This window comes from Prosopis cineraria, unplaced genomic scaffold (assembly GCF_029017545.1).
Source record: "Prosopis cineraria cultivar Desert tree isolate PC_DT_omini unplaced genomic scaffold, ASM2901754v1 PC11, whole genome shotgun sequence".
In the NCBI taxonomy this organism is placed as follows: Eukaryota; Viridiplantae; Streptophyta; class Magnoliopsida; order Fabales; family Fabaceae; genus Prosopis; species Prosopis cineraria.
The window spans coordinates 36,644,047-36,716,135 of record NW_026555342.1 but is presented as its reverse complement, the minus strand read 5'-3'; the positions used below and the strand labels follow the sequence as shown (position 1 = coordinate 36,716,135).

At 35.3% G+C, this 72,089-nt stretch overlaps 1 protein-coding gene across 13 annotated transcripts; it reads right to left on the bottom strand.

Annotated features, from left to right (window-relative positions):
- Window positions 1–17,436: 17,436 nt before the first annotated feature.
- LOC129285811 (sphingosine kinase 1-like) lies at window positions 17,437–53,016 on the bottom strand. Of its 13 annotated transcripts, none has more exons than XM_054921726.1 (11): window positions 52,603–52,725; window positions 51,656–51,690; window positions 51,007–51,129; window positions 50,784–50,884; window positions 49,921–49,993; window positions 47,724–47,810; window positions 47,543–47,620; window positions 47,347–47,417; window positions 35,923–36,219; window positions 17,835–17,957; window positions 17,437–17,763 (listed from the first exon to the last, which is right to left on the bottom strand). In XM_054921726.1, the coding sequence occupies exons 3-11, from the start codon at window positions 51,068–51,070 to the stop codon at window positions 17,572–17,574; spliced, it is 1,086 nt and encodes a 361-aa protein (XP_054777701.1). In that variant the 5' UTR covers window positions 51,071–51,129; window positions 51,656–51,690; window positions 52,603–52,725; the 3' UTR covers window positions 17,437–17,571. The 13 variants fall into 13 exon arrangements, 9 of the variants coding, with proteins under 9 accessions (XP_054777701.1, XP_054777694.1, XP_054777700.1 ...); XR_008587318.1 differs by lacking the exon at window positions 51,656–51,690 and adding an exon at window positions 29,556–29,626 and having other exon boundaries at window positions 17,624–17,763; window positions 52,603–53,014; XR_008587320.1 differs by lacking the exons at window positions 17,437–17,763; window positions 51,656–51,690 and adding exons at window positions 29,556–29,626; window positions 29,944–31,037 and having other exon boundaries at window positions 17,833–17,957; window positions 35,901–36,219; window positions 52,603–53,015.
- Window positions 53,017–72,089: the final 19,073 nt, after the last annotated feature.

Here is a 72,089-nt window from a genome sequence, read left to right as displayed (position 1 = left end):
GGTTTTAGTGACAGTGTTCTTCCTAAGGGTGCCAAGATTCAATGGTGAAAACTATACCTTTAGAAAAAGAAAAATGAGATTGTTCGTTAAGGCATTAGATCCTGATTTATGGGAAATTGTTAGGAACGGTCCCTATATTTCCATTAAAACAGTAGAAGGATAGCAAGTGAGAAAAGTGAGGAGTGAATTCACTAAAAACAAAGAGAAGCTGGTGCTACTAAATTCCAAGGCAAAACTTATCATAGCAAGTGCCTTGAATCAACAAGAATACTTTCATGTCAGCAATTTTGAAACCATAAAAGAAATATGAGATGCTTTAGAGATAGCTCATGAAGGCACAGAAGGAGTCAATAAAAACAAAATGAGTATATTGACTCAAGTGTATGAGCTATTTAAATGAAGCCTGGAGAAAGCATTAAGGAAATGCAAGTCAAATATACTCACATGATGAATGAGCTTGCAGTACTTGGAAAGACATACACACAAAAGGAGCAAGTCAGAAAAACCATGAAAGGACTCCTTATTGAATGGTAACCAAAAACCACTCCTATTTAAGGAGAAAAAAGTGATTATATGAGATCTGTGGCTCTATTGTTTAGAAGCTTTATTGAACATGAAGAGAGATTATCCATGTTAAAGGAAGATGCTAAAAAGAAGAAGAAATCACTAGCACTAAAAGAAAAGAGAGTTCTCGTTCTAAAACTAGTGACAGTGAAGACTTTGGTGAAGAAATGGCCATGTTTGTCAAGAAGTTTAGAAAATTCTTTGGGAAGAAGAAGTTCAACAAGAAATTCTCCAAGAAGAAAGATAAGGAGATCACTTGCTTTAAGTGCAAAAAGCTAGACCATATCAAAGCTGAGTGCCCCTTAAGACAAGAGAGTAAGAGCTACAAATATGATAAAAAAGAAATTCAAGGCATATTTCTCTTCAATATGGGGTGATAGTGATTAGGAAGAAGCAAATCTCTGACTAATGGCAAAGAGTGACACAGATCATGTAAATGATTCTAACTCATACTTTGAATTTGATTTTACTTTTGAAGAACTAAAAATTGCTTTTGAGAAATTACATAATGATTCTTTTCTACTTCGAAAATTCTTGCTCAAAATAAAAAGAAATTTTCAATTTCAAAAAACAAAAATATATCTCTCAAAACTAAAAATGAAGTTTTCAAAAAGAAAGTAAACATTTATTTGAAAAGGAAGATTTGAAAAATACTCTTACTAAATTTGTAAAGGGTAAGGAAAATCTGAATATGATTTTAAGTTAACAAATAAGTGGTTTTGATAAAGTTGGATTCGGCTATGAACTTATACAAAAACATAAATGTTACAATAACTTCTTTGTTCATGCTACAATGACTAACTCACCCAAGTCTACTTGTTCTTATTATAATAAGAAAGAACACACGAGTAAGTCATGTATTCATAAAAAAGTAATAGTTGAGTGAAAATATGCAATAGGTTCCAAAAGAGTCTATTAACCTATCAAGACCCAAACAGATTTGGGAACCTAAGAAAATCTAATATTTATGCAGGTATCAAGGAGAGTCACAAATGAAAAATGATATCTAGATAGTGGCTGCTCCAAACACATGACTGGTGATGGCTTCATGTTCCTATATATAGTAGAAATTAAAGATGGTGGGACTGTTACCTTTGAAAATAATGAAAAAGGCAAAATTCAGGGTATAGGTAAGGTTGGTAAGAATTCTTCCAACTCTCCATGCAAAGATAATTTTTATCTTGTTAATGGTTTAGGACATAAGCTTATAAGCATAAGTCAATTATGTGACAAGGGTTATGAGGTTATATTTAATGCTTTTGTTTCATTGTGAGAGATGAGGAAATAGTAAAAATCTTTCTAGAAGGGAAAAGAGTTCAGAATGTGTATTCCATTAACCTTTGTGATGATGATTCCTTGAACATAAAGTGTTTGATATCTGTGATTGATGAAAGCTAGCTGTGGCACGAAAGATTAGCTTATATGAATATGAAGCAACTAGACAAGCTTGGTAAAAAAAGATCTTATCATTGGACTACCAAAGATAAAACTTGAAGCTAACAAGTTATGTGATGCTTATATGGAGGAAAAGCAAGTCAAGACTACATTCCATAACAAAAATATGGTTTCTACCTCAAGACCTCTTGAGCTGCTTCATATAGACTTAATTGGTCTTTCAAGGGTAAAAAGCCTAGGGGGTAATTTCTACAATTTTTTCATTGTTGATGATTATTTTAGGTACACATAGACTATCTTCATGTCTCATAAGGATCAAACTTTTGATTATTTTGTGGCATTTGTAGCTAAAGTTCAAAATGAAAAGAGTTTGAAATTGTGAAGATTAGAAGTGACCAGAGTAGAGAATTTGACAATTTCAACTTCATTGGGTTTTGTGAAGAAGGAATAAGTCATGAATTCTCAGCACTAAGAACACCTCAGCAATAGAGTTGTAGAGAGAAAGAACAGAACCTTAGAGGAGATGGCTAGAGTTAAGCTGAATGAAAAAAAAAACTGCCTAAATATTTCTAGGCTGATGCAATGAGTATAGCTTTTTATATTACAAATAGAGCTTATGTGAGACCAATTTGAACAAGACACCTTATGAGCTCTACAGAGAAAGCAAGCCTAACATCTCACATTTGCATGTTTTTTGCTATAAGTGTTTTATACTCAACAATGATAAGGATAATCTAGATAAGTTTGACTCTAAGAGTGATAAAGCTATGTTTGTTGGATATTCTAATAGAAGCAAAGCTTTTAGAGTCTTTAACAAAAGAACCTTAACTGTTGAAGAGTCAATACATGTTAGATTTGATGAATCCTTATCATATGAGAATAAAGAAGAAGAAACCATAAATCTTTCTCTTAATAGTGTCTCACTAAATGAAAAGAAGGAAAATCAAACCAACAATGATACCATGGTTGGTGCTCAAAATGGGTAGACAAATTATCTTCCAAAAAGTTGGAAATATAGTAAGTTTCATTCTATTGATTAAGACATTGGAGAAGTTAGTGATAAAGTTAGAACTAGAGGTTCACTTAGAGAAATATGCCATTTTAGTGCATTTATTTCTAACATTAAATCTTTTGACATTAAAGAAGCCTTATCTGATGAATATTGGCTTATAACAATGTAAGAAGAGTTAAACTAGTTTGAGAGAAGTCAAGTTTGGTTGGGACTTAGTGCCTAGACCTAGTGATTATCATATAATTGGGATGAAATAGGTCTTCAAAAATAAAATTTATAAAACTAGTATCTAAAGGTTATAATCAAGAAGGTATTGATTATGATGAAACATTTGCTCCTATTGCTAGACTTGAGACTATTAGCCTTTTACTTGCCTTTACTTGTATTAAAGATTTTAAGCTTTATCAAATGTTTGTTAAGAGTGCTTTCTTGAATGGATTAATCAATGAAGAAGTTTATGTAGAGCAACCTCCAAGATTTGAAGATCCTTTAAAGCCAAATCATGACTACAAACTAAAGAAGACCTTGTATGGACTCAAATAAGCCCTAAGAGCTTGGTATAATAAGTTAAGCACTTTTTTACTCAGTAAAAACTTCAAAAGAGGAATGATAGATAAAAATTTATTCTTCCAAATTGAAGAAAGTGATATTTTAGTAGTTCAAATATATGTTGATGATATTATTTTTAAAGCTACTAATGAAGTTCTTTGTAAGAAATTTGTTGAGATTATGTAAGGTGAATTCAAGACGTCCATGATAGGAGAGCTAAATTTCTTTCTTTGATTATAAATCAAGCAAATAAGAGATGGAATTTTCATAAGCCAAACTAAATACACACATAAACTGCTGAAGAAGTTTGGGTTCGAGAATTCCAATCTAAACAACATCCTATGAATTCTTCAATCAAGATGAACAAGAATGAAAAAGGGAAGAAGGTGGATCAAGCTAAATTCAAGTAAATGATTAGATCATCGATGTACCTTACTTCCAACAGACCTAACATAATGTTTAGTATCTGTATGTGTGCAAGATTTCAATCAAACCCTAGAGAGTCTCATTTAAAAATTATGAAAAGGGTCACCTATTCAGATACTAATCATGTTGGATATAAAACTAATTGAAAGAGCACAAGTGGTTAATTCTTTAGTGACTCACTCATCTCATGGTTTAGCAAAAAGCAAAATAATATGTCCCTCTCTTCATTTGAAGCTGAATATTTGGCTGCTGGGAAGAGTTTGTCGTTAACTCCCAAAATAGTACAAAGTTTCACATGTATAGATAATAGTCAACCTAGGTCAATTCTCTTGAGGAGGCTTACTATGATTAATTAGAGCTAACTAATGTTAATTAAACTACTCAAAGGATTGATTGATTTTGATTTGGTTTTACAACATCAAGACATTGAAGAAAACTAGAGTAGAGTAATTAAAAACTGAAGAGATGTTGAGTGTTCAGCTCCATCCTCTTCCTCCTCCTTTAAGATCTACAAGACCCTTAGCCTTTGAACTCCATGGAAGACATCTTCTTCATGCCTTGGCCAAAATGAAACTCACCTATCATTGGAGATGAAAACCTTGGATGGATAAATGGATGGAGACTAGGGTTGTGTGTATGTGTGTGTGTTTTTTTTTTTAGTGTAATGTAGGTGATAGATGAAATTTGTGATGAGAGATGGAAGAGAAGAGATGAGGGAATGAGAGAAATGAGTGGATGAGTGAATGGATGATGGCTTGGATGAAAATTACACCACCCTTAAAGAATTAATATGGATGATTGTGTGAGTGATGAGTGATGTGTGTGTAAGTTGGCCAAAATTAAGTATGTGGATCAAGCCTAGAATGAACTTGGACACAAAGAGGGTTAGGTTCATATTAGAAGGGAGGAATATGAGCTGATTTCAAGGTGATTTTGTTGGCTACAAATTTGATTTTCAAATCACAAAATCAAGACAAGGATTAAGGAGAGAATATGATTTTCTTAATTTCGAGATTTGAGTGATGTGGCACCACATGATTGTCAGTCTAAATTTGAATTTGAATTTTGTAGCTCCATCTCCTATTCTTGCAAGGCCTTGCAAGCTTAACTCAAGGCCAAAAGCCTTCCTTGCTTGCCTTTAGCCTAATTGACACAAGTCCAAGTACACTTGTTCACCTAAGTTACAAAATAATATTTGATTTAATCTAATAATATATGTGTGATAAAATAAATTATATTTTTGCACAAGGACTTAATTATTTAAATTGGATAATATTTATAAATGAAATTCAAGAGCAATTTCACGTGAGAAGTACAATGTAAACACATGCACATGCAAAGCCCAAACTACGTCAACCAAGTTAACAACCCTAAAGTGTGACTTTTGTGCAATATCTTCCAAACCAAAATGAATTTTTGAAAACCAATTAGACCATGATGAATCTATCAAAAATGACATTTAGTCCAACAAAAACCCAATTTTTTGTAAAAAATGCAAATTTAGACCTAAATACCCCTAGTACATAAATTCACCATTTAGGCAATTTTATCACTTTTAACACCAAGAATGCACATAGTTAGGAAATATATCATGTAAAATTGGTCCTAAATGTATTGATAAAATATGTAAATGATGTGTCTAATTAGCTACTGGAAGTTGTTGTGCACAGATCTTGTGGCTGAAGCAACAATTGAAAGATTTAGGAGTTCATCTCAAGGAAATTCCAATCAAATGTGACAACACAAATACCATCAATTTGGTTAAGAATCATGTCCAATGCTCAAGAACCAAGCACATTGGTATAAGACATCACTTTCTAAGAGATCATATGCAAAAGAAGGACATTGTGCTAGAGTTTATCCCAACCATCAAGCAATTAGAATATATATTCACAAACCTCTAGTTGAAGAACAATTTACTTTTATGAGAAGGAAATTGGGAATGGCAAATCTTAATGAGTTGTGATGTGTTTTAAAGTTTAATCTTATTATATTTGAATCTTTTACTAACATAGGCTTTGAAATGGTTATAAACTCTTTTATAGGGTTCACATTATGAATCTTAGCTTTCTGGATTGATTTGGGATGATCCTCAAAGAGAAAGTCAGTAGATCAGGTATTATTTTGCTAAGAGAGTTATTTTCTTATGTTCTAGGGCATTTCAAGCGTGATTTCATGCTAAATCACACATGAAATGCTTATTTATAGTATGGCTTCTATGAGACATGACAAATCATGTGTGAGACCCAACTAGTTTCAAGTGTGAAATGTCACACAGAAAGTTACCTTGTTTGAGTCATGACAAATCACACATGAATGTACTAGTACCTCAAGCATGAATCATCTTACAGAGAGGTGTCTTTTTAAGTCACGACAAATCAAGCATGAAGGTTAAAGCTTTCCTTGTGTGATATGCTCCTGAGAGCCTTCCTCTTTTGTCCTGGACATATCATATGTGAGATAAATTAGTGATCACACATGAATCAACATGAGCTAAAATGTCAAAATTCTAAATTGCACTATGTGGACAAATAAAGTGTGAAACTTACTAAGTCTCAAGTGTGAAATGTCCCTATAATCTAAAGAAATGATAAATCATGCATGAATCATTTCTTTACCATACGTGAATGCTTTATTGCTATATATATTCCTCGTGTCAGATCCCTCATTTCATGCGTGCTCTAACATTCCAATATCTGACCATTTTAACTCTCCTTCATTCTTAACTGCTTTCCTTAGCCTTCTTTGATTGTTATAATGTTTGAATTTCATTACCCATCCTTCCTAAACACTATATATTTCACATCTCAAATTCCTCCAAATCCCTCTTAATCTTCAACCTAGCCTCTCCTTCTGATATCATTAAAATGGCTTGTACTAAAGACATTAGGAAGAAGGCAAGCTCTGAAGTAACCAAGAAGAGAAAATTCACTGAAGCCTTGATTCAAAAAGGTGGTAAATCATCATCTCAACCTTCTACGGAAAGCAAAACTCTAAGAAGGGAGTCTGCAATAGGAACCTACATCTTCAAGCTTGCCAAAAGATGAGTTGACAAGCTAGGAAGAGAATTGTCCAAGGATGGTAACAATATGCCTCCTAGTGACATTTCTAAAGTAAGCCTAAGAGAAGGAAAGCTGCCCAGCTCAGAACACCAAACTTGATACAATCGATTATTTTCTTCTGGAGTGGTGGTCACTAGACATTTTACCAAGTTTGATTCATTTATCAAGGCTCATAACTTTAATATTCATGAATACTTGAGTGACTACAAAAGGTTGCTGGAGCTCAACAGCAATTATTCCCTAGAGGTCATCAAAGCATTTTATGAAAGCTTTAGCTAAGACAGAAGCAAGAAGACCTACAAAGCTCAAGTAAGAGGTTGTTCCTTGTTCTTCACTGCTAAAAGCTTAGCACATATTCTAGGAATAGAAGCAAGAGGCTTAGAGTTGCAAGAATATGATAGAGCTACTTAGAAGAATCCTCTAAGATTTCACTCTATGGAGAAGTACAAGATTATTATGATGACTGAGGAAGTCCTTGAAGAAGTGCTGAAGTTATAGTTCTCCTTTAGACTAACCAATTTCCCCTTCAATCACTGAATGTTAGCATATGTTGTAGGGAGATTATTTGTCAACAAGAGGAATACATTCAACACATGCAGCGAGTTTGAGCTTGATATGTTGACAAGATTAATTAAGAAGAAAATCAATATGTGTCACTATATATTAACAAAAATGCTATATGTGTCTAAGATGGACACAAAGAAGAAGAAGGAAAAGAAGGACAAAAATCTTTATTTCCTTAACATGATATCAACAATCCTAAGGAGATTCAGAATCAATCACATTAAAGGAGTTATTGTAGAGCCTGAAGAGTTCAAGGACACTATACTTTTCAAGATGAGATTCAAGTTAGTCGAGAAGGATTTTGTCCCAAGAGAAGAGGATGAGCCAATTGATGTGGTAGGACCTAAGAAGAGAAGAAAAATGAAGAAGAAATTTGAAGTTGATGGAGCTTCTTCATCCTAAGCTTTGCCATAAGTGCCTGCCCATCTAGGTGGCATGCCTAATGTCTTCTTGTATAAAATTCTTAATGGAATTGAAGGCAAGTTGGATCAAACTGTGGTTCACCTTAAGAACGATATCGAGTGCCTTGGTGATATGATGCTTTATCTAAATGGAAATTAGATAGAATCATGGACCACCTCAGAATTTCTGAAGCTTCAGGAGGAGAAATAAGGAAGGAAGATCAAGCTAGTCTTCTAGATTTAGAGAAGGTTTTGTGCATACTGTTTCCTCTTCCTCAACCTCCCAAACTGAATCTATTACACCACCCTCACCTTTTCAAATTATATCACCTCATGACCCTTCCTTACATAAGTAAGAAAACTGATCTTTCACTAAGAACAAGAATTATTCATCTATCATCAAACCAAAACTCAACCATAAAGCTCAATTTATCACACTGAATCTCATAGAATCCTAGAGCCATCAAGGCACATCCAAGCATATACATCCTTTTGATGGCTTACCAAATCCTAACTTTCCATCACCACCTAAATCTACAGGTACTCTAACCTTTGAAGAACTCTATGAAGACATAACTTATATGAGTGTTGCTAAACTTATTGGTTGTAACATCCTAAATTTTAATTCTAGGAACTAATTGCTAATCAAGGGTAAATTAGTAATTAGGAAATTGATTGTGATTTGGATGTTGAGTTGATGTTTTATGTTGTTTGGGCATTGCATTGATAGGATTGAAGGATAGAAAGACAATCCAGGGTAAAACACGTGAGCACAATTGAGAATTTTCTCACTATGCCACACGCCACGGTAGAATGTACGTGTGTTGTGATGCACCGTCATGAAATCACTTAAAGCTGATATGAACAGCTCATGAAATTAGAAATGAGAGAGCTGGAGACATGTCTGGAATGGAAGAGGAAGCCATCTCTACTAGGGCAAGCGATAATTGGAGCTCAAGAGTTTGCTTCAATTAGTAACTTGCTGGACAAGTATCACACAATCTCAAGCTTCAATTCTACCCCTTTTTCATTAAATTTCATTAGTTGAGAAATTGAATCATGAGATTATGAGGTGTTTTAATCTAAAAGAAAAGGTTAAAATGGGATATCAAATGCAAAACTAAGGTTTTGTGACTTGTATGGAGTTGAATGGTTGAGCTTTAAGCATTTAGGCTCAAAATGGCCTAAAAGTTAAGTTAATAGGATGAAATTGGTGGAATGAATGTGTGAGGAAGTTGTTATGGTTATTTGAATAGCCTATAGGGCTAAAAATTATAAATAATGGATAAGTAAATTAAAAGGGGTTCAATTGAACTATTTTATGCATTAAGGGATTTAATTTAGCCGAATCAATGCCTATGAAATGTGTTGAGAATTGACTAAGAGGCACTGTGTTGTGTAAATTGAGCACCTGAGAAGTTGCTCGTGAGAATCTGCACCCTTGGGAGCTTAGTGTAATTGGTAACCCTTAGTAGCAAGGGAACTAGAGTGACCCTTTTACTTATTTGTTTGTGAAATTATTTGCAAGTATTTTGATATAACTACGTGCATTATATTGTGAACTGATAGAGTAGCAGCATTGTGAAAGTATATGCATGTAGGTGTGTGAGTATTGAATGAAATGAATTTAAAGTGGCACGTGCATTGACATGCATTGCATCCGCGAGATATACCTTGGATTATGGTAGGGGAAATACGGCCCTACCGTGAGGAGGTCTAAGAAGTCTTGATGATCTAGAGTGTGAAGCTTGACTCCGCCAGGACGGACTAGGAGAAGAATCCTGATGATCTAAAATATAGAGCTTGACTCCACCATGACAAACCTAGGATATTGAATAATCCACGAGGTTACCCTAGACTAGGGTAGGGGGCAGTGATCCTATTCTGTATAAGGCTAAGAAGTCTTGATGATCCAGAGCATAGAGCTTAACTCCACCATGACAGACCTAAGACACCACCCATACAAAAAAAATCATCTAGTCTGAGTAGTGGTATGGTGGGCCCTGTTCCTTATGATTAGAAGTCCTAGTCTAGGTATAGAGATTACTCTACTAGGGAGAACCAAGAATGCATTGCATGAGGATAACAAGATTGATGGGAATGAATTCCTATATATGCCTATGTTATTGTTGTATTGATATATATGCTACTTTATATGATTTTGCTTACTAACCGATAATTTGGGTTATCTCTGAGTTACTGGGACGTATGTCTCACTCTATTACTTTTGAACGCAGGTGAAGAGAGCACGAGAAGGTCAAGAAAGGAAGCAAGGAAAGAGTAGCTTCATCTGGTAATGATATGAATACCTTTGAGTAAAAATGAATATATAAAGTGTTAATAGAGTTGAGTTGCCAACTAGGATGCATAAGTAATTGTGTGTTGAACTATGATGTGAAACTTGCTTGTATATATATGTATATGATGTTGCATTATGCCGAAGGTGCCCAGTGGAGGGTACATAGGTAGGCCTAAATACGAAACAAGCAAGTATATGTGTGTTGTAACTTGTTCCACTATGTGATTATGTGTTGATTGTGAATTAAATGTGATTGTATTATTGTGTGAGAATTTGACACAAATGGTGAGGCAAAGCCCCATTTGGAAGAGTCGAGTACATTTGTTATTCCCAACTATATAGTGAGGTGGAGTCCCATAGGTAAGAATTAGGGGAAAGAAAGTGGAACAAGTATAGTTGTATTTATGATTATGTGTCGTATATATGTGATTCCTCATATAAGACCACAATTGTGTAATGTGACTTTGAGAGGCCAAAATGGGCTATTGATGTGTTATATGTGTATTATGATGTTAATCAGGTGTATGTGGTCCTTTTGAACTGGGTTCAAGGCCTGAAGTGGTCTAATGGGATAAGGAACGAGAATTGAGCACTTAGAGTGCAAGTTTTTTAAAGAAAAAAGACTTTTTTCACCCAAGTGTCCAATTTTAGATCAAACTATCAGATCGAGTCTAAACTTATCCCATTAGCTAGTATATGTTGTAACCTTCGTGTGGGCATTTGAATCACTCCAATCAGATGTCGAGTGTGAAAATAATGCATGCTAGAAGTTCACCATTTTTGCTGTTAAAATGACAGCAAAAAATTTGGATAGGCATGCCGCGGCACATGGCATCTCACACCATAGCGCATGTCATAGAGAAATTAGGTGTGTGGTTCTGTGCCACATTCTGCGATGCATGGCCCATTTTTATAATTTAAAAGTTGTGGCTTTTTGAGTCATTTGATTATGTTTACGCTTTCGTTAGCCATCTTATTTGAATATATGTTTTGAAAAGTCAGGATCCCATGATTTGAAAACAAATAAAGGGCTATTACTCTGATTTTGATTTATTGATTATGTGATGGGGAATGGTAATGCCCATTTTCAAATCAAATGGTTCATGTGTGATTCATAATAGTCCCATACATTTTTATCATTCTAGGCACACTGACTGACGTTTCACACCTAAATTAGTAGTGATTCAAGCTTGATTTTTCACCTGTATTTGTGTGATGCCTTGATGAAACTTTCGTGCTCTAATTCATGCAAGTTACCCTTATGTATACTCGCTTGAATTGTTACCTTGTGTTCCTTTACATTTTGTGTAGTATTATTTCACGCCTGGAAGTAAAAGTGTTCATGCATGTTTTGTCACTGAGTCTATTGAATACATTTAGGCTAAGTGAGTCTTAGGCCTTTTCAAGCCTGTTCCATATTGTACACTTGTGTGATTTGTCACTTATTGTTCTAAATCTTTTCAATTATGCAATCCTCACTTGAATGCACATTGGCTCCACGCGTGATATGTCCATCAAAATGGTTTAGTTTTATAATTAGCAATTTCACATGTGAGAAGTAGAGTGTTCCACGCGTGATTTATCATCTAGAATGGTTTAGGTTTTGTAGACAACCATTTCACGCATGATAGTTAGTTGGTCCCACACATGATTTGTCATACAGATTGGCTTTGGCATTCTATTGGCTAATTCACACATGAGAGCTTAAGGGTCAAATGCTTGTTTTGTCACACACAATGGTTTGCATCTTCTTATCTTACAAAACATACCTGAGTCACCCTGGTGTTCAAGCTTGAATTATCACATATGCTTGATTGAAACTTAAATAGCTCCATTTCACATGTGATCATCTGGTGCACGCAAGAAATGTCACCAATGGCTACATACACAGTTCCAATAGTCTGTTAACTGTCAAAACTATATATGTGATACAATTCAAGTCTAAAATAAGAATTTTGATCTTTAAGTGAACTATTCATCATTTGAACATTCTTAAAAAGCTTTCAAAGTTATGCATCAAAATCTTGCATTCATCCATTTTGTTGAACCTTGGTTTTGATGATTATAAAATAAAGAGAAGTTTTGTGCACTTTAGGCTTTCTTAATTAAAATAAATGGCTTAACATTAAAACTGGCTAAATGAGAGCTTATACGAACAGAAAGTATGCCATCTTGGTAGTTAAAGTATTTGACTTAACTGTAATCCTTTGTGCTTGAAGTTGTCTTGTTGAAAAATATTTCTAAGTATTGATAACACCAATCCTAGTTGCCTTAAAACCGGTATTACCTCTGTTATCTTTATCGTTCTATTGATTCTTGGTACATATAACACCCGGGACAACAATACATTGAGACATTTAACAAGTAAAATGAGTGAAGTTTTGAAGCCCTAATTTGTAATTGTCTATGTCAGATTAACAAGTGACATTTATAAAATAATAATAATTCATTTGAAATTAACAAGAATCTATTATGATTTTAATAAGTTAGAAAAATTGACAGGAAGGGTTTAGTTCTACGTGTTAGTCATTCATTAATAAGTATCTGTCTAGTTTTGACACCAATCTATTTGTGATTGGCAACAATACATTGGGATGTTTAATAAGTAAAATAAGTGAAGTTTTGAAGCCCTAATTTATAATTGTCCATGTCAAATTAACAACACACCATTATATTATTATATGGAAATGGTTAGAAGTTTATTTTACTACTTTTATTTTATTTTAGTTTTTTGCTATATGTCATTAAATGGTTTGATGGCATAGTGGCCACCAACCTTTTTAGGTGGCTAAGGGTCATGGGATTGTACCCTCCCTTGCCCACCTAAGCCAATTTCTCTAAAATAAAATGTTACGATGCTGGAGCTCCAGTCACCTATCACCACGACCCCCATCAGTAGGAGGGTCTCCGATGACCTCGTCGTTAGTGGTGGTTCGATGGCTGGCACTAGTGACGGTGTGATTTATTTTTTTTTAATTACTTGAGAGGCAATTTCATGATTTTGCTTATGAAATTAATATCAAAGAAGGACCAAAGAATTACAGTGTAAATAGCAAATCATTTAGTCCTTATGCGACATAAATATTATACAGTGGTCCTTGAATGCTATTTTCACTTTTTTCAATGTCGAGCTAAAGTTGTTTGATCAAAATTGTAGAGTTTTCTCAATGGGAAATTGGAAATTGTACCCAAGGGCCAATCATTATACTATGAACATTGTTATTTAATGAATTTCTCTTTTGTTATCATAATAATTGCATTTTCAATATGATCTGTATCCCTGAACAAATTATAATGATTGTCCTAAATGTCCCTGGTCGGTCATCTTTGAGGGATCATAGATGAAACAAGACTAGTATAACTTTGATTAATTATAAAGATGAAAATTAAAGTCATAGGCACTTGAAAGAGTACAAGGTGCTGGACCGACCCGCTATGAGAAAGTTGCATGGTACAAGTCATAAGCTTATCTCATATGTAACTATATCACTAAGTCTTTTGACCTAAGATCATCATGGATTCCTACATGATGACCACTAAACTTTGACCTAGTCAAAAGTCACCTTTGAATGGGTGATCATAAAGGCTATGATTGAGTTTAGTGATATTCATGCAGAGGAATATGAGTAGTCAAGATGAAATTTGTCCCTCACATTAAGTGAGAGATATTACTGAGCCCCTCAATGAGTAAGACTGAGAAAATGTATGGCTATACTACAATAGAAAGGGTTTTTTCATTGCTAGTGTCAGTCTACTCAGAGATTGAGAAAGTAACGGTCAGGTAAAGGAGAATGACAATTCCATGTCTTATGCTTGACTGAAATATCGTGTGACAAAAAGAATGTGATATGATTGTATGATATGTTACATTGAATCATCGATCCCCATGTGACTTGGGTAGTTGCAATGTCTTGCTAGAAGCCACTTGTGACTTGTGGACTAATAGCGTAATTAGCCTACTGTCAATTTCATATGGCCCTACAAGGTCGTACACAAGAACAGCCCAACTCGAGCTATAATGTCCAAGTTCATTGAATCTGAAATATGTCTAGATTCAATGAATATAATATAGGATGAATGAATTATATATATATATTTGAATATTTATTTGATAAATATTTATATATACATTTATATGAAATATAAAATTCAAAATATAATTATATATATATATATATTTTTTTCAAAATATATATGTATATATATTAGATATATATATATATATGATATATAAAATTAAATATAGATAATATAATATATATATATATATTTTTTTTCTAAATATATATGTATATATATTTGTATATATATAATATAATATGTATATGTGATATATTATATTATGTTATGTTATGTTAGTTTTAAATTTAATTTTATATGATAGATTAAATTTAATAACTAACATGATATGAGAGAATATCATATCAATTTTATAATTTGAATTTATAAGATAAATTCGAATTAGATATGATATTATGGATTAAATTTATGAAATAAATTTAATTAAATTTTTGTGGGCTTTTAAGTGGAAGACGAAAACCCTTATCTATATACTATATATAGATAGGGACATCCTTTATGAAAGAGGAGAGAGTTAGAAAAGTTCTGATGGCAAAAACACTCTGAGAGCCATGAAACGCCCTATAGAAAGGAAATTTAACGTTCAAAGAAGAACGGACGTTGAGAGCGCTAGCACGCTGTTCGAGTTAAAGAGCTGTTCGTGTGGATACCAGTATAGGGAGCAGATCTACGTTGTCAACTCCTGATATCCAAACTCTTGAAGAGAACGTGTGCCAACTTCAAAGAATTAAAAGGTAACTCTTCTATCCACCTTGATTTAAATGAGTTCTTTCGGTCCATATCAGGATAGGGACTTTAAAATTTTAATTTTCCGCTACGCCTCCCTATCCAACATGGGATTCAACCTATTTTGTGGTTTGATCAGAACTATATGTCTCAAGTCAATAGCATTTCAAAAACTACTCTAGAAAGCCTTTTAATTTTTATGTTGCACTAAGTAGGCATTATACTCGAGTTGCTGTTGTTATCTTTGTTTTTAACACTACAACATTTTTATTATCTAGGAACAATTCAAAAGTGTTGCTATAGGCTTGAAAAATGTTGCCTATTACTTTAGGCAACAGTTTTCTTACCTTTGGCCACAGCGTTTGTAAAACTGTTGCCTAAAACTATGAGAATAGGTAATAGTTTTTGGGAGACCTATTGCAACACTTTTCAAATGTTGCTTTTCACATAAAATAGGCAACATTTAAGAATTGTTGCGAAATAGTTAAATAGCCAAAATGTAATATTTCCTTCCTCCCTCTAGATTCGAACCCAAAACCTATTGAAAGAAATAGATATCTCAAACCACTCTTCTAACTTGACTTTTTGATATTATAATGCAAAATATAATATATATATATATATATATACACTTGTTAAATTAATTTTTTAATTTATCCAAATAATGAATTGAAAAATTAAGAGAATAAATAAATAAATTATCTAAAAAAATTATAAAAATAAATTAAAAATAAATTTTTATGTTTAGAAAAACAACAAGCAACAGTTTTTAAATGTTGCCTTAAAGAGAAACTATAGGCAACATTTACATTTTTGTTGCCTATTTGAATAGGGAACATTTTTAAAATGTTGCCATAAAAGATCCTTTATAGGCAACAATTTTTGTGTTGCCTATTCAAAAAAATTATTGCAACACTTAAAAACTGTTGCTTATTCTATTTTAGGGAATAGTTTTTAAATGTTGCCAAAACTATGTTGCTTAAAATATGAAAACAATAGCAACATACGAAAATGTTGCTAATGCCTATATTAGGCAACACTTTTAAAATTATTGCAAATAAAACTGTTGCCTAAAGCAAAAATTGTTGTAGTGTAATGAAGTTAATCTATTATGTTTCTGTGTTGGTGAGACAATTAATGGTGCAATTATGACCCTTCATCATTTTTATTTTTATCCAAAATTGTGGCAAGTGTTTTGGAAGGCTAAGAACTAAACCTAATAATAATAATTCTATTCATTTTGAATTTTAATATATCAACTCATAATGTTTTTGTTACTTTGAGGTATGAAAATAGCATCTTGTTGCTACTAACAAGCAAGTAAATGTAATCAAAAGGATCATCTTCCAGTGATGAATAATTTTTCTGAATACAATTACACCTTTTCATGAAAAGTGAGCAGCTAGAGGTTATCATTCCCTTCTATCCCTTGTTTTTTCATGAAAAATTAACAATCTCTTAAAAAAAAAAAAAAGCAAAAGAGCACTTGGACAAATTCAAAATATAACATTTTTTTATGGAAAAAAAAAAATCTCATCCCACAGAGTATCTTCCATTCATAATTGTTTTTTCAAATATAATTACACCTTCTCGTGAAAAAGGAGCAGCCAGCACATTCAATGGGTATTTGTTTTCAATCATATTCAGAACTCTTCAACCTATGCAAATTTTTTTTCATGGACACTCGTCAACAATGGTGCAATAAATCTTCAATCATATACAAAATTCTATTAGCTATGTGCATGTATAGTCACTGGGAGTAATTTTGTCATTTAACTTTCTTTTTTCACTCTTGCAATGGACCTTGTTCTTTATACAAATTTTCGGTCCTTCAGGGAAAAAAAGTTTCTAAAACAGAACTTTTCAACAATTTGCCCCCTTATTTTTAATTTTAGTGCAATCAGGTGTCTAGATATTATCAAAAAAAATTGAAAATAATTAAAGTAATCATAATCGGTTACGTAAAACGGACTGAAACTAGTTGCAATAATGATCAGGTCAAAAGATTATCCCAAAAAAAAAAGGATAAGATAAAAAAAATATTAATTGGAATATCAACAAATATTTAGTTAAATACACTTTAGAAAATTACAAAAAAAATGACAATTAAGTCCCCAAACATTAAATTAATAACATTTAGGTTTGGGCCGACATTTCAAAAGAAAAAAGAAAAGAAAATAAGTTACAAATATCAATTTAGACAGTCATAAACCAAAAAGGCAAAATACAATCTAAGAATTACATTTTAGTGTTAAATGCCTTGTGTGCAATTGAATTTTAAAGTTGCAATTTTTTTTTTTTTTTGCCAAACGAATTTACAATTGTTTAAATTAATATTTGTAACTCAATTTTAAAAAATTTTGTCAAAAACTTAATTATTATTAATTCAATATTTTAGGACCGAATTGTCATTGTTTCAACTTACAATAGGCTAACCCTCAGCCCACCCACACATAAAATTCCACACAACGAGCCAAGGAAATGAGAAGTTGTTTATACAGGGGCAAAGAGAGTAGCTAAACCTTGATCAACAATCACTTGAAGTTGATCATAGGTCATCAAAGTCTCTCTATCACACTGGTAAGTTCCTTTTCCCCTTGCCAGAACCTCACCATCTACATCAATGATCCCTCCCTTCTCTTGCTCCTCCACGCGTGATCCAGGTTCTAAGAACAAAGCTTTTACCTGCAATTAACTTCTGTTAAAACAAAATAAGCAATGGAAGAAACATGATGAATCCAACAAAGTGATCTCACCTTAAGGTAGATGACATACGGAGATTTCACGTGACGTCCATTGCTCATCTCAGACATCACTGACAGTAATGGTAATCTTGGGCAGTCCTTGATAATGATTAAGTCCGCATAACCGTCTGAGAACTGCATGCACCATATTTACATGACACAGGAGTGAGAATAATGCCTCTAAATAACAGATTAATATCTCAAAGCATTAATTCTTCAGATGAATCTTAAATGTAGTACAAGACAAACCATAAATCATCGCTTATTTAGTATCTAATTACAAAGTCTCATAGTTGCTCAATCGTGCAGCGGTCCGAGCATCATATTTTGTACCCATTTGTTCTATATATCATCGCTTATTTTATTATTTAATTACCACATCATTGGTACTATAGCCATGCTCATTCCAACTACTAGTTCTCTTGGAAACTCCATTTTCATGATTACATGACAGGTGCATTGAACCCATACTTTTATAACCGCTGGTCACTAACGGCTACTTAACTAGCATAAGTTTACCCTCATCCATATATAACTTAACATACTGATGATGTGTATCTAATGAAACTCTCCACTGATATTATACTCAAAAAGAACAACTAGAGTTAGTCTTGGCACGAAAACATACATACCATTGAGAAAATAAAAGGACACTGTCAGGATCATAAAATATTCATTTCATTATTGTGTAGATATTATAGCTTAATCATAGGGATAAGACATCATTATGAGACATTAAAGTCATGTATCCTCTCTCTTGTATATATGCCCCACTCTTCAGAAAGAATAAACAACATATAATCAAACCAAATTTGTGTATATGGTAACACATCATCGTTCTAAATTTCATCAGTTTGCTGAGTGTTTCATGCCTCTGTCAGTAACCTAGGGTTCGTGAGAACCATCCTCCCAGTGCTTCGTGTACAAATAAAACAGCACCCGACATGCTCAAGCCAGCTTTTGAGAAGCTAGTTGGTACAGAAACTGAATGAAAAAAAAAAAAAAAAACTCGTTTATTCTCTGCAAATCTGTTCGTCCATACACAAAGGAAAGCATCCTATCTATATTTTATACTACTGCGATAGGAAGGGAATCACAACTGAAAGCAATAAAAGGGAGACGTTTATGTAAAACAGATGCATGCATGTTAATGGAGTTGGACAGTGTAACGGTGCAGCTGACTGACGTTATTCTGTTTGATCCTCCCTAGGTTGGACGAAACTCACCCTCAAGTCAAATTCAGCATCATCATCAAGCGACAAGTTAGCAACATTAAAAGTTGCGGAAACTCCATAAGCACCAAGTAATTCAACCTTATAAGCATTGTTGATCTTATGAACAATCCTAAATGGTCCATCAACTCTTAGAGACAACTAGCATTTGGTTGTTTTGGAAAACGTTCTTTCCTCAAATGTATACAAACCAAGTCTCCAACATTAAAAGTTAGTTGTCTCCGATACTTGTCGCATTGAGCCTTGTATCTCAAGGTCTGCTTTTTGGATTCGTTCGCAAACTTGCTCATGCAGCTTTTTAATTTCCTTGGCCCTTTGGTCAATATCAGAACTATATTGCTGCTTATCAAATGAAGGGGTCAAGTCTCGCGGACTAAGGGGACAAGTGCCATAAATTACTTCAAACGGACACTTCCCAGTTGCTTGGTTGACAAAGTTATTATAGCAAATTCAACTTGAGCAAGGATGAGGTCCTACTGCTTCAAATTCTTCCCCACGAAACTGCGAAGAAGATTACCAATAATCTTGTTTACAACTTTAGTTTAGCCATCCATCTGAGGATGACTAGCACTGCTAAACTAGAGCTTAGTCCTCATCTTTTTCCTTAGTGTCATCCAAAAATGGCTGAGAAACTTAACATCACAATTAGATGTGATCGTCCTAAGAATGCCATGGAATCGGACAATCTCTTTGAAGTAAAGGTCAGCAACTTGAACAGATCATTAGTCTTTTGACAAGGAACAAAATGGGCTCTTTTTGACAAACAATCCATGAACCATTACAGAGTCTTTCTGTCTTTGAGTACAGGGTAAGCCAAGGACAAAATCCATGCTCACATCTTCCCAAGGTGCCTCTGGAATCGGTAAAGGCATGTATAACCTAACATTTTGACCCTTAGACCTAGCCAAGTGACAAATTCTGCATCTCTGTACATGCCTGTTGACATCCCGTTGAAGTCATGGTTAGTAAAAGTTCTTCACAAGGTCAACTGTTTTATCCCGTCCAAAATATCCAGCTAATCTACCGTCATGCGCTTACCAAATTATTGCTTCCCATAATGAACACTAGGGAATACATAGGGTCTTTCCACCAAATAAGAACCCTTCATGCCTATAGTATTGGTAGAAAAGTTGTTCTTTAGTTGCTTCCCACGCTCCTCAAAAAATGAGGATCATCCCGATACAACTCTTTGACAAGGTCAAACCCAACTTTAGTCTACATTGTTGTGAGCAGCACATGTTGACGGCTAAGAGTATCAACTACAGAGTTCAAAGTTTCAGCCTTATGCTTCTTAATAAGGAATGGATAAGATTACAAGATTTCACTCCAACGTGCATGCTTGTGGCTGATCTGCTAAAAATTTAAATACTTAAGGGCCTCGTGGTCAGAAAAGAGTATGAACTCTTTGTTCAGGAGATAGTGACTCCAATGTTGGAAAGCTCGAACAACGGTATAAATTTTTTTGTCATAGATAGAATACCTAAGCTTAACATTGTTGAGCTTCTTATTGAAAAAGGCGATGGGATAGCCCTCTTGGCTTAGGACAGCACCAATGCCAGTGTTGGAAGCATCACAACTAACTTCAAACACTTGATCAAAATTGGTAAGAGCTAGGACAGGAGCTTCGATCAACATCTTCTTAAGTTCTTTAAAACTTTTATAAGCTTGCTCTGTCCACTGAAATTTATCTCCTTTGGTACAATCTGTAATTGGTGTAGCAATAGAACTAAAATTGTGGATGAACCACTTGTAGAAAGAAGATAATCTGTGAAAGCTTTGAACTTCTTGAATAGATTTTGAAATTAGCCAGCTATCAATGACTGCAACTTTGCTTGGATCAACTCCAACACCCTCTACGGTAATGATGTAATCCAAGAACACAACTTCACTAGTGAGGAAGGTGCACTTCTTGAATTTAGCATAAAGCTTTTGTTTTCGCAAGGCTTGCAAAACTTGCCATAAGTTATCTAAAGTGTTCTTCGTGACTCTTGCTATAAATAAGATTATCGTCAAAGTACACAACAACAAATTTGCCAATTAAGGGTCTCAATATCTGATTCATCAAGAGCATAAATGTGCTAGGGGCATTTGTCAACCCAAAAGGCATCACATTCCACTCATACAAGCCATCTCCGGTTTTGAAGGCGATCTTCCACTCATCTCCTGGCTGAATTCTAATTTGGTAGTATTCATTACGAAGGTCAATTTTGGAAACGGTAGTGACACCATGCAACTGGTCTAACATCATTGAGCCGAGGTATTGAAAACCAATACTTAATAGTGATCTTGTTGATAGCTCGGTATCCAATGCACATTCTCCAACTCTCATTCTTCATAGGTACTAGAAGAACAAGTACAGCACAAGAACTAACACTTTCTCAAACCAACCCTTTATGCAACAGCTCTTCAACTTGCCGTTAGACTTCGGCATGTTCCTGGGCACTCATCTTGCAAGTAGGCTTGTTAGGAATGATTGCTCCTAGAACAAAGTCGATGGCGTGCTATATGTCTTGCATGGGTGGCAACCCTGGTGGTATCAAATCAAATATCACATCTGGAAATTCAAACAACAAAGGCATGACTCTTGGGGCACTAGTAGTCTCATCATTCACCTCAAGCACCAAAATGAAGCTCATCATTTACGCCTCAAACTTTATCACCTTGAATTCCTCCTTGATCATCAAAGACACCAATGCTTAGATTCTCTCAAAGATTGGCTAATCTCACTGGGCGGTAGAAGCACTAGTGCGAATTTGACGCCATCTTTTGTGAAAGAATTGGTGTTTGTACGCCTTTTATGCATAGCATGTCAATCATATTGTTATGGTCTCCCCAACAGAAGGTGGCATGCATCCATAGGAACATCACATAAAACTTCATCACAATACTTGTTCCCAATAGAAAAAGTCATAAAGCATTATTTAAAAGCTTTTACCTCATTCCTCTTATTAAGCCAATAAAGCTTGTAAGGATACGGACAATCTTGTGTTGGCAACTTCAATTTCTCGACCATGCAATCAAACACTACATTTTCACAACTTCCATTGCCAATAATGACATTACAAACTTTTCCTTGGGCCACACGAGTGTGAAAAATGTTGCGTCATAGCCAAGGTTCTTCCTTAACTACAATTGTATGCAGACTTCATCTGATCACCAATGCTTCACCTTGATCCGCAGGCAAAACCTCCTCATCATATACTGGATTAGTTTCAGACCCAATCTCCTTCTCATCTTCTTTAGGTGCTTCATACGCGTGCCCTTCCTTAATGGTGACAACCCTCCCGGTAGGACAATTCGCCGTAACGTGGCCGAATTCTTGGCATTTAAAGCATTTGATTGCTTTAGAGCCAAATTCCTTAGTGGCATTTGCTGGTGGCTTGTGCATAGCGCTAGTTTGCGGCTTGCTTGAGAGGTTGGTCTGCCAAAATTCCGCCTTACGAGCAACTGAATAACCCCTGGAGGGAGTGAGCTAGAAGGATGATCTTTTGGGCGTCTGCTTCTCAACACGCATGGCTAGATAGATTACATCATCCAAGGTCCGATACTGCTAAAGTTGAATTGGACGACTAATGTTAGTGTTTAAGCCTGCAAGGTATCAGGCTCTTGTTTGCTCCGCCTCTTGAATGTCATACTTCATTATGAGTTGTTCAAATTTTCTGGTATATTCTTCTACAAACAAGGACTTTTGTCAAAGATTTTACAACTGGAGAAAATTATCCTGGTGGTAATGAATTGGTAGAAATTTTTTGGTGAGCTGGCATCTCATTTTTTCTCAGGTCTCAATGTTGCACTTCCCTTCACGTTCCCGCTTTCATCTAAGATTTTTCCACCAAATGGAGGCATGTTTTTTGAGTTTGAGAGCAACAAACTTGACTTTCCATGCATCTAGAATCTCCTTATATTTAAATACACATTTAACAGTTTGAAGCCAGTTTACAAACTCATCTGTCTAAAGTCTTCCCTTGAATTCAAGAATGTCTACCTTGATGTTATTAAAACAGAATTGTTGATGAAGATGGCGGCGGTTATCAGTGGATGATGAACTGCTGCTTCCTGAATCTCCTTCTAGGTTTTCTCTGTTATTGTCCAACAGAGTTCGCTGCATTTCTACAGTAGTTTCCAACTCTCATCCTACGTCTCATCTCTTCCATCTCAACCTCCAGCACATTCCTGTGTCTTGGAGGCATTTTGTTAGGTGTCAGGGCTAGGATAAAGAATTTCTGGGAAAAATCCTATAAGTGAGAATTTTGGTGAATTTGAGGGCAAATTGGAAATGTTGGAAAGATATAGGAATAAAATAGAAATGTTGAAAGGATATAGAGGTAGAATGAGAATTTTGGAAAGTTTAGGGGCAAAATGGGGATTTCAAATAGTAGGGGTAAAAATGGAAAATTTCAAAAGTATATGGATCAGTGTAATTTTGGGAAAATATGGGGACCAAAATGGAATTTAAATAAAGTTACATGGTCAAGGTAAAATTTTTGGAAAGATTTAGGCTAAAATGGAAATTCAAGAACTTTTGAGGTCAAAATAGAATTTCAAAAAGTTTTGGGGGTCAAACTGCAATTTTGGAAAATAAGGCTGACTAGGCAGGATGACGTGGCGAATGTGACACGTGTCAGAATCTAGTTGGTCTGACGTGTCATTGATTGGTTAGAACAGGTGACATGGTGGACAATGTTAACGTCTTCAACCTCATGCAGGCGTGTGCGACGCTTGGATCGGCGACAACAATGCATGGACTTTCGATGGTGGCACATGACGTTTCTAGCAACGAGGAACCTCCAGTTCCACATTTTCGAGCCTCCAGAGCACGATGGTGCTGTCAATTTCTAGAAAAAACACTTGGAATGCAGGGTTCGAACAAGTTAGGGACTCCTCCTCTGAGCTTCTCTCCTCTTCGACGTAGTTCCTCAACTCTACCTCACTCTTTCGCTCTTTGGACCAGCTCTGATATCAAAATGGTATAGAAACTGAATGAAAAAAAAAAATCTTGTTTATTCTCTGTAAATCTATTCATCCATACACAAACAAAAGCATCCTATTTATAATATTGGGATAGGAAGGGAATTACAATTGAAAGCAATAAAAGGGAGATGTCTATGTAAAACGGATGCATGCATGTTAATGGAGTTGGACGGCGTAACGGTGGTGCAGTTGGCTATCGTTATTCTGCTTCACTAGTGTTCACTTATGGCATTAAGTAGACATAATCCAGCTACTCCCACCCGTATCCATCATTTTCTAAGCTTTCTTCTCTCCTCTAACAAACACAATTGGTCCCCTATTTGCCCCTTCTGTTTGAATTCTTTCTACCCCTGTTGACATACATATTAATGGACTAGGCTCATTAGCATCACATAATCTATTTTGCTTGTTGAAATATCTTCCAATTTTATAGCTTTCATTAGTATTTAGTGCATATATTTTAGATTAACTTACTATTCAAATCAATAAGAAATATACTCTTTCAAAAATCCCACATTGTCTCAGAGCTTGGTTTGGTTGGCTCAACTTAGGATTTTTTAGTTTTCCAAACGAGGTGCAAAAATTCTCTTTTATGAACAGCCTCTAAAGAATGTTTTGATGTGTGTGCGTGAAGCAAGGAGGAAACAACAGGATCTCACTGCCAACCTAAGGTGATCCGGCAAACTCTGCTCGGCCTAACCTAGGAAGCCCATTGTCATCGGTAGTGCATGTGAACTACGCACGCCAAATCCTTGTTCTGCATCAAAAGCCGTCTCCTAGTGCATGACAACATGTAGCTTGAAGTTTCTAGCAATGGTTCCTTTCTCTAATGGAGATGACTCATTTCCAGCCAAGACCAGGTCGTCTCAATTTTGGATCCTCTTGCTGAATATGTTTGCTGCCAAAGTTGAATGCGAAGAGAGATCATAAGAGATCAGGGAGCATTGACAGATGGGAAGCTATTGGTCCATTTGTTGCCAAGTCACGACAAGCAGGATTCTCATACTCTTTCAATGATAGGTGATAAAAAAATAATAAACTCACACTAGAAGTTGAGTCTTACTCAATAATTGTGGATCAACTTCCAAACACTGTGAGTGCAATCTTGGTACAAAGAGATAACTTTCTTTGGTGAGAAACAAAACATTGTGGGTTGTTAATATGGAGCATCAAGTCATATGATCGAATGCCATCAATTATTTTCAACCTATGTTCCACCTTTTGGGAACTTGAAAGTCAAAATTGTTAATGGATATCTTGATTCAAGTTTCTAAGCATGCTCTCTTATTGTTAGGAAAGAAAGTATTCATATTTCAAAGTCTATAACTCTAAAATCTGCATTTCATCAATCAAAATTAGCCATACTAAAATGTATGAGGCTCTACTTTCCTAAAAATGCTAGGGCAAGACTAACATGCAACTAGTGTATGTAATTCTATAACAACCTCTAAAATTGAGGATATTATGTTTTGCCTTAGAGCAAAGTACACACCCACCAAGCTTTTTGTTAATATCAACAATGACCTACAGGGCCCATCTCATACTCTAAAAATGCACCAAAACAAAATGACCAAGTTCGCCATCTTCATTGGTTTTATCTCTGAAGAAACAAGTCTGAGACAATGGTACCGAATGCTTCAACCAAACTTTTGAGTATTTTCATTTGAATGCATGGTATTATTCATAAAAGTACCTATTCCCATACACCACAACAAAATAGGATTGCAGAAAGGAAAAATAGGCATATTATTGAAGTTGCTAAAGCACTGATGGTTTCTTGCAATGTGTCAAAGTTCTATTACAGGAATGCCATTTAGACCACATCTTACCTCATTAACTAAATGCCAAGCAGAGCCATTATTTGATACTTCTCCCCAAAGATTACAAAATGTCTTTCATAAGGATACTTCTTTCTATCCTAATAGAACATGTGTGAATCTCATACTCGAAAACATGAACCTAATAGAGAACAGGTATTGCTTGAGCATTGGACTATACCAACAAAGCCATCACTACCATCATTATAGTCACCATTACCTAAATCCTCATCTGCCTTGGCATCATCATCCCTTGTATATCATAAAAGAAAACTCAAGCAAGGAGAGATGGAAAAAAAAAGTAGAAAAATAAAGATTTGCTGGTTTTCTCACAAAGGCATAAATCTAACAAAGGAGCCCTTATACCTAAAGGACCAAATGAGTTTGAACCAATGATAGCCTCAGAAAAGTCTAATCTTGAACCTTAATTTTTGAACAGGTTGGTGAGCAATTTGATCTCGATATACATATTGCCTTGAATCTTGATATACATTTGATCTAGTAACCTTGATATACATATTACAGGTCAAAGGTATTTTGACCAGAATAATCTTATATTATTTCACTGTGCAGATATATATACACGATTACAAAGCTGACTGTACAAGGAAATAATCAGATAAAATCAAATCACTTATTTACCCTCATAATCTTGTCTAATCATATCCCTATAAATCAGGATCAAATCCCTATTAATTAGAAAAGAATATTTCCTAATTAATTATATTTCACACTCCCCCTCAAGTTGGATCATAGATGTTAATCATATCCAACTTGCTTATACAATTTTCAAATGTGGGCATATGTAATCCCTTGGTCAACATATTAGCTACTTGGAGACTTGTTGGTAAGAAGGTCAAACAAATGATCCCATGCTCCACTTTTTCTCTAATAAAATGCTTGTCGATTTTTACATGTTTCGAACTTTCATGGTGTATTGGATTTAAGGCCATGCTTATAGCTGCCTTGTTATCATAGTATAATTTCAGTGGTAGATCTAGTCTGACATGTATTTCCTCAAGTATTCTTTTCAACCATATTTCCCCTATTATGCCTTGAGCAAGGCCCTTAACTCAAATTCAGCACTACTCTTAGATACAACTCTTTGCTTCTGACTTTTCCATGTAACCAGGTTTCCCCACATGAATGAATAGTAACCAGAAGTAGATCTCCTATCTGGTTGATGTCCACCCCAATCTGCATCGATATATACTTCTATGGTTCTCCATTCATGTTTCTAAAACAACAAGCCCTTTCCAGGGGTGCCCTTCAGGTATCTCGAAATCCTACATGCTGCTTCCATGTGTTTTACCTTTGGCTCACACATATACTGACTAGCTACACTTACTGCAAAGGCTATGTTATGTTGTGTATAAGAGAGGTAGATAAGTTTCCCCACAAGTCTTTGATATCTTTCTTTATCAACTAGTTTGTCTTTTTCCTTATCTTCCTTGTCTTCAATTTTCTTAGTCTCTTCATCAGAGTTTTCTTCCTTCTTTGTGAACTTTGGCCTCTTCTTTGGAACAACAATCAGTATTTCAACAGTTTTTCACCCTAACATGCCTGTCTCTTTTGAGAGATCAAGTATATATTTCCGCTGAGATACATGAATTCCCTTCTTTGATCTTGCAACTTCCATTCCCAAGAAGTATCTTAACTTTCCTAGGTCCTTGACCTCAAACTCTTGACTTAATGCATTCTTAATTTTTATAATTTCCTCACTGTGATCACTAGTAATAACTATATCATCAACATACACAATGAGAATACACCTCTTACCTCCTTCCAGTTTAACAAACATAGTGTGATCCGATAGTCCTTGTTGTAGCCCTGAGACTTCAAGACTTGCGAGAATATATCGAACCATGCTCTTAGTGACGACTTTAATCCATACAGGGATTTCTTCAACTTGCACACTTGATCACCTTTGCCTTGATTAAAACCAGGAGGTAGAGTCATACACACTTCCTCTTTCAAGTCTCCATTTAAGAAGGCATTCTTGATATCTAACTGCTGCAAAGGCCATTCAAGGTTTGCCGCTATAGATAGTAACACTCTGATGGTGTTTAGCTTGGCTACTGGTGCAAAGGTTTCTTGGTAGTCAATGCCATATGTCTGTGTGAACCCCCTAGCTACCAATCGGGCCTTCAACTTTTCGAGGTTCACATCGGCTTTAAATTTTGGGGTGAACACCCACTTGCAGCTTACAAGTTTCTTATTCCTTGGTTTATTCACAATTTCCCAAGTCCCATTTTCCTCTAATGCTTTCATTTCTTCCAAGACAGCTTCTCTCCATCTTGGTGATTCTAGAGCCTCATAAATATTATTTGGAATACTAATATCATCTAGGTTTGCAATGAAACCTTGATACCTGGGAGATAACTTCATAGGACACATTTTTGAATTGGATGCTATGTACAAGATCAAGGTTTCTTCCTGACAGCAATTGGCAAATTCAGATCACTATCCAATTCTTTCCTGGCATCATTATTGACATTCACAGCCCTATGATGTTCTCATTTGCTTCTACAGGATCTCTTATCAGTTCTGAATCAAGGATTGTCTCAAGTGTGGGAGGTTTAGTACCTTGCTTCTTCTTCCATTTATAGGTTATGATCTCTTATTCTGTGGTACTTGTGTCCTTGTTGTCCTCTATACCTGCATTTTCCTTTGCTTCTGAATAAAAGAGACAGACATTGGCTCAAGAGAGTTGAGATCAACAGATGGAATAGGGGAATACTCAAAGAATGACTGAAATTCATGCTAAGTCCCCTCCTAAATTGAGGGAGGAGGATAAAAGGAGTCATGTTAAGAAAAAGTGACATCATGACTAACGAATCAGGAAGAGAGGTCAAAACATTTATATCCTTTTTGAGAAGAAGAATAACCAATGAACACACTTGATGGCCCTAGGTTCAAGCTTGGAAGTGGGGTTAAGATGTACAAAAGCTGAGCACCCAAATATTTTCAAAGGGAGATTAGTTTCAAGATGGTAAAGAAAATGTATTTCACGTAGGCAATCAAGAGGTGTGATATAGGATAAGACTTTACTTGGCATTCAATTGATGAGATAAGCAGCAATAAGAATGGCATCGCTCCAAAAGAATTTTGGCATATGAGTGGTAAACATAAAGGCATGGGAAACCTCTAATAGGTGTTTATTTTTGCATTTGGCAATACCATTTTGTTGGGGGGTATTTGTACAAGAGGTTTTATGGACGATGCCTTCGTTTTCAAAAAATCACTCATAGTTTTATTCAGGTATTCAGTACCATTATTAGTTTGGAGGATTGAATGGAGGGGTGAAATTGGTTAAGAATCATGGTGTAAAATTCCAAAAATATGGATGTGACATCAGATTTCTCTTTTATTAAGTAGACCCAGCACACACGAGTATGGTCATCTATGAATGTAACAAACCATTTGGCTTGAGTCCGGTTTGGAACACAAGAAAGACCCCACACATCACTATAAATGATAGAAAAAGGTTTAGACAGTTTGTATTCAGAGCGCGGAAGTGAAGAACGATGGTGTTTAGCCAATTCACAAGTATCACAATGAAAAGTAGAAATGTTATTGAATGAAAAATGAGGAAACAAATGACTTAAGTACTGGACATTGGGATGACCCACTCTTTTATGCCATAACAAAAGATCATTATTCTCAAAGGCAAACACAAGATTACACTAAATACGAGACCAAAGACTACTCACAGTTGATTCATTAAGGTAATATAGCAATCACACTTCTCAGCACTGCCAATCATCTTCCCCGATGTGGGATCCTGAAAGATACAATGAGTAGAGAAAAAATGAGCACAACAATGAGCTTGTTTACTCAACTTGCTTATGGATAACAAATTACAAGCTAAGTATGGAACATGAAGAACTGAATCTAGTTGTAAAAATTCAGAAATAGTAATGCTTCCCTTTCCAGCAATAGAGGAAGATATTCCATTAGCAGTATCAATTTTCTCATGTCCACTACATGGAAAATATGATGTGAATAATGTGGAGTCTGCCGTCATGTGATCTGAGGCCCCAGAGTCAACAATCCATTAGGATTTATGGAAGGAGGTATTTAATGCATAATGATTATTACCTTGCTTAGCCACAGAAATAGTGTGTGGGTTTTGAGATGGTTGCTCAGGTCGTTGTAGCGTATTTAACACCTCTGGGAGCTTAATTAACTGGTCTTTATCCATTTGAGGGATAGCAAAAGATTTGTCAAGGGCATTTTCAGAAGTAGCTTGATATCCACGTGCCTTACCCTTGCATGGTTTCCAATCAGCAAGCTTCCCATGAAGATCCCAACACTTGCCCTTTGTGTGACCAGTCTTTTTACAATGATCACACAAGATTTTCCCTTTTATCTCTTTCGTACCTTGATCAAAGTTCCTACTTACCAAGGCAAAAGATTCAGAAGAGGAAGATACGGGAACATAGTCAGTAAGCATCACCTTTCGACGAGAAGTCTCTCTACGGACTTCTCCAAATGCATCTCGTGCCGAGGATAATAGCGAGTGAGCTAGGATTCTGCTTCAGACATCATCTAATGAGTGATGAAGACCAGCCAAAAATTGAAACACCCGCTCATCCTCAACTCGTTTTTTGTACCTTGCTGCATCACGGGCACAGGACCATTCCTCTTCTATGTTGAGGTTGATCACCTACCATATTGCAACTAGTTCTAACCAATATTCGGTCAAATCACGTTCAACTTATTTAATCTACCAACTTCGAGTTTTCTACTCATATGTTCGAGCACTGTCTTCGAGTATGATTCTCAAACAGCTTCCCAGATGTCTCTCGCAATAGGCAGAAACATGAAAGAGTGTCGAACCTATGAAGTCAGAACTGTGACCAACCATGAAGCAACTAGCAAGTTCTCGGTCTCCCACTTCGACAGGGCTGCTACGTCTGACTCGTTTAGTACCTTAGAAGTACCAGTGATGAAGCCTAATTTGCCACGACCACTAATAGCGAGCCGTATAGCTTGAGCCCACTCACAGTAATTATGTCCGTTGAATTTATCGAACACCAGTAAAACAGAGGACCTTTCAGCAGAACTCAACCCGAATGGAGTTCCTCCATGGGTGTACGATAGGGAGTTCTCGGCGCTCGAGCCCATGGACGAAGGTCTCGAGCTGCTCAACTGTGACTCCTCTGCTAGTCGCACGCTATTGTCTGCATTTTCTGGGTCAGAAACGTTGATCAGCTCTGATACCATGAAGGTATTTTGACCATAATAATCTTATATTATTTCATTATGCAAATATATATACACGACTACAAAGCTGACTGTATAAGGAAATAATCGGAAAAAATCAAATCACTTATTTACCCTCATAATCTTGTCTAATCATATCCCTATTAATTAGAAAAGGATATTTTCTAATTAATTATATTTCACATAGGTTGGTGAACGACACTTGGGAAGAGGTTGATTTGCCACAAGGAAAGAATCTTGTAAGATGTAAATGGGTCTTTACATTGAAGGATAATGCTGATGGTTCCTTGGAAAAATACAAAGCCCATCTTATTGTTAAAGGGTTTACTCAAATGTATAGCATAGACTATACTAAGACATTTTCCCTGGCTTTAATGCCAATCACAATTAGAGTTCTATTATCTTTAGCTACAAATTTTGATTGGCCACTTCATCAATCGTGCATCAAGAATGCTTTCCCCTACAATGACTTAGCAAAAGAAGTTGATATAACTCTTCCTTTTGGGTTTGAAAACTAGGGCAAAAGCAATAGGTTTTGCAAGTCAAAAAATCCCTTTTATGGGCTAAAACAATCTCCTAGTGCATGGTTTGATAGATTCTCAAAGGTATTGAAAAAGCACCATCAGCCATTTTTCCTTTTTCATGTTTAACAAAGAGTTAAATGATAGAGCACAATGGCGTCTTGCAATCCATGTAGCCGACCCCACCTAGTGGGATAAAGGCTTGTTGTTGTTGTTGTTGTTGTATGTTTAACAAAGAGTGTGTGGTCAAATTGACCTTACTTATGGTGCTCTTTTTTCAATGCCTTCAAGAATGTATCCAACCAAACTCTGAGAAATTGATTTAGCTCATACAGAGATTTCTTTAGTTTACATACTTTATTACTTTTGCCTTGTTTTCTCAAATCTAAGAGGAAGTGATACATGGGAATTAGGAATATAAGGGTAGTTTGGGTATTTAGTATATTCTCTATAAATAGGCCTTTAGGTTGTAATGGGTTATTATGAATGGAATTAATCTCTCTCTTTCTCTCTATTCTTCTTCTGCCTCTCCTCTTTCTCCCTCTTTCTCTTCTACCTCTATCAAAGGTACCAGAGCCTCCTCTCTAGCCATGGATGAGCCGCTGGAGATTCGATCCTCCGATCGTAGAGGTGAACTAGAGCACTGCCTTGATTTTAAGCAATTTATGTCTCGCATTTCACAAGAGATGAATGAAATCTCGGCTAAGCTCACTCTAATTGTCAACCAGCGCTTGTACCCTCCTTCAACAATGACGACATCTGCGTCTACTACCACCATTCCTCCTCCACCTTCAGTCACCAAAAAAACAATCCTCACAGCAGCCACAGAGTTAGGACAGCTGAAGCACGTTTCATCTGTGACTGAGTATGCACAGCAATTCCAAGAAATCTTACCGTATGCATACCTTCCAAAGTCCACGGCCATCAAGGTCTTCATCAACGGGCTTCAACCTGAACTCTAGAGATTTTTCCAAGGCTTCAATCCAAATAGTTTAGCTAGCGCCATATATATTGCAGATTTTCACAAGAAGTATACCCAGAAGGGGAAGCAAGACATAGAGAATGATGGTTCAACAAATGTAACCAACCTCGATAATGACTTTGACAAAGATGAAAAAGACGAACACAGAAGTGTAGAGGAGTTCATGATTCAAGAAGCTACCAATCAAAAATTTAAACAACCAAAGCTGGCAAAGTCTACATGCATAGAAGATGCAACAATAATGGAAAACTCGGTGTTTGAGGAATGTGATTTTATCAAGAAAGATGTGCATTCAACAACACTGATTAGCTCCCTAAATCAAGAATCAGGACAGTGTCTAGTATTAACGAGCCCATCTACACTCATCAACTTAAAGCAGTTGGAGCAACTGATAACTCAAACCTACTTAACAAGAGATTTTTGCACTATGCTTCCATGACCAATTTTAAGGCCTTCTCTTCTTAGTATTTCAGTTGGTTTTTCACCACTTGTTATTATGCACCTTACACAAGGTAAGCAATCATCATCATCCAATTTCCGAAATAGAGCATGAAGATTCCTCAACGATTCTAATGGCAATGTTGGAGTCTCCCTTCTGCATCGGAAACTCGACACCTACAGTCAAGTTCTCAGACAATTCAACATCAATGGCAAGATACTTCAGATTTCCTTCGGAAAATCTCATCAAACTCATTTAGTTGGTCCTCTATTGTGTCTCCGTCATCGGTGGAGTTCTAATCATTATACTGCAAAAGAATTCTTGATCGGACGTCGAAGGCGATACAGAGCAAAATCGGGCAGAAATGCTGTTTTTGGTGTCGAGCCAAGCTCACTAGTAGTCACGCCTCCAAGATCTTCTCTTCTTAGGTTCAATGACACCGCAATGTTCACTGTGCTGGGTGCATCTCCAGAATCTTCTGCTCGCTGTCGCCGCTCGATTGGGTTCACTACCTCTCCAAAACTTCTCAGGTCGGGTAGGGCTGTTGAAGACATTGGGTTGAGTGGTGTTCGCAAAGAGATTACAGAATTCGAGTTTTTTGGATTTTCTCTTGGGTCCGAGATCTCTCTGCAGAGTGAAATGAACAGGATGAATGTACAAGGTCATCAAAGCAGTGTGGATGTTTGGGGAAATGGGTTTTGGATCTCTAATTCAGATATGCATACAAGCTTCGCGAGTTTGGATGTTGCGGGTCGTGGATTTTTTTTCAAGTTTTTGGAATCTACTTTAGTGGGGACGACGTGCATCTACGCTGTGTTTCCACGATCATGTTGCTCAAAGCTGCTACTGCCAAGTGTATTCCAGATTTCCTCCAATTGTTCCCCACGTGACAGCAAGGGTAATGAAAAAGCATTTAATTTACTTTGGGTGGCTAAAGGCAACAAAATTGTGCCTTCCCAAAATGATCCAATAGTGCAAATACCTTTGACTAGTAATTGGAAGCTTGACGTGGGCCTCTGGACAAGCATGCTTCAGTGCCAATATATGGGGCCCGTTGTTTCAAGTATGATTCAAATGCAATTATGGACATTTTTACAGCATTTTAGCTGCTCGAGTGCCTTCCATGAGTTATTTCCCAACAATTCTAAAGTGGGTTTAACCTATAACCAAGAGGAGCTTTGTGAAGTTGGGCTTATGGTAGGCGAAGCATGGACCTATTATACAATTATGGATCCTCTACTAATTGGTTTTCAGCATCAACAATTTTAAATGGAGGGTGACAATGGACTTCTATATTGAAGGAAAACTATAGAAAATCTGGGCTTTTGATGTTCATTAATTTTGTTTTTAATTTTTTTTTCCTCTAAGCTATAGTAACTTCAGGTCTAGTTTACCAACCAAAAAAAGTCTTATTTTAAATATATGTTTAATTTTCTATATTCCTAATTCCCATGTATCAGGAAGAGTCATATGCAATTCTTCTGTTAAGTCACCATTAAGGAAAGCATTCTTGATGTCCAATTAAAAAAGTAGCCAACCAAGATTTATAACTAATGATAATAATAGTGTCAAGCTTTGGAGTTGGAGCAATTTTCTTAGTGTAGTATATGTCATAGATTTGAGTTTACCCTTTAGAAACCAAATGAGTTTTATATTTCTACGAAGTCCCATCTACATTATACTTTGGTGTAAAGACCCATTTTCATCCCACAGGCTTCTTTCCTCATGGCAAATCTACTTTCTCCCAATTGCCACATCCTGATATTACTTAGGGTCAATGTGCTTAGTCAATTCATGGTGTCCAACAATTAATCAATGGGAAGCATTAGAAGATGTTTTATGTTGCCTAAAGGGAACTACAGGCCATAACATCTTGTACATAGGTCATGGTCATACAGATATTGAGCGTTTCTATATTGCAGATTATGGTAGATCCAAAGCTACGAGATGATCAATGACTGGCTAATATGTATTTGTGGGTGGAAATTTGGTATCATGGAGAAGCAAGAAGCAATATATGATGTCTCAATCTAGTGCAAAATCTGAATACAGACCCATGGCACAATCTGTTTGTCAAGTTGTATAGATATTTCAATTACTAAAGAAAGTTTGTCTCAAGAATTTGTTACCAACGAAGTTATGGTGTGATAATAAAGCTACTCTACACAGCTAATCTTGTATTTCATGAACGCACAAAGCATATCAAAATTGATTGTCATTTGTTCGTGATAAGGTACAAGAAAATTTTATCTTCACAAGCCATGTTCGAAATAGAGATCAATTGGGTGATATTCTTATAAAAACTCTAAATGGAGCTCGAGTTGAATATACGTAACAGGTTGGGCATGATTAATATCAATGCTCCAACTTGAGGGCAAGTGACAGAATAGGTGATATCATTAGTATTATAGGGCACAAGTACCCTAATAGAAAGTCAATGGTTGTATAGGGTAAGCTATGTTTATATGCTATAATTACCTAGGCCTAAGGCCTTGGAGAAGAATCAGAAGGCTGACAGCAGAGATATAGTTATCTAGGGTTGTGTGCCTACAGTAAGCAACCGATCAGACAGTGGTGGCTGGGAAAACTCCTAACCTCTTGACACGTCAGGGAAGCATTTCCATTTTCTGCTCTATTTTCCCATTTATTTTTGGTTATTTTCACTATAGCCAATCATAGCTAGTTCATCTATCCACTTTCCTCTTCCAACCCCTATTGAAGAGGCTGCAACTAACTAAAATAGTGAGAATATATCAGTAAAAATACTTAGTTCCATCAGTATATTACCTTTATGTGGGGAGTCTGAATTCAAATTGCAACAAGTTATCCAACTAAGTGTGTTGAGGCAATAATTCCCCTTCAATAAACAATGAAACACTATACTTACAATTTTGGACACATCAACCAACCTGTGCTTCAGGTGCTGCCATCAAGTTTTCAGTACCCCAAGGTACATTGTGCATCCAAAGAGAAATAAATGGTCCGTTTATAACTCTCCAACTCAAATTCTCCAAGTTGATGTCAGGTCCCCGATACCTAAGACTCTGTAACTTGATAGGTTCCAATTCAGTTGATGTACTTTTGCAGTCAATGCTAGTGGATTTGGCAGGGTAGCTAGCAGGCTCCCCATGAGTTTCAAACCCAGGTGCAGGCACGAAAGAAATACGTCCATTGTATTGCCTCAAATGGAAAATTCGATTAAGAGCCTAGAACAAAATAGTTGAAGAATAAACAATAAATAAACAACAAATCAAAGACACAATAAGTAAATAAATTTAATCAATTATTTAGAAAACAAATTGCAAAAGTATGATGATAATAAACAAACTTCAAAACATCAACTTAACATATCTGAACTGAAAGGCATTTAATAACAGCAAAAATTTCATTTGCATCTCAAGCTCCCCCACTCCAACGGTCAGGAAAAAGAGGAGTCAAAATCACCCTTCAAACAAAATAGAACAAAGCAAGACATACAAGAAACCTACTGTGGGAAACCTAGTTAGATTTCAGTTTTATGTTTCAGTAATTTTAATTTTAGCAATTATCTTTATTTTGAAATTTAGGATTTAATTTATTCTGAATTTGAAATTGGATAGTATTTATTAGGATTTATCTTATGTCCCATCTTTTAGGACTAGATTAATGTTAGATTACTATAACTATTTAAATAATAATAAATTACCCTAATAATTACTTGGGGCTCTATAAATAGACCATAGGGTTAGTTTGATGTTGACCTTTCGAAGAATTGAACAATAGTAAGAATTTTTATAGTCACTCCCTTAATTTCTTCCTTTTTCTCGCTCCTTTATTTCTTCTTCTCCCTCCTTCTCCCTCTTCATCCCCTTTCCCCTGACCATTCCTACATTACCTACTCCAAAAATAGAGGTCAGTCTCCATATCAGTAAGCTATCTTTTTATTTCTGATCCCCTTTGTCATTTCAGCCCAAAGTTTTTAGTCATAACAAAAAGCCTATTCGTAAAATCTCACATGGCTAAATTGAGAAGGGGATGCGCATGCTACAAAAATTCATTAAATATCTTGCTTTTGTGAAAATCATTCCAGTAAATTGCATAAAATTCTTGAGATTTGTAAGAAATACAAAAACCTATCCTTGATTTTCAGAAGTTAAACATATAGCACTTAAAAATGAAAAGTAAACTACACAACTTCCCTGGAGTTTTGCAATATGACATGCAATTCCATTGTATTTTTCAAACACAAACTTCTAAAAACAAATAATTTTTTTTCTTTCATTTTCTCTCAAATCAAACAGACCCTTCTATTAAAAAATGCAGAGGGGAATTGTCTAAGTTTAGCAAAATGTAAAGAAGATTTATGCAATTTAATTTTTATTTTAAGCATAATTTTAATTTAATTGTATTAAATTTAAGAAACTAAACATCCATGTATAATTTTTTATTTAAGAATAAAAAACTAATGTAATGAATTTACAACAAATTTATACTAATAATAATAATAATTAATTAACTATTGAAACTGATAACAGCAAGCTCTATACAACAGATATGCATCGCTACATATCAAGCTCTTTACCGAGGCACATTCATCAGTAATATTTGAATGCGATGCTCTATTTTGTGCTTTAAATGGGGGGAGGCAGGGATGGGATAGGCTTAGATAATATGGAATGCCTAAATCCTACACGAAATAGTATAGGATGTTCATGTGTTGTTTAACTAGGGTGATTATCCTACATCAATAGACAGCTTTTTGGAGAAAGCCAGAAAGGTTCCCCTTCCCACTCGAGTGCCCATTAGAACTTGTTGGCCACAAATGATATTTTAGCAGAATTGCATGGTGTCCGAACAAAGTAATACCAAACTTTGGTTCTTGCTGGTCTACTCCAAACCTCACCTATTCTCGAGAGCAAATATGAGAAGATCTCTCTTGATTTTATCAACAAATTTCCTAAATCAGGCTGTTTTGATACAATATTGGCAGCATTTAGGTTACATTTTTTTATTGTGTTATGAATTTCTCAGTTATAAATAGAAGGTGGATGCATGGTAGGACCTACCAAGAATTATTCATTTTCATTTGGAAGATTTTCATTTATTGTAGTCTGTGGCCTTCAAGATACTAGGCCTGATGTCCTCTAATAAAATCCCTTCAATTTTATATTGCCAAGTTGGTTCCTATGAATTGTCTAACATCTAAGAATTTCGGTTTGCAACTCATTCTAGCAATTATAAAAAAGGTTATGAACTAAATTTCAACCAAGGAAATGAATTTCTTCATAACATCATAAGAAAAGAAAATCCAATTTATTTTGTCAAATGGGAATAAAGGAAATCTCTAATGAGAAGGAGGAAGAAGCCAACTATAGTACTTACATTAAGTAGTAGGATTACAGAAATACATGTTTATGTGAGTTTGCAGTGCAAGAAGTCTGTCTTTATTCAAAAGTCTGAAGCGTACATATAGAGAGGAAGAGATACGATAGAATCACACTAAATCTGCCCTAATAACTGATAATGATAATAACAAATATTCTGATTCTAAAAATACCTACAGATCTGTAAAATATCTTGAATAAAATAAATATGCTAACCGTAAAACCAATTAGGGCTGAGGAAAATTGGTAATGGGCCTAGGTTAAGTTGGCCCACTTTCAACACTGGCTCAAGCTAGCAAATAGATGTTGACCATTCCCAGCTTGCCTACTAGTTCATCAAACTTGTTCCACACAAGGGGCTTAGTCATCACATCTGCAATTTGCTTTCCTAATGGAATGTAGAAGAGATCTATGACTTTCGCTTCCATTTTTTCCTTAATGAAATGTCTATCAATTTCCACGTGTTTTGTACGATCATGTTGAACTAGATTGTTGGCAATCTTCAAGGTAGCCATGCTATCTCACCACATTTTAATTGGAGCATAGGGTTCTATGCCGTGCTCTTTGAGTAATTGTACAATCCATATGCCCTCACAAATTCCAAGGGCTAAGGCCCTATATCCAGATTCCGCTGAGCTTCTGGATACAACTGGTTGTTTCTTACTTCTCCAAGTCACAAGATTCCCCCACATAAAGGTGCAATACCCAGTAGTAGAGCACCTATCATGAATGGATCCAGCCCAATTAGCATCAATATAAACTTCTATATCTGTTTCATTTTTAGTGTTAGGTATTCTCTAGTTTCCATCTGTTTAGATTTCTACACTCATTCTGTCTCCTTTAGAAAAGAATAATCCCTTCCCTGGAGTTGTCTTGAGGTCTCTAAGAATACGATAGACAGCTTCCATATGCTCCTTCTATGGATTACTAGCATACTGACTCACAACCCCAATAGCAAATGATATACCTGGCGGGGTATGAGAAATAAATTAGCTTTCCTACCAATTTCTGGTACCTCTCCTTATTGGTTGATTTCCCATCAAGTTTTACTTCCAGGTTGCAATTAAGCTCTGTTGGAGTATCTGCAGGTCTAAAACCCATCATACTAGTCTCCTTAAGAAGATCCAGAGTGTATTTTCTCTATGTGACATTGATGCCCTTAGATGATCGAGCTACCTCCAACCCAAGAAAATACCTAAGATAGACGAGATCTTTAATCTTGAATTGGGCAGCAAGTTTCTTCTTCAATTAATCAATTTCTTCAGTGTCATTACCTGTCAGCACAATATCATCTAAATAGACAATTAGTACAGCAGTCTCTTGACCAGACCTCTTTATAACCAAATCCTTTGACAGCACATGTGAATTCTTCAAACCGAGCTCTTGGTGATTGCTTTATTCCATACAGGGACTTCTAGAGCTTGCAGATTTTGTTTGCATTCTTGGGTCCTCTAAAACCCAAGGGTATCTCCATGTACACTTCCTCTTCCAAGTCTCCATTTAGGAAGACATTTTTCACATCAAGTTGATGTAGTGGCCAATTTAAATTTGCAGCCAGAGATAACAAATCATTAATAGTATTAAATTTAGCCATGGGACCAAATGTCTCTTGATAGTCAATGCCATAGGTTTGGGTAAAACCTTTAGCAACTAGCCATACTTTATATTTATTTAGACTCCGATCCAAGTTGTATTTATTAGTAAAGACCCATTTACTGCCTACAACTAATTTACCACTTGGCATATCAATAGTTTCCCAAGTTTGGTTTTTGTCCAAGGCCCTCAATTCTTCTTGAATGGCCAATTTCCATTTCAAATCAGATTTAGCTTCTTCAAAAGTTCTAGGTATTTCATCACTATCAAGAGTAGCAACAAAGGTCTTAAGCTGAGCGTTAAGCTTATCATAAGAGACATACCTTGCAATGGGGTGTCGAGTGCAACTTCTCTTGCCTTTTCTAAAAGCAATAGGTCACTGTGAATCATGACTTTGCCTTGGCACATCAATGGAACCTTCATTGTGTATGAGCTGCCCAGGCTGGTTTCCCTTGTTTCATCCATAATAGGGTCAACCAGAGATTCATAAGAGTCAGTAGAAGGCTGTTCTTAACTAGTATGGTAATCAAAAGGGGTTTCAACTTCAGAAGTGGGTGTAGTAAGGTCAAGATTAGGTGCTATGAGATCACGATTAGGTGCAGAATTTGGCTGTTCAGTATTAGTGATGATAGTGGATTGGTTACTTAAGTGATCATTCTCTGTAATGGCACAAATTAACCATTCACTATCATTCTCCTCTTGAATGGGTGATTTGGCATAGAATGGTAGTTTTTCAACAAATTTAACATTCATAATGACATAGAACTTACATGTTTCAAGAGAGTAACATTTGTACCCCTTTTTCGTTGAGGAGCAACCCAAGAAGAGGCATTTAATAAATCTAGGATCAAGTTTCCCACCCTCTTCAGTAAACACAAAAGCTATGCACCCAAAAACCCTTTTTGGAAGAGAATTAATAAGATATGAGTGAGGATAAGACTCTAAGAAACTTTGGAGAGGAGCTTTGAACTTGAGAATTTTTTATGGCATATGATTGATGAGATAAGCAACAATAAGAACAACATCTCCCCAAAACTTATTGGGTACATTGCCACCTAATAGCAAAGATCTAGCCACCTCTAAGAGATGTCTATTTTTCCTCTCAACCACTCCATTTTGTTAGGGTGTATGCACACAAGAAGTTTGATGGTGTATCGCTTTTTTAGTAAGAAAGGTTCAAAAATTTGTGTTCAAATACTCATTTCCATTGTCACGAAGTATTTTTGTTGAAAGTGGGTTGATGGGTCCTAGGCCCATTGATCAACTTAACCCTAAATTTAATATCATTATCTTTATTGTTATTATCCTTTCAGCATATTTTTAATGATTAGATTTTATTTTTTCCTAATATGATATTATTATCATATCTCGTGTACTTTATAAATTAAGCTTCCCTCTGAATAAACAAACACAATTCATCACAGAAACAAACATGGTATCAGAGCTGCAGTCAGCCTATACCTAAACTCCTGTCGCCTATGCGACTTCATCATGAGAAGTGCACAACTCTGTGCATTTTTGTTCTTCAAACGCAAGGTGTCTCAACGTGCGTCTCTATCCTTCACGGATCGAAACTCATGCTAAGGCTAGGTGGTTTGTTTTGTTTATTGATGACCATAAATGGTTAACATGGATTTTTTTGATGAAAGATAAATTTGAAGTTTGCACTATTTTTAAAAATTTTCATACTTTTATGTGAACTCAATTTCAGACTTCTATAAAAGTTCTTCATAGTGATAACGGAAACGAATACCTCAATTCTACTCCTCAAACCTTCCTCATTGAACATGGCATTCACCACCAAACTTCTTGTGTGCATTCCTCTCAACAAAATGAAGTGGCTGAGAGAAAAAACTAAGGTTTTAAAAACCGAATCGGTCATTGAACCGGACGAGGTACTGGTTTAAGGGTTAATGGTCTGACCATGTCGAACCAAATATAATTAATTTAATATTTATAGATAATATATATACATATATATCACAAAAAATTCATCCAAAATTATAAAAACTAATATTTAAATTAAAGAAAATGTCTAAGTTATCTATAGATTTATATTTTAATATTTTATAAGATTAATATTGTAATATAATCTATTTCATTCACTTCATTTTTAAAAAAAATAACATTTAATATGATTTTTACTACCCAAAAAACAATATTTAATTGTATTAATGTGAATTTTTTATCAAAATTTTTGCATTAACAAAAAAATAAATAAATATTTATACTCCCCCTCTCATTTCAAATTCTTCCGCCGCTCCTCTGTACACCTTTTACTGCTTTTTAATATAAATAATAATAATATTATTAAAAATTATTAATATAACATTATAATATAATAATGGATGGTTCACGTGGAGAGAGAATTTTTTATCGCAAGCCTAATACCCTAACTCCAGTCATCACCTTCAATCCTCCTTTTCTCCATTTTCCTCTGCCGCCGTGACTGTTTCTGAAGTGCAGTATATCTTCTTCATAGCAACAAATGATTTTATGGCCAATTAGGTAGTTTTGTTGCTGGAAAAATGCATTTAAGGTAGTGGTTTATTGTAAAATACATTCTTTTCTTGGATTTTAATGAATATCTTTCATTTCTTTCCATCTTCGCCTTTTCTGTAGCCTCTCCCATCAGATTCCTTTCTTTTCTTTTTTCAGATCCAGTCACTTGAACATTGAACCATTCGAACCAGTCAACCGCTCGATTTTTCCAATTTTTCCGGTTTGTTGACCGGTTGGCCGGTTCTTCACCGGTTCGTTGACCACACGGTTCATCTGCATCAACCGGACCGGACCAGTGACCCATTCACAGTTGAACCGGTCAAACCGGCCGGTCCGGTCCGGTTTTTAAAACCCTAGAAAAAACAGACACCTCCTTGAAGTTGCTAGGGCTCTCTTACTGGGTAATAATGTTCCACACAAATTTTGGGCAGATGCAGTCCTTACGGCTGCTTACCTTATTAACCGCATGCCCTCTAAGGTTCTCAACTTCCAAACACCTCTTGACTTATTCTTGACATCCTATCCTCACTCTCATTTAATTAACTCCCTTCCTAAAAAGATATTTGGGTGCACTGCTTTCATTATTCTTGATGCAGGCAACAAATTTGACTCTCGGTCCATCAAATGCATTTTTTTAGGGTATTCATCTACCAAAAAGGGGTATCAGTGTTATTCTCCTGACATGCGCAAGTTCTGTGACACTACTAATGTCACTTTTGTTGAATCTCTTCCTTTCTTCTTCTTGAAATTATCCATTCAGGGGGAGAGTAATGGTGAATGGCTAATCTATGTGACCAATAATGGTCATCCCGAAGATAACCAGACTGGCAACCCTAATGTGGGTCCTCACACATCACTAGACCTGTTCTCCATTGACTCTAGTTCTATACCCATCTTTGAACCTAAACCACCCATTCCTGATCTTGAACTACCTATCCCTAAACCTACAATTCAACCTCCCCATACTGAGCCCAATTCCGAGCCATACTTAGATGAGTCAAGAATAGATCAATTTGAACAGCACACAAATAATGAAGACCCCATTAACGTTCCAAGGCAAAGTCATGATTCTCAATCTGAGGATAATCCTGAAGACCTTCCATGGCCAATTGCTCTTAGAAAAGGTAAGAGAAGTTGTAATAGACACCCCATTAGCAGGTGTGTTTCTTATAACAAACTTAATACTCAATTTAAGAACTTTGTTGCTGCTGTGGATAGTGAAGATATACCAAAGACTTTCGAGGAAGCCATTGTTAATCCTAAATGGAAGGTGGCTATTAATGAAGAACTGAAGGCTCCCAATGAATTCATAACATCTCTCACGTTCAACAACCCTTTTGTAATACACCTCATCAACATGACACAATCACTGATGAACTTCATATAGGTCTATATGCTACCAAAGCCGCATCAAGGAGTTGTAATACAGTGTAAATGATTTCTCCCCCTGAGTTAGAGTTCGAAGACCCCATTTTGTGTGAAAGATAACTGCTGTATTTTCTTGAATAGAGTAGGTACACCGTGCAGATTTTGAAGTTTCCTGAGCAATGTTAGCAAGAAGGTAGTTCTCGTTGATTTCAGTGCTCATAGAGTGAACTAACCAAGTCATGACCAAATTGTTTTCTGCACACCACACTTCATATTTGGGATCACCAAACTCTAGCGCCTTCGAATGTCCAGTCAAGTAACGCTCCTTGTTGCAACCTCACACAAACATCAACACATTTCTAGACCATTGTGAGTAATTATTGCTGTTGAGTCGATTGGTGATGATAAGTTGAGAGGAGAAGTCCGTTTGCGAATTCCCAAAAGAACATGCACTAGTCCCTCCTGAATTTGCAATCCCATTTAAGCCTCCACCTTGCACTAAGGAGTTTAGGGAAGTTTCTCCATCTTTGGCAAAGGCTCTGGGACCAGTTAGCACTTCCTCATAGAACATCGAAGGCGCTGCTCTAATACCACGAGTTTGCAATGCAAAAAGTTTGTCTTTATTCGAAAGTCTGAAGCGTACATATAGAGAGGAGGCAATACGATAGAACTGCACTAAATCTGCCCTAATAACTGATAAAGATGATAACAAATATTCTGATTCTAAAAATCCCTACAGATCTGTAAAATATCTTGAAGAAAATAAATATGCTAACAGTAAAACCAATTAAGGCTGGTTAAGTTGGCCCACTTTCAACAGTTTATCATTGACCCAAGTTGATGCATGAGAATTGCCTTTTATGTGTTTCTATTTGTTTTCTTTGTGCTTTAGTCATGCAGCATTTTGGGTGTTGTTTTGTTATGATATGTCAGTGTTTTGTTATCCAGTGTAATTTATAATAGGAAAAACATACCTTTTAGTCCTTGCACTTTGCTCGTGTTTTGCTATAGGTCCCTGCACTTTTTTTCGGTGTTCTGAGTCCCTACACTTTCATTTTCTAGTGTTATAGGTCCCTAAATAAACAAAATGAAGAAAGTGTAGGGACCTTGGATGAATGTAAAACACCAGAAAATGAAAATATAAGAACCCAAAATACCAAAAAAAAAAGTGCGGGGACCTAAGTAAAACACTAGCAAAGTGCAAGGACCAAAAGGTACGTTTTTCCTTTATAATATGAATAGATTGATTCATTAGCTTAGGGGGAGTATTATCATACATGTCAGGTAATGGAGACATTATTTTGTAGCAAACCTTGTCTACATCATAGGTTGTTCTCGAGGCATATTAAGCAAGCTAAGTCTCATTTTTGTAATTAAACTTGATGTACTTAGAGGACGGTGAATTGTGCTCAGGCTTTCACACAAACTAGGATTACAATTATCATTACTTATCAAGTGGAAAGTAGCGACTTAGACAATGCTACTTGGGAAGCTATGGCTACCATTCAAAGTTAGCATGCTAAGTTTGACACTCATGCACTAGCTCCAACTCCTTGATGATAAAGAGTTTCTCATAGGAGGGAATAGTTGGTGCATGAGAATTGCCATTTACATATTTCTATCTTAGTCATGCTATATTTGGGGTATCATTTTGTTGTGGTATGTTAATGTTTTATTATCCTGTGTCATTTAGGATATGAGCTGATTAATGTGTCAACTGAGGTAGAGTATTACCAGTTGCCATACATCTCAGATAGTATAAGCACCTGGTCTGTACATGTACATAACAAGGCGTCATCAAGACATACTAGAGTAGTTATTTTATATTTTGTTACCAGAATTGAAGAACTCAGAGAATAGTTAATTGTGTTCTAACCCTTGCATCAACCAGTACCAAAACCAGATTACAGAGTAGGAAGAGACAAATGTTGAAGATGCTACTTGGGAAGATTTGGTCACCCATTCAAAGTAAATATCCCTCAATTTGAGACTTACGTGCCAACTCCAACTCCTTGAGAACAAGAATTTTCTCAGAAGGAGGAACAGTTGATGCATCAAGATTGCCATTCACCAGTTTTTTTGTGTTCTCTGTGTTCTAGTCATGCTGCTATTTCGGGTGTCATTTTGTTAATATTGGTGTTTCATTATTATGTGTTATTTAGGATATGAACAGCTTGATGTGTTAGCTTAGGTGGAGTATTACCATATATGTCAGATAGTGGAGGTGCCATTCTGTAATGAACCCAGTCTGAGTAAGTGGCAAGGTACTTCTGAGGCAAGCTAGGCTAGCTATGTCTCATGTAATCAGACCTGAAGATCTCAGAATAGTAGATTGTGTTCATGCCAACTAGTATAAGAGCCAAGTTATCAAGTGCAAATGAGTAAATGTGGAAGATGTTACTTGAGAAAATCTTGTCACCATTCGAAGTCAATATCTTGGGGGAACAAGCAGAATGAGAGCTAATTTGAAACCAGTAAAGGGAAGAAGAAAAATAATAAGGATGAGGTGGTTATGGAGGGGCGAAAATCTTTGGTTGACATATGTTTGCTGCATAAGATTATTCTAGAACATCAATAATCAGTGGGGATATTTCACATAGGATTCAAGCTGGGTGATTTAATTAGAGAAAAGCTAAAGGAGTTATTTGCGACCGTAAGGTACCTAATAAACTTAAAAGAAAGTTTTATCATACTGCTATCAGACCGGCTATGTTATATAGTAGTTAATGTTGGGCTCTAACAGGACAGCAAGAGCATAAAGTTGGAGTAGCAAAGATGAGAATGTTACGATGGATGTGCAGACATATACGTAAAGATAAAATTTGAAATAAGCACGTAAGCGAAAAAGTGAGGGTAGCACCTATTGAGGAAAAAATGGTAGAAAATCGTTTGAGATTGTTTGGACATGTACAAAGAAAACCGCGGGAGGCACCAGTGAGAAGAGTGGAACATATAACTTTAAGCCCTGTTAAGAGAGGTAGAGGAAGGCCTAAGAGAACACTTTTGGAAGTTGTTGAACACAATCTCTTAATTAATAATATTCCTAAAAGCTTGATAAATGATAGAGCACAATGGTGTCTTGCAATCCATGTAGCCGACCCCACCTGGTGGGATAAAGGCTTGTTGTTATATCAATAGTTTTAGCCACTCAACTAGGTAGAATTAGCCATTAGAAACACTGAAACTTGAAAAAAAATATAGGACAAAATTAAATTAAAGAAGGGAAGGAAAAAACAAAAACAACAGGATGAAACAAACCATTTAAGGAATAAAAGGTATACTTTACCTTTTTTATTCAAGACATGAGCTAGTTTATTATTTACATATTCCAACCTCTTATTTTTTATGGTGGTGAATAGTTAGTCAAAGAACTCTTTTGTAAGACCAAGATACCAAGAGATCAAACACATCAATACTATTGTCTCCGACAAAAAAAAACTCAGATATTTAAACAAAAAAAGCATTATGATTAAACATGGCATGGCAAAATTATAAGAGCTTACTAACATAAAAATCAAAACGAGCACTACCCATCCACCGATATTTTTCAGATTCAATATCAACATCTGCCACCAGCCCTGAAAATAGGATAATACATTCAGAAGATACAATAAAATGCCAAGGTAACATGGTCAAAACAAGAGATTTGCCATATGAATCCATCATAAATAAGTATTTAGAAATATATGGTGATGCTATTTACCCCAGGCAAGCATCAAAACACTAAAAAATCTGGTTCCCCCTTGGGTGATTGTAGCCACATCTAGTGATCGTTTATGGCCTACAGATATTTGATATGCAAATAGTTTTTACTGACGTGAAACAAGAGAGAGAAAAATTTGGTAAGGATACAACATATTTGCAACAAGGAAATGATCAGCAACCTCGTATAATGGCAAGAGCAGCATTAACAGCTGTGCAAGGATCACCAACAGAATCAAGAAGAGATTTTGCCACACCATTACCCGTACCTTCACAAAGAATGACTCATCTTGAGAACCCAAAAAAAAAAAGTAATAAGAAAAAAAACTTATCAGAAGAGAGACTTGAACTAGTTTGTATTATGAAGGGAATTGGTATGAAATAACACACAGAGAGACGTATAGAGAGAGCGAGAGAGAGCAACTGAATTATCTATTAACAGTCATCAACAAACTCTATTTATAGACTTATTCTCAGGGTTCTTGACCAATTGAACACCTAAAGTCATGGGTACTACCACTATCTATTAGGATGTCGATAGTTTTTCTTTCCATTTGTCCCTGAAACCTCATAGCTATCCCATCACCCTCAACTTCTTGATTGGCATTGAGAGAAATTTGTGGCTTATTGTGCACCTCAACTATTGCCTGCATATGTTTTGTCATTTCGTCAATACCTCTCATCTACTTCAATCAAATGAACTTGTTCTTTCCTCCTTTGAGGGAACTCATTATTTTTATTGTATTTTTCATGAAAAAAGAAACATAATGTCATAAAACTCATCTTGATAGTCAGCCACTGGATCCACTTGCCTCAAATGCATTAAATCCTCCATTGGGTCTTCATGAATCGGCCCAAATCTTTTAATAGCTTCTCTATACCAAACCTAGGTTTGACGACAGAATTGAGATCTTTCATAGGCCTTTCTCATCCAGGTGCATGCCTACCAACATGTTTGACTTTAACCAAATGTTAAGTTTTTCCCCATGCTAGCCAAACAAAGACATCATCTAAATGGAATCATGGAAAAAAGTCCGCACCGAGCAGTCTCAATTCTAACTCAAGTGATGTGATCTAAAGCTTGCCTCTTGTATCTGATCTACTAACAAGCTCTCAAATTCTCATGAAGTCAATCATCCACACCAACAGAGCCCAGAGATTTTCTTGCATTCCCGCCATCCTCTCTGTCAACTTCGACTACTCCATTTTGTGACCCACTCACTGTGCCACCTGGTTCCTTGCACGTTCCTCCATATCATGCTAGGGTACCAACTAACAATCATCAACAAACTCCTTGGGTACCAACTAACAATCATCAACAACCTCCTTGGGTGCCAACTCTATTTGTAGACTTAGTCATAGAGTTAGTTAATAACTGTCTAACTACCTCCATCTCACTTACAACTCTAATATCAGAAACTTTTGTTTCCTAATAGTAATTGTAGTAGCAATATCAGAGGAAAGGAACACTAACCCGAAAAATTTTGCAAATCTCCCCATCTGTTCTCAACCCCTTTTTTTCCAAGAATTGTTCTTCTAGAATCTCCTAATATATCCTCCCTAGATCCTTGCAGTCCAAAACCCTAAACAAACCTCATTACTCTGCCTTGAACATGTCAAACAGAATTCAATGCCCTCAAAGCAGGTCCCCCTCACATTATATAAGGACACTAGGTTACAGATGATTTTCAGCCATTAGAATCAATCTACCTAGTTAGCATAATAATTAACATATACAGTAATTAGAATATATTTACAGGACTGGACATATAGTTTACATCCCACCTCAATTTCAACTATATTTTCTGCATTCACTTTTTTTGTAATTGAAAATTTGTTGGTTTTATCTGAATCTGTTTCTAGCTACTTTTTTTTTTATATATATATTTTAACTAGCACTCATACATTCAGACTTGCAAAGTTGTTTTAGTCCTGTTACCTAGGCTTATATTCTCCAAATCAATATCCAATATCCATCCAATGTTGTTTAAGACTTTGTGTGAGCAACTGCAGTTCACCTCCCGCTTATGTTGCATTATCCTTCAACAGCAGTAACCCTGGTATGTATTCTTCAACCCGTGAATATAGGGAAAGTGCAAGCATGCCAAATGCAATTCCTTATTTTGGTGCTTCATCCAGAAAGACCAAAAGAGAAATTATTCTAGAAATAAGATTAAAAATAATGGCATATTCTACTAAATAAGCCCCCAACTTCTTAATTGCAGAACCTCTCCACTGGAGTGGACATATAGTGCCATTATGAAGCAAAGAAGACAAACAATTAGTAACAAGAAAAACGAATGAGTAAATTCTGACTAAATTTAATTTAAAGTCTGGTTAAATAATTGTAACTAACAAGAAATCAAATGAGAAACAAACCTGCAGGAACTACACCAATAGGTATCTTTACGGCAGTTTCCCAATCATCTCTTTCAAGTAGTCCATTTATAACCTACTAAAATGCAAGGTTCTTGTAAGCTTGGGGAGGAAAAACACCAATAGAAATGCATTCAGTCAGTCAATGCAAGAGCACTTCAGGGTACATGGTTTATAATTGAGGAAAACCAAATGATGCTTTTATGTTCTTTTGTAACTTTAATATGAGCATGAACTACAATGTGACCATGCTATTCATCGTACTGATAAGCTAGCAAATCCAGTAGACATGACGGCAAAACAGAACTGCCAGCTTAACAAGTAGTTCACTAAGAACTGAATTATGGTATTGACAATGATCTCAATTAATCCACGAGAATAGGTTAGGATACCAATGCTTAATTGGCATAAATACATTGAATTTTTCAAACATGTATTAGTAACATCTACACTTTTAGCTCATCAAATATAGGGATGAAAAGCTTTCATTAGTATAATGCTTACAGTTACATAAATGATCTGGTCAAAAAAATAAAAAAGTTTACTTATGTAATCAACATTTTAATGAGTTTCATGATGACTAAAATTAAGCACATCTCAATCTTTTTTCATTTCATTGTCCCAAAAACAAAAACAAAAGCAATGCACTTTCCCCAAGCCCTTTTGCAGAAGATGCAGACCATTATAGAAATTTAAATAGCAGTTTTCTATTAGTTGAAACTGACAAGTTATTTCCCTGACACATATCTTGCTCCATAACCATTATGGAATAGAATAAGGGTCAACATTGTTAGAGTCATCCACAAATCAAATAATCATGGGGCACTTATTGCAACAAATATCAAAATTAAAAGATAGGAAACTACCTCAACCAAAATTCCATCACCGCTAACACATATGATCCCATCATACTTAGGAATATCTAGAGCATGAGCAACTTCCTTTGCATGGAACTGATGTTTGGTTTCTGAGGGATATACAGTACAGAAATAGATAAATAAATAAAACATCAAAAGGAAAAGTTTAATACTTGACAAATAAACTAGAGGAAGGGAAAGACATTATAAAACTTTGCAGAAGAATCAGAACCTTGGACTGTGATTTGGATTTCCGCATCTTCAAGAAGAGGTTTTACATGATCATTGAAGACCATGGGGGCAGTTTTCTTCCCACCAAATGGATTAAGAAAAATAAAAAGTCTTTTAGGACGACCTGTTGTGAAAAGAATTAAATTTAGCTATATATTTCAGACATGGAAGCAATCTACAAGGAAGCCTGCAATAAGGTCAACCTACAAATGAAAAGGACTGCAGATCATTGGTCTGTTAACAAGAAGGCAGAATGAAATGCATTTTGCCAAAGAGTCTGTGTTTACAGTGACAACTAATTTTACAAGCTTGCTCCCTTTGTGCCAATGGTATCAACTAGCAATAAGATTCAGAATTAATTGAGCAAATAAAGGGATATAAAAGTGAGAAAAAAAGGAGAAACTCAGATTTACTTTATGCAAAATTTCAGAGTCAGCTAAATAGAAAGTAATACTCCAAAGTAGGGAAAAGAATAATAAAAATGCTGCTCCATACGAAGACAATTGAGTTGTAGTTGAGGACTGATGGGCACCCAAGTGAGATGAGAAAACCTCCCCTAAATGCTAGTCATTGAGGTAGAAAAACCATCACTCAAATATTATATAGAGAATCCCATGCTAAATGTGGGGCTTGTTACACGTTCCCACTACCTTGGTTTCCATCAGTTGGCTGCCCTCCAGGAATCCTGAAAATACACTTCACTCATGTATAAGACACTTCACTCAATTTTCTTGCTAGTCAAAACTAGGTAGGCCTTTAAAAGTTGTCAACCACTAAAATATATAAGAATTGAATTTTTTTTTTTTTTTTGGGGGCCGGGGCGGTACTTTGATGTGAATTGATGAGCATCCAAGCAAGATGGAGATGGAGATGGAGATGGAGAACCCTCCCACAAAAACTAAAAGTTGAGAGAGAGGATTGAAAGTTGGCCCGGGGGAAGAAGAAGATTGAAAGAGAACCAACTCACTTAAGAAACCATCTCATACCAGATGTGAGACTTTGAATACTTGCTTAAGAATCTTATACTACCTTAGCATCAATACCAAAAAAATGATCTCAAACAAACAAAAATAAAGCTTTTTAAAGATGAAATTCAATAGCTTAACATATCTTCAGGCACTACATTTAAAAGCTGAATTTGAAATCCCAGTGCTGTCAACTGAATCAATAACTGTTCAACTTATACAAGTTACATTTAATTTGCAAACCTGGGAAAAGTCTGAACTTGAGAGTAAGAGTAGCCATGCTGTGATCACTACAACACATCTAATGATACTCTACATTCCTTGGGTCCCATGAAAATGGAGGCAAATAAACAGAAACGTAATTCATACCACCACCAGTTGGTCCAGACTTTGATAAAATTTATAAGAGATAATATATTTTTGTGGCCCCAAAAGAGCGCGGCTTCTGAGTTCCCGTCAGTAAAACCCAAAACAAATTTACATGCTCAAATTGTCGAACCTAAAACTTCATGAAATTAAATCACACTATAGTTGTAAAACTGAGGACCAAATGATCGAGGAATGCACCTTTCAGGAAAAAAGTTATATTTTCTCGAAATAAACAAAGACAACGAAAACGATGAAATGTTTACCAAGCGAATCAAGGTATTCACGAAGCTTTTGGGACCAAAGCCTTTGGGATTCCTCAGACAAGGGTTGAAACACGATATCCTTTCTAACCAGTTTTCTGCTTCCATGACAGCAGCCATCAACAGCCTCCAGGATGGTTTTGATCTTGATGCTGACACCATCAGTGACGAACCCGAGAACCTCTTTGTCAACATGTAAACACCGCCGAACTCCATTGGACCACCGCAGTCTGCCGTCGGCTAGCAGCGCCACCGGCGTCTCCGTGCCGTCGACGATGAGCCGCTCGGATATTATGGGGGGAGTGTTATCGGACTGCTCCATTCCTGCATCCCGAGCCGGAAAAGTTGGTGGGAAATTACGGACCCAAAAAAAAGTCGAGGACATCCAAGTTTTTTTAATGGAAAACCCCGCCCCTTACAATCATCGGTATACAGTACATACAAACATAATGCAGCATTACACCCAAGTCTTATAAAAAAAAATTATTTACTATAAAACTCATTAACAACTGAATTAAAATTAATAATTAATTTTTTCATATCATAATTTTATAGTAATTAATTTTTTTTTAAAGAATTTTAATATAATCCTCCCTTATTTTTATTTAAATATTTTTTAAAAACATTGGATATCTATAATAATTAATGAGATTATTTTTTTGAACTACTTTTTTCTAGGAGCCAAAAAATCCATTCTCTTAATCACCCATTACTTTTATCATTTTCTACTAATGTAATATGTGTGTATAATTCATACTCAGTGATAGATAGAACTCTAATCATGTTTTTAGTACTAATTTGCTCTTGAATTCTTTTTGCAAGAGCCTTGAGCATCCTGAAATCCTTTTTTAAGAGTGTTCACTATCATGAAGTCTTATTAAAATAAAATTTAATAAACATTTGTAAATATTTAAATTTTTAATCATTTAAATATTATTTTTAGATATTAATAGTTTAAACTAGTTTTTCTTAAATTTATAGATGACTTATAATCTTTTATACATTAATAAGATTTTTTAAATTGATTAAGTTTCATAAATATTTTAAGTCCTTTTTTTTTATACTGATTTATGATTTATATTAACATGTGATACTGATTTATGATTTATATTAACATGTTTTATAACTTGCATGTTTTAGCATCCAAATGATAGTTTGACTTATTTAGTTATTTACAAACAGTGTAAAAGATTAGACTATGGAACATATATATATATATATATATATAAACGTGTGTGTGTTAAAGAAACATATGAGATACTATGCGTGTTGCATGTATTAGTGGGTGAGATTTCATCCTGAGTGTGTGAAGATGTGTGAAAATAAAATCCATATGGTCAGGCTAGTACTATAAGACCTCTAGTGTAGCAATATATTTAGGACTATTACTATGGGACATTATGGCTAGTACTGGGCAAACGGGTTGCGGGCCAGCCCGCGGGCTAGCCCACGCGAGCTGGCAGTTTTGCGAGTTGGATTGGGCCAGCCCGCCAGATAAAACGGGCTGGAAAATCTAACCCAACCCATTTTCCAGCGGACTAGTCAACCCGCGGGCTAGCCCGCAAAAAATTATCAAATTTTTTTAATAATTTAAAATTTATACAATATAAATATATATATATATATATATATATTCATATTTTAAAACAAATTAGAAATTAAAAAACTTGTAAATAAATAAAATAAATATAGAATTCAACCAAGCAAATTCATTTTGCTAGATTTTTATTATTAATCATTTTCTCACCTAGGTGTGCTATCTTTATCACTAATAAAGAAAATTTAAATATAAACTCATATTATTTTTCTTAGTGAATTCATATTTATAATTTCAATCAATAGAATTTATGAGATTAATAAATAATATATATTCAAAACATTTCTATAAAAACTAATAAATCATCTTCATAAACTATAACAAAAATTTTATTTGCAAATTGTAAAAAGAATTTACACTATATTTTAAATGTAAAGAATATATTTAAAATTCATAAATTATATATTTAAGAGATATTATCATTGTTGTAAATTTATAAAAAGATATAATGTAATTAAAAAATAAAAAATTATTTTTAAAAAATGTTGCTAGCCTGCGGGCCAGCTCGTTTAGCCCGTGGGCTAACCCATTTTAACTCGCTTTTTTGCGGGTTGGGCTAACCCAGCCCGTTTTAAAAAACGAGCTAATTTTTTCAACCAACCCGTTAAATTGTGCAGTTTAAACAGGCTAGCCCGCGGGCTCAACCCATTTTCTCGGCTCTAATTATGGCAGTCTAGCAACTCCTTAATGCTTGTGAAGGTACAATTGGGAGTCAATGATATCCCTATCATGTGTGTGTGACAAGGGAAAATCATAGTCCGAAAATGGGACAAAATACCTTTGGTCGGGTATTTCTATCACTAAAGGTATATTCAAATCAATGATGACAGGATTGGTCCAATAGAGCCTATGAGTTTAGTCGAGAAGCATAAAGATTCGATGGATAGATGATCATGCGAGTGTACAAATGGTTTTATGGAAATGATTATAAGGACACACATACACACATGTGCGCGTGCGCACATGTAATTTGTGCAAGTAATATAATCATTTTGTTTTCTTTTTTGTGGTTATTCATGTTAATAGATAGTGATGAATTATTTTAATTATTGGGATGTTTATCTCACCGTGGTTACCATTTTACAAGTTTTGACATTGGGGGCAATAGAGGGAAAGAGCCAAGCCAGAAGTAGGGGACTACTAATAGCCCGTAAAAGTTAGTGCAATGAATTTGTTTGTTTACGACTGCTATTATATATATAAGTTGCTTTAGGATTGCATTTACATATGATATATGATGCACTTGTGCAACTATATGGGTAACTTATCCTTAGAGTGTGTAAATGGGATGTGTGATTAATTTTGTAAATGAAGGCTAAGATACTATTTCAAGTGCACATTGGTGTGTTTGATGTGACAGATGTGTGAAGTTTGGTCAAGAGTGTAGAAATGTGTGTAAATGTGTAAAATGGCCCTAGTGCATGTGTAAAGAGCAAATTAGTGGCCAACTTGTGTATATATGTGATTTTATGATATATCTATTCAATCAAGTGTTAAATGTTTCATTTCATTAAATATGATTAAAGCCCTAAAAGTGGCTAATGATATCTGATTTCTTTTGGGGTGCTAAAGCAAGTGAAAATCACAAAAAACAGTTATTTTACACCTAGATGTCTGATTTTCAAATAAAATACCAAATTTGAGTAAAACTATTGTCATTAGTTATATTTTGATATAAGCTTCATGAGGGCACTTGAACCACCTTAATTAGACACTATACATTTTCACAGTGCACGTTAGAAGTTTGTATCAGTTGAGCTATTTTGACAGCAAAATCTGATACGTGCTCCATGACTCATGATACACATGTTGCGGCTCATGGCATAGAACGTGGACTTGTGTCTTTGTACAACATGCCACGATGCACATGTCACATATCGCAGCATATGGCCCATTTTGCTTAAAATTACTATTTTACCCCTATTTTCTCTTCGTATGTTATGTATGAAATCCGCATGCTTCCGTTAAGCGTTAATGCATGCTCTTGATGGATTTTAAATAGTTTTAAGAGATTTTTAGGGATCCCAATCTCTTTAAAGAATTTTCTAAAACTAAGTTTAAAATAGGGTTGTTTCATTATTCCAGGAGCTTGCAGACTCCTAACTACCATAGAATGTGTTACAAGTGTACAGTACAATAATGTCAGGTAGGGCATTACGAGCTAAGTCATTTCTCATGATGGGTGAGCTTGAGTAGTCCATTCATACGGACAAAGCTCTAGTTGAATTATAGTCCATGATTTTAGTTAGAAGGTATAAGAATGGTTAGATCATGCATTCTTATCTGATGTGTTACATGATTGTTACAGTTGTGACAAGTTATGAAATTTGCTTTTGTATGAAATTTGCTTTTATCTTTGTCACATGGTTGTTATTGTTTTGGCAATGTGCATTGAGAAATAATGTGGAAAATGATAATGTTATTGCCTTGATACTAAAAAAATTATACGTTTATGAATGTTGTATATGTTATGTTGTTAATTAATAAGCAATTTCATAGAATACATATATTGTTAATTAATAAGCAATATGCATTGCTTTAGCTTGAGTTTTGACTAAGCCAAAGCTTTCAAGGCTTGGGGATTGATATTCTTATTATATAGCCTTGCTTTATTTATGTTAATGTCTAATTTATGAAGATATTTGCCAACTAGGATTACATTCTTTTGTTATACTTGCAGTAAGTGTTAATAGTGTTGAACTAGCATATTTTGGGCCCTATGTAACATTCAAGAAAATTTAATCCTAGTTTATTAACCTAATAGGGAAATTAGTGAGTTAATAAGGTGTATGGCTAGAGGGGCTTAACTTGGTGTATTTGTGGTGATTTCAACCCTAAAAGTGGTTCCGAATTAATGGCGACCACCCGGGAAAGGAAAGAGGAAGAAAAAGTGAAGAATTGTCCTTTGTGTCACATGTTGCGGCGTGTGGTTAGTCCACTGCGGTGCATAGAGACAAATTTGAATGCAATAAGCTCCTTTGTGCCACGGGACACGGCGAAGGACAGCGTGTGCCATGGTGTGCGGGCAAAATCTCTGATAAATCAGTTCGCATCTGTGCGAGAAAACAGAAGGGAGAAGAGGGAGAAAGCGAAGAGGACATTGGAGCTCTGCTAGGGCACGCATATTGGCTTTCATTATTGATATTTTGAAGCTCCTAAATAGCCAAGGTAAGTAATCTAAGCTTATTCTTCCTTTCTCTCCCTCATTTATGATGAATTATAGTAGGATTTGAGTTGGAAGATGATTTTCGGTCCATAGGAATATAGGTCCGATTCATTGATTAAAATGAGTATAATGGGAATTGTTTAAGGTATTGGAATACCACATTGGTGATTTTAGAAGTGGTTGGTCCATGAGAGCATTTAATATTTGAAAATGGATATAAATATGGTAGTTGGGAGAGGTTTATGTGCATTAATGATGATTTGAGGTGTTATTAATGATAATGTGCATTAATGGAACCTGATGAGCCCATTGAGTATGAATGGGTAATGACTATGGGTTGATAAAATAGAATGTGTGGAGTTATGTATTGATAAATTTTCAAGATTTAGATAATGATGATATTCTTGTGGTATGATTGTAGTGTGGTTCATTTTGTCACCATTTAAACTTGTTGAAGCTTTAGAAAGTTGGTATAATGAGGAGTAAACCTTTGACTCCTCAAAGGTTTGAGGTAACTGGGGGGAACTTAATCTTTACAGTTGAATGTTAATTGTATTTGAGAAATGTGATTTATGATTTAAATCAATGATGCATATTGGCAATGTGTTTGACTTGCGAAATGGTTTTGGAAAGAAAACCTTAATTATGCCACTCTTTGTATTTTACAAAATTGATTGTGATTTGTTATTATGGGTGGAGAATTGTGATGTATTATGTGTTGAGTTTGTGGAGTATTTGAGTTTATGTGAGTTCATGTACTATGAATTGATCATTAAAATGCATATTATGTGAAAAATGTGCATAGCATGATCATTGACAGGAGTTCGCCTAGGGAGAGGAGTAGATTGATTTATATCCATGTGGTATTGGCAGTGACCATTGGAATTGGGAACTAGCCTTGGCACCGACCGTTGGAATCGAGAGGTAGCCCTTGTCCCATTGTTGATTTGGGACTGTCCCACTTATTCTACAAGGGACTTAAACCTAACTAGTCTTTACTGGTTCATAAATAGGCTAAATTAGGGGTACAACACCCCATGATTGTTAGTATTGGGAGAAATCAGATTACATAAGTGAGCGAGTTAACCCTAGCCCGGTAGTCCGTGAAGGATGTAGCCCTGTGATAGCCACCGGTTTTGTGTCGGAGGTAACAGGAGGATATAAGATTGGCATATGGTCATGCATATAAGTCCGGCCACATGGTTGTTAGTTTTGTGGTCCAACTTGTGTTGAGGGAGCATGGTTCTTATTTTTGCGACCCCGTGTTATGCTTAGTGAAAATTTCATGATAAAGTGTGTTATGGTAAGCCCAGTCACATGGTTGTTAGTTTTGTGAATCGTGGTTGAGTGTTTATTTGTGATATTTGTGCTTATTTTCTTATTTGCATCTAATTATAATTTATATACAACTATATAGGTTAAGTGAAACTTAGTTACTGAGTGGTTGTACTCACCCCTCAATTCTCAATATTTTCAGGACCTAGCTTATCAGATATGAATTGGGGAAAGCACACAGAGGCCTAGGATTGTGGAGTAATCCTCTTTATGCCTCTTTTTGTTACTTTCATGTGTATTTATTGATGTACTTGCCAACTAGGATCATTTGACATGATTTATGTACTACTTGTATAATTTTGTGTATAACTTATATTTTGTACCCTAGGTTAGTGAATTTTGGTTGTAAACTTATGGATAGGGCTAAAATACTTGTTTAAGTAGGAACATATGTATTTCAAAAGATTTGGAATGAAATTGATGATTTTGTGCAACATTCCCTCCCCCTAAATGTTTTATGAAAATCGGGGTTGAATGGTGATTTTATAATATGAGTATTTTTGTTTGTGTGTGGTGCGTTACATGGGTCTGCGTGAGTCCATTGAGTGTAGTTGAATGGTTGGTGTGAGCTATTGGCATGAGTGTTTGAGTTGGGACACCTATTTGTGAATTTTTGTAAAAAAACTGGTCAAAATGGGTTTTGGTGTTCAACTTTCTATGGAAAATGAGTTTGAGTGCCATTAGCTAGAGCTAGGAGAAAGCTCCATGTAGGCACCGAAACCACCTCAATCAGATGTCGAATGGAGATTCAGGACACGTCAAAAGTTCACTCCCTGTGTTGTCAAATGACAGCATTGATGCTATCAAATTTGTGCAATATGCCGCAGCGCATGGCACAGAGAAGACAAGCCGTGACGCACATGCCATAAGCCGCGGCACACGTGTCATTTTTTGCACAAAATCTGTTTTTGAATTTTAAAACTCATTATTTTGGGTCCCAATTAATTTCTAAGCTTCCACTTTACTTTTAAAAATCTGATTAGAGATTATTAAATAATATTTGAGATTCAACATATTGAATTTGGGATTCTTTTGAAATAGGATTGGAGAAATTTCCTTTTTATAAAATTTTACAATTTAGTAATCATTTGAGGGTTAAACCCTAGATTGCCATGATTTGGAGTCAAACGTGATTTAGTAAGGGAGACCTTACAGTTTGGTCTCTTGGTTTTTATAGTTTGGTATCAGTTTCTCTGGTTATGAGAATTGGATTGTGGATTTTGTGAATCAAGTGTGAGTTTACTTGTAAATGGTGCATTTGCATATAGAAAGTTAGCAATTAACATTATACACATGTTCTTTTCCCCTTTGAGCTAGTGTTAATTATTTTCCTTTTGTGGGATAACTTCCATCTTTAGGAGGGGAGAATGGTGCAAATAAGAAATACGGTCGGCAACATTCCAGCAAATGTATTAAGATAAGTGTGGGAAGTCTTGGTACAAGAGGAGAATATTGTCCCCAGTGAGCATGTTGAGATGGGACAAGGTTCGGGTCAAGCTAGAGAGCAATCGAGACCTATAACAGGCAATGAGAATATATTACTAAAGCTGAGAAGCATGATGGAAAGAATTGAGTAGAGAATAGATGAGTATGATAAAATTTTGAAGAAAAGACTGGAAGAGTCAAGTAACACTGAAGAAAGAGTTGGCAGTCATGGTTTGAGTGTCCAACTTTTTATGGAAAATGAGTTTGAGTGTGAAACTAGTGCTATTAGCTAGAGTTAGGAGAAAGCTCCATGTAGACACCAAAACCACCTCAATCAAATGTTGCATGGAGATTTAGGACGCTTCAGAAGTTTGCTCCTTATGCTGTCAAATGACAACAATGATGTTGTCAAATTCGTGCAATACGCTATGGTGCATGGCACAGAGAAGACAAGCTACAGCGCACATGCCGTAAGTCGCGGCACACGTGTTATTTTCTGTACAAAATCTATTTTTGAGTTTTAAAACTCATTATTTTGGGTCCCAATTGATTTCTAAGCTTTCGCTTTACTTTTAAAACTCTGATTGAAGACTATTAAATAATGTTTGAGATTCGACATGTTGAATTTGGGATTCTTTTCAAAAAGAATTGGAGAAATTCCCTTTTTTGTGAAATTTTACAATTTGGTAATCTTTTGAGGATTAAACCCTGGATTGCCATGATTTAGAGTTAAACATGGTTTAGTAAGGGAGACCATATAGTTTGGTCTCTTGGTTCTTACACCCTATGTTTTAGATATGATGATTGAAATGTTTATATAGGGCTAAAATACTAATGCAAGTAGAATCTGCATGATTTGATTCATTGTAAAGCACATTAATGGCTTTTGATGTCAATTATCTCTCCCTTATGTTTTTTGAGAAACTGAGGGGTTGATGTAAAGTCCCAAATCAATCCAGACTTTACCATTAATCACACAAATAATAAATTAAAATTAGAGTAATAGCCCTTTATTTGTTTTTAAATTATGGGATCCTGACTTCTTAAAATATATAATCAAATAAGAGGGCTAGCGGAAGCGCAATACAATCATATGACTCAACAAGACATAAATTCTCAACCCTGAAAAAGGGCCATGCGTCGCGGCGTGTACCACATGTACCATGGCATGTGGTATAGAGCGCAAACTTTGTTTCTGTCTTGTGCCAGCCGCGGTGCATATGATAGCAAATTCTACTGTCATATGACAACTCGGAAGATGAACTTTTGTTGCGCACCATTTTCACATCCGACATTCAATTAGAGTGATTCAAGCGTCCACACTAAGCTTACGACATGTGCTCTCTAATGGAAAACAAGTTTGGACTCAATCTGACAGTCTAATCTAAAATCAGATACTCGAGTGCAAAAAGTCACTTTTTCTTTCAAAGCTTACACCTTAAGTATTCAATTATCATTTCTTGTCCCATTAAACCACTTCGGCCTTAAACTAAGTCCAAAAGGACCACATACACCTGATTGACACCTCATACCACATATATCACATCAATTGCCCATTTTGGCCTCTTAATGTCAGATTACACAATTGTGGACTTATATGAGGAATACACATACAACAAATATTCACATGTATACAACTAGACTTATTCCACTTTTAACCCTCCAACTCTTACATATGGGGCTTCGCCTTATCATATGGTTAGGAATCACAAATGTACTCGACTCTTCCAAATGGGACTTCACCTCACCATTTGTGTTAAGTTCTCACATATATACATAATTCACAATCAATTCACATTCAAATTACATATACACAAGTGGAACAAGTTACAAAATAATATATATTTGCTTATTTCGCATTTAGGCCTACCCATGTACCCTCCATTGCCGTACCCTCGGCATAATGCAACACCATATATATATATATGCAAGTTTTCATAACACAATTCACTTTCTCATTTTCACATACACTTATGCATTTTAGTTGGCAACTTAATTCTATCAACATATTATACATTCATTTACACAAATGGTAGTCATACCACTACCAAGTAAGACTATTCTTTCCTCAATTCCTTTCTCGGCCTTCTCGTGCTCTCTTTACCTATGTTTAAAAGTAACGGAGTAAGACATACATCCTAGTAACTTTAAAGTAACCCCAATTACTGGTTAGGAAGCAAAATCATAAACAAGCGATAAAGTAACACGTGATTCAGTAAGAGCAATTTCATATGCATATATAGAAATTTATTCTCATCAATCTCATTATGCGCATGCAATGCATACCTGGTTCCACCTAGCAGAGTAATCTCTACGCTTGAACTAAGACTTTCAGTCACATGGACACAAGGCCCACTATACCTTTGCTTAGACTAGGTAATCCTCTTCACATATGGGTGGTCTCCTAAGTCTGTCATGGCGGAGTTAAAATTTATGCTTTAGATCCTCAAGACTTCCGAGCCTTATACAGAGTAGGACCATAACCCCTACATTAGTCTAAGGTAACCTCATGGATCATTCCATATCCTAGGTCCGTCGTGGCAGCGTCAAGCTTTACACTCTGGACTATTAGGATTCTTCTCTTAGGCCTGTCCTGGCAAAGTCAAGCTTTACACTCTAGATCATTAAGACTTCCTGGACCTCCTCATGGTAAGGCCGTATTCCCCTACTATAATCCATGGTATTCTTGTGAATGTGATGTATGTCAATGCACATGCCACCTCAAATTCATTTCAATCTGCACTCGCACACCTATATTTATATTCTTTCACAATGCTGCTACTCTATCAGTTCACAACACAATGCACATAGTTATATCAAAATACTTGCAAACAATTTCATAAACAAACAAGTAGAAAGGTTACTCTAGTTACTTTTAACCCTTACTAGTAAAGGTTACCAACCATACTAAGCTCCCAAGGGCATAGATTCTTACGAGCAATGCCACAGATGCTCAATCTACACAACATAGTGCCCCTCAATCAATTCTTAACATTCCATATAAGCATTGATTCAATTAAACCGAATCCCTTAACATACAAAACAGTTAAATCTAACCCTTTTTGAATCCATTATTCGTTATTTATAGGCTATTCAAATGACCATAATAACCTCCTAACTCATTCATTCAACCAATTTTATCCTTTAACCTAACTTTCTTAGGCTAAATGAGCCTAAACTTTTAAAGCTTAACCATTCAACTCCATATTAGTCACAAAACTTTAGTTTTGCATTCGACAGCCCTTTTTAGACCTTTCTTTTAGATTCCAACACATTAGAACCTTATGATTCGATTTCTCAACTGATGAAATTCAATAAAAATAGGGTAGAAATGAAGCTTATGATTGCCAATACTTACCCAGCAAGTTACTAATCAAAACAGACTCCAAACCTCCAGATATCGCTTACCCTAGCAAATGAAAACCTCTTCTCCTCTCTAGCTACTTTTCCTAACACCTCTCCCTCTAATTTCATGAGCTAATCATGCCAACTTTAAGTAATTCCTACACAATGTGCCGCGATATGTGGTACAGTGAGGTCAATCTCACTTGTGCTCACACGTTATGCCTCGGATTGTCGTTATACCCTTCAATCCTATTAATATAACATTCAATCAATACAAATTATCAACTCAACATTCCAACCACAATCAATCTACTAATTACTAATTTATCTCTGATTAGCAGTTAGTTCTTAGAATTAAAATTTAGGATGTTACAGTTGAGAGGTGAATTTGAGAAATATGTGTTATATACTTATGGTGGTGTGTTGTACAGGTAGTCTCGAGCCCATTGAGTGTGGTCTAGGTGTATTTATTAGCTTTTGGAACTCAGTTGGGAATTTGGACACCAAGTTAAAGTTTTAAGTGTGAAACGTATAGTTTTGCAAATGGATGTCTAACTTTTGATTACGTTGGGATTGAGGCTGGTGCCATTAGCTAGAGTTTGAAAAGAGCTTTCTATCACCTAAATTGCCTCTATCAAATGACGAATCGAGAATTAGAAGTTGGCCCTAACTGCTATCATTTTTGTGCAATGTGTTGTGGCACGTGGCATAGTGAGGGCAAGCTGTGGTGTAAGGGCGCTATGCCACAACATCTCTCAGTCTTAGACTTATTGGTTTCTTAGTCATTTTCATATTTTGAAATTGTAGATGATATCCCATGCTTCTATAGCTCTTTTAAATGTCATAATAGAATTGTTTAAGCTTCTTTTATCTTGCTTCATATTAAAAACTTGGGGTCCCAATTGTGTAAATTTTACAAATTGAATTTTAGAAAATGCTTAACCATGGTTGGGTATTCTAATTGGTTAATCCTGTGAGATATTTGGGAGATTATGATTAAAAGTCAGATTAATAAAGGCAACCTTATAAAACATATTATGTTTTGCCAACTTTAGGAAAATGTTTGTATAAATTTAACTATAGATCATTTGCATACATGTACTATCTATTAACTTGAGCGTTTTTTAAGTGGCCCTAGATTTATGGTAAAAAGGCCTAACATGTAAATGTGTAACATGATGATAATTTGGTTATATCTTATGATAAATGTCATGACTTGAGTGATTATGCATGGCTAGGTTTATAATTTTAGTTGAGATTAGAGGGGAGACACTTATGCATGTGTATGGAGCTTAATGCTCATATTGGTACTTAGTATTCTATAATCCATGTTTAGTACCGAATTGAGTTGTAACTGGTGGCAATAGTTGGATTGTTTTATTATCTATATGGAGACTCTTGGATTGTCTTAATCAAAGGTCTGAGTAACTAATTATGTGTGGTTAAAGCTTAAATTCTGCATATTGTTATTATGCTAAAATTTAGGGTTTCACCATGGCAATAAGTGTATGGCTATGGCGGATGAGTCATTTTGAGTTAGCTATGGCAGAGAGCTATTTAGCTATTGTTGAATCATATGATTTGATTATTACAAAACTAAGAGAAGAGGTATGTGCTACTTGTACAGATATCAAAGATCCATCGATGTGGCAAAACCTCTGAGAACTTGAAGAATCAAGAGAGGAAGAAGATCTATAGGTTTAAGTGATCTATTTCTTTTAGATTCAATATGAAAACTATGAGAGCTTAGTCACATATTATCAATTCTAAAGTGAATGCATCATCTTAGGCTCATAAGTCTTTATTGTGCATTATAGGACTTGTCTTAGTCAATTCAAGCTTAAAAGTAATATAATTCACACTTGAATTGGATAATAGAAGTTGGACTTTTCACTGCATGATGTTTCACACCTAAATCAAAATAGATCTATGTGTGATTTGTCACTATACATACACTGGTTGACTTTTCACACCAAAATTAGAAGTAGTCCATGCATGATTTGTCACTTTGTTTGTGTGATGCCTTGATGAAGTTTTTGTGCTCTAATTCATGCTAGAAAGGTCTTTGTATGCACGATTGAATTGTCACATTATTTTATATTGCATTTTAGGTAGTGACGTTTCACGCTTGATTTATCATTTGTCACATTGTGTTATGTTTTGACAAAGCTATTTCACACATGACAAGTAGAGTGTTCCACACATGATTTGTCCTCTAAAATGGCTTGGGTTTTATAACCAGCCATTTCATGCATGATAGTTAGAACGTTTCATGCGTGATCTATCACCCAGATTGGCTTTGGCATTCTGCCAGCCAATTCACGCATGAGAGTTTAAAGGAACCATGCGTGATTTGTCACATAGAATGCTATGTAGCTTTCACCTTACAAATCACATGTGAGTCATCCTAATGTTCATACTTGAGTTGTCATATATGCTTAACTAGAACTTGCCTAAGCTCCATTTCAAGCGTGAATCTTCTGGTTGCATGCAAGAATTGTCACTAATAGCTACATTCACTTTTCCAATGATCTGAACATAGCAAAACTATTTATATATGTGTGTGTGTGTGTGTGTGTGTGTGCGCCACAATTCAAGTCTATAATAAGAATTCTAATCATTGAGTGAACTATTCCAAGTTTGAACATCCTTGAAAACTTTTATTTTATGCATCAAAGGTCTTGCATTCATTCATTTAACATTCTTGATAAACTTTATGAAAAAGTTCTCATTAGTTCTTAAGCTTCCATTGTATTCAATCTACTCTTTAGAAGAAAGTTTATCTTTGAGAGAACCTTTCTTTGAAACAAAGTTGAAATCTTGAAAAAAGATTTTTCAAGTCAATTGCAACAACTTGCTAGTTGTAGCAAGCTTGATTAAAATTGAAACAAGACTAGTAAAGTCTTATGAGTTATACTAAGGTTGTAAACACCTATCTAAGCTTGTGATTATAGTTGAAAAATTCAAGAATGATCTTGAGGACTGGACGTAGGCCCAAAGTTTTTGGGCTAAACGAGGATAAATCCTTGGTGTCAAAGTTTTTACTTATTGCGTCTCTCTTATACTCTTTATACTTATCTAGAAAAATTTAGTGTCACCCTATTTACATCCCTTTTGGGTGCCAACCTTATCCAACATTTAGTATCGAAAATTGGAATCTTAATGTAAGACTTAATAGTCTAAGAGGATCCTATATCTAGTTTTGGTGATAGTGTTATTCCTAAAGGTGCCGAGATCAATAGGTCTCCAGGACTCAATGGATAAAATTATACTTTGTGGAATAATAAAATTTTGGCTTTTGAGACAGTAAAATGGAACAACACATTGATGTGAGGCATCATTTTCTAAGAGATCATGCATAAAAGAAGGACATTATACTAGAATTTTTTCCTGCAACCGAGTAACTGGTAGATATCTTCACCAATGTAATTCAGCCTCTCATACTCCTCTCCATTACTTGGTTAAGTTCTTGAGCTTGAGATGATTCCATGGATGAATGAAGATGAAGAATATCAATATGGAATTGTGGTTATGCTGGACGAAATTATGGATTTGAATGAAGAAAGAAGATGAATGAAATCTGAAGGAAGGAAAGAATGGCTGGACATGATAATGAATGATGGAAGATGAGGGAATTAGATCTGGACTTGTGAATTTCTTAGCTACTCGTGAATGAAAGGTGAAGAAGATGAGAGAATTTCTAGAAATGAGCTAAAGAAAAATGGTGAATAATGAAGTTGGAAAATGAAATTAAAGCTTATATGGGTACGGAAAATGTTAAGGTGATAAAAACAATGTGAAGGATGATAATATCAAAGCAAATCTAGATTTGGAATGGCTAATTTATAGCTGGAAAATGAGATTAATTTAGCTGAATAATAAGCCTGGAAATTAAATCAAATTGGCGCCTAAGAGAGCTAAATCATAAGGCGTAGGAAATGTGATTGAAATGTAGAAAATGTGATCGTCTTTGACTTGTCTGCAATTGTCACATAAGTCACGCATTAGATTTAGATATGAGTCATGCACAAAATGCTCTCCTTTGCCTTATGATAATGTCATCCTATACTTCCCATCCTCCTCCGTATAAATTTAATTATTCTTGCACAAATTAATTCCTAGAAATCACGCCAATCTGCCCTATTAATTCTTTATCTTTATTTAATTTCCACCTCTTGAATTCTTCCAAGCTTGTTGATTCCAAATTTGCCCTCACAAAGTTGAAAATAAAAGATACAAAACTAAATATATCATAAAAAAAGAAGTAACAAGGAAGAAAGAGAATTAAAGCCCAAGATCTCAATAAAAGGGTTTGGAAGTGTCAAAACAATCATCAAATACCAACATTAGGGTTCATAAAATCAATAGAGAAAAGACAACTCAAAATCAGGAATTAAACTCTAATATGCACAATTTGATGTCAAAAACTAAGTGTTTTAGTATGTAAAATATGTGATTGATCAATTCCCTCATACTTGGATTTTGCTCTCCGAGCAGAACTCTCTAAAAACCTAAAAAAGAAAACCACACAAAGATGCAAGCTCTCAAGAGTAAATCCAATTCTCAAAGTAAATGCATTCAAACAAGAACTAGATCAATGTTGCAATCTTTAAAGAAAACCTTAATACATCACAAGTCAACCATTTACAAGAATGTAATCTCAAAAAGAAACCTCACCAGATTAGTATTTGCACTCTGTTACTCAGTGTGTAAGGGACATATTTATCATTCAAGTTCCTTAGCAAGTCATCCTACTATAGGCTTGTAATCCCCCTATCTCTCCACTACTAATATGCAAGGGTTCTAAAGAATCATATGGACTTTCACAAGGATGTAATGTACTTAATGAAGGATAAACTTAAATTTGCATGTGAAAGGGTAAGGTTTGGCTTAAGAAACTTGTCATGGTCACAATGTAAGTATACACAATATACAAGACTACTAAAGACTAAACCAAGTAGAAAACATATAAGGATCATGGATGGAATGAATAAATGGCCAAGAGTAAAGTGGATAGAGATGAAATAGATCTTTTCTTCACAAATATTTTTTTTCTTTCTTTCTACAATCTTTTTCTTCTTTTCTTTTTATTTTTTTTCTTTTCTCTTGCTGCTTCTTTCTCTTGCATTTTTCATTTTTTTCCTTTCTTCCTTTCACTTCCTTTTCAACAAAAATAATGGCAATTGCTTCCAACAATTAGGTATAGCACAAGAGATATTCCTAATCATAAAAATGGAATGGTATGGCCAATGTGAATGAATGGAATAGATCCTAATAGGTGTTATATACTAAGCTTAATTCAAAGTAGTTAATGCACATTGAAACATACCAAATGAAATACATGCAATCTATCAAGAAATAAGGTTAAGTGTTTAAAAATGAATAAAACAAGAAAGGCTCTATTTAGCTAAATAAGGGATAATCAAGTAATCAAAGTTAGTTAAAAGGCCTTGGGTACTTTAATGATGGCCATAATCACTTTCCCTACAACCAATGCATAATTATAGCCTCAAGTAAGAGAGAAAACAAGTTCTAGAGGATTAACAATACTAAGGAACAAAGAACTCTCAACAGTTGAAGGCCCTTTCCATATGGTTTATTTCTTACCTCTCTTAATCAATTACACTCAACCAACTAGTTTCTTACTTCAAAACAAATTTGAACTAAAAAAAGCAACATCTCAAGAGTTTAAACTCAAATGAAAAATCTAAGATCCTTTTCAAAACTCAAGATTTCTCACAAAACAATTTTTTTTCTTCAAAAACACACTTTCCCTCACACTTAAACAATGCATTGTCCCTAATGTATACAAACACATAATAGAAAGAAGTAATTTAAATCTGTAATGCATGCCAAAGTGAAAGAAAAAGAATGAAATTTTTGAAAAAACAAAGAGGAACAGCAAAGAAAACCACAATTAAAACCAAAACAAAAACCTAAAAGATAAGAAAATGTTTTCTACTAAATTGGGTCATATCTCCCCCCACTAGAATCTCACAATGATATTCACAATCACAAAAATCACATGTGTGCATAAGTGATAGCAAGCAAATCCAAAAAATGCTCCACTTGTATGATTTGTGAACAAACAAAGCAATCAAAAGGGAATAGGAAGGAGAGATACAACCTTTAAAAACTCATGGAGGATCTTTGTAGTGAAGGGCCTCAAGTAGAAACTTTCTCTTGTGATCTCCATGATAGGTGCCCTTATACCCTAAAGGAGAGATTAATGTTTATGGAAATGTGAGATAAAAGCATCCAAATACCTAGCACACCTAATAAGGTCTAACAAACTCAAATCACTATATAAGAAACAAGAAGTGCTAGGCAATTCATAAATCACACCCTTACACTTGGGGTTCATCATATGGTTAGTTCTTAGTAAAGGTATATGAAATGCAAACTCCTTAATTAAGAACTTAAATATGGCATCATGGATATAATCATGTAAGCTCACACAATAAAACTCAACTCCACTAAGATATAAAGGAGTAAAATCATACAAATAAGGGAAAATGACAATCAAGTCCCAAAAGACCAATTTTATACTAGTTAAGTCCCAAGTAATTATAAAAGTCCAATAAAGTCCCATGCTATTTTTCGCAAATTAGAGTTACGAAAGAAATGATGAAAATGCCCCTATGATTAAATATAACATGTACACTCATCAGCTCCAACATTTTCCTCCCGATTTATCTCTTTCCCGCCATTAATGAGAGCTGCATGTAAGTAGTGGAGCTGCACGTTGAAGAATACCCATTCCTAAAATAGAGTTGTGCTTGGAAGAGGTGGAGTTGCTTTAATTATTGACTCAAGGAAGATCAAAGAGTTATGTTGGTGCGTTTAGATAGGTGTTTTTTTTTTACAAATCCCTATATCTGAACAAAAAAGTTTACTCCATTAAGGTCTAATTTCTTGCAAAAAGGCTCTCATAAGGAAAAAGAAGGAATGCTTTTTTCCAACTGAACATGAAAGATTTTTTTTATTTCATGTTTCTAAAGATTTGGCATGAAAATTCGACATTTTGCAACTGAAAGTGTAAGAATTTATGATCGAGTGTCCATTTTTTAAGATGGAACATTGTTACCGTTTCACTTATGCAAAAATCACTTATGTCAAAAGTAACTTGTTTCTAAGTGATATATTATTACATTTTATTTTATTTATTGTAGGTTGATATTATTGGGTACGATGGAAAGTAGTTGTTGAAAGGAAATTTTTTGTTATTTTCATTTTGGTGGAGATATTATAAAAGATATGCATGGGACAATGCATTATGATGGGGGGAGTTGTAATGGAAGAATGATTAGAGAAGGAATGTCTCTTGAAGGACTTGTTAGATTGATTTCATCATGGTTGAATTGTGATTTAAATGGAATAGAGTTGAAGTACACAGTAAAGTTTGATTGTAATGCTCTTTTAGACCTTAAAGATAATGAAGGGACAAATCAATTAATGAAACTGAACGATATTTTTGCTCATGTGTACATCATTGGGAAGATACAACAAAGTACAGTGGCAACAAGAGATTCAATTGATGGGTAAGTTTTTTTAATAGTTGCATGATTAATATTATGCTAATATGAATATGAATAGTAGTAATAAACATGATTTGAATGGAAATGCAAAGTAGGATGTTTAGTTGGGAATTCACATGCTACACAAGATCTTGAAGTTTTATTATGTTCAATACAAAGTATCCCAACACCAATGCCTGAGCTAAATGCAACAAAGTAGAAGGATTTGCTAGTAGGACCTAGGCAGATTTTTGCGAGTGCTGATGATTGTAGACAAGCAATCTACAAGTATAGTATTACATATAAGTTTGAATATAAATTTGTGAAGAACAACACAAATAAAATAATTACAGTTTGCAAGGCAAAAGGATGTTAATGGAAGATAACAGCATATTCATTAAGGAAGTCAATGCCCTTACTTCATGTAACAACTTTCAAGAATGAGCACTTACATGCTACCGAAGAAGACCTTGAAGTTTCTTACAGTATAAGGTGCATACTGACTTCGTCTATAATTGATGACGTAGTAAGGTCTAACGTGGAAAAAAGACCCAATGAAATCAAAGCTGATATATATAGAGATTATGGCATAAGTCTAACTTATTGTCAAGCTTTAAGAGTGAAAGAGAGGGTATTGGTGGAAATAAATGGGCTTCCTGACCAATCATATATGCTTGTTCTTTAGTTGTGTAATAGACTAATGGAGACTGATGTTGCCATTGTAGCAAAATGGGTGGCTTCTGAGAACAATGGATTTGAACGATTCTTTATTGCATATGGTTGTTCCATCAATGGATTCTTGCTTGGGGCTAGGCCTATTTTATATATGGATGGATGTTTCTTCAGTGGTCCTTATCAGGGCACCTTACTAGCAGCTTTAACAAACGATGCCGATAATGAGTTGTTTCCATTAGCTTTTGCAATAGTTGGTAGTGAAACTCACGATGATTGGACTTAGTTTCTACAAAATATTAAAGATATCCTTGGTTTGCTATAGGTAACTATTGTTTCTGATAAAAATAATGCTATTATTGGTGCTATTAGAGCCATATTTGGTGGTGATAGACATGCATTTTGCTATCGACATGTCAAGGAGACTTTTAGC

Bases quoted from the DNA above. Each gene is read 5' to 3' on its own strand.
- LOC129285811 (XM_054921719.1), bottom strand. From the start codon at position 52,984: ATGTCCTCGACTTTTTTTTGGGTCCGTAATTTCCCACCAACTTTTCCG. The intron at 47,621-47,723 runs GTTGCTGATCAT...AAATATCTGTAG, and splicing joins TGCTCTTGCCATTATACGAG to GCCATAAACGATCACTAGAT. The intron at 17,958-35,922 runs GTTGGTTGATGT...TGGTGCATGCAG, and splicing joins TGGCAGCACCTGAAGCACAG to TTCTCAGACGGTTATGCGGA.